Below are 72,089 nucleotides of genomic sequence, written 5' to 3'. Positions count from 1 at the left end.
TTGTGGACTTGTGTGATTTACTGTGAAACCGAAATTTAACGGATACCTTTCAGTACTCACGTGGATGACTTCACAATTTTCGTTATTTGGATTCAGTTTTCACTTTTCGCACCATTTTAATGATTTTTCAATTATTTTAGATCTTATGACGACTTAAGCAGACGTTAAATGACAGCATCATCTGCAAAAAATCTATGATGGCTGCTCAGGTTCTCTCCTAAATCACGTATACAGTTTAGGAACAGCGGAGAGCTAACATTGCCTTTGGGAGCCACAGATATCACTCGTGTCTTCCTAGATTAGTTTCTGTCAGTTGCTACGAACTGTGATCTTTGTGACATCACGAATCTAGCCGTGCACTTGAGACGATGATCCATAGCCACGTAATTTGATTAGAAGTCGTTTGTGATGAACGGTGTCAAAAGCCTTCCGGAAATTTAGGAACATGGAATCAATTTGAGGTCCTCTGTCGATGGCACTTATTACTTCGTGGGAGAAACAGCTAATTGTGTTTCACGTCCAGTTTATTTTCTGAAGCCGTTCTGTCAGTCAACAGGTTGTTTTCCTCGAGTTAATTCATAATGTTCGTAAGCAGTATGTGTTCCAGAATCTTACTGAAAATCGACGCTTTAATTCAGTGGATTACTCCATTTCACTATCTTGAGGAGTACTGGCGTGACCTGTGCTACTATGCTGTCTTTAGGTACGGGTCTTCCGTCGAGCGAGCTGTTCTATTTAACTGCAGACGTTGTGCAGTTATTATCATTATTGCGCGACAAAATTTTTGACGGTATGCGAGACTAAAAACTTTTTTAAGTTCAAAATAGATGGCGTTACTGACTCACGAGGAAGTGCTCCCTGTCGCCAGCTGAAAAGCATAAATGTTTCAACACTGTTACTGCGTCAGGCAGGACAGCCGCATCGCTGCTCTTAAGAGAGATTGCGAGCGATTCTGTAGGATATTGACAGAGCAGTGCGGACAGAACCGCCTTCGTTACTACCTTAATGTTACGCGAGAGACGCTAGGTAGGACATAACAACGACTCGCGAATGTAAGATCAAGCAGTAAGGACCCAAGGTCGCTGACAACTCAGGAAGAGCAGGACCAATTCGTACACAGTAGAGCAGAGCGTCTACTCGGCGACATAAATACTCCACTCCTACTAGCTTTGGCTCTCGATCAGTACAATCGACGACGTTCGTGTCGTGCACACTCGATTCGTCAGTTATGGTACAGTAACATCTTGTGTATGAAATTGTTCTAATGTTGACGTGTGTGTGTGAATTCCTATGGTACCAAATTGTTGAGGTCATCGGTCCCTAGACTTACACACTATTTAACTAACTTACGATAAGGACAACACACACACACACACACACACATGCCCGAGGGAGGACTGGAACCTTCGGCGGGAGTGGCCCCCGATTCGTGACATGGCGCTTCTAACCGAGCGGCCACTCCGCGCGGCTTAATGTTGATCTCACTGGCTGCCCTAAGGGGTGGTCAGTAAACTGAAGCTGGGAATCCGGCATCCAGTACTGACGCCAGCACAGCAACCAATGCTGGTGGCCAGAAGCACACCTAAACTGCAGCGTCGCACAGACATGATGGACCACCGTACCGGAGGGGCAGGTCCAGCTTTTAGCACGACTACACGGCATCCGACATCGTGGTTCATCTGAGGGAAGAACGCGGCCAGTGATCTGGAAGGGACCGAGAACTCTACAAACGCACTTGTGGATCAAGACGTACACATCACCGCCCTCTCTGAAAGCATATCTACCAACGGATCGTGCCTTCTTCGCCACGGGCGTCAAAAACGCCCCATCAGGAAGTCGGTGGCTTCCTCTCCAAGCTGAGGCAGCGTCCATCGCAGCAGAGACTCCGCCGTCGGATTCATCAGATTCTTCTCCGGATTACGTTGCCGCCAGCCGGAGTGCAACAAGCAATAACAGCTTTGTATTTTCAACAATAAATATAATAATATTGAAACTGCTTTATTGCATCTAACGACGCCTGAGAGGTCCTCGAACTGCATACTGACCTCAGTCTACCCTGTAGAGAGCGGTCCCTCCACAGGTCTCAACTGTAACACTCCATAATAACTGTCTGAGGCGTCGGAGACCATTATAAACTTGTGTCCAAAGGTAATGCAACAGACCCCTGTTTCCTCATGCTTTGCCGGCCAGTGTGGCCGAGCAGATCTAGGTGCTTCAGTCCGGAACCGCGCGACTGCTACGGTCGCAGGTTCGAATCCTGCCTCGGGAATGGATGTTTGTGATATCCTTAGGTTAGTTAGGTTTAAGTAGTTCTGAGTTCTAGGGGACTGATGACCTCAGAAGTTAACACCCATACGTCTCAGAGCCATTTGAACCATTCTGAACAGTCGCAAACTGATGTGCCCCGATGACTTAATGTGAATCGTTCTGTCGTTTTTCGGATGTGGTGACAGTTTATAGAGATATAATCTATATCGCGAAGACCAGGGAGGGCCCGACTACGTGCGACATCAGAAAGAGAGGCTGTTAGGACACTACAGTACCACCTTAGTTCTGCATGGCAACTGGCATCTGACCTCTCAACGTCCACTGGACATTTTGTAGCGAGCCAAACGGAGTACAGAAGGCTTCGGCAGAGTGGCCTTTATTGTCGGGGACCTGCTGCACATGCACCTCTGACACGTCTTCACAGAAGTGGAGCCGCCAGCATCCAGTCTGGATGGTCAAAGAGTGGGGCAATTTTCTTTTCACAGATGAGTCCCGATTTGGTCTGGACACAGATTCTCGGATTCGCATTTGGAGGGAACACGATTTCGGGATCCAATCATTGTGGAAAGAGACTGATATCGAGGATGATCCCCATTGATATGAGCAGGGATTATGTTGACCACTTGAACAGTTGTTTCGAGTAGCTGTGGACGCAGACTTCGTACTACTGCACGATAATGCTTGACCTCGTACGGGACGGGTGGTCGGTGTTTTCCTGGAAACGGAAGATACCTGTATTGCACACGTGGTGTGATCTGCTCGCTCTATCTATTTTACACTCCTGGAAATTGAAATAAGAACACCGTGAATTCATTGTCCCAGGAAGGGGAAACTTTATTGACACATTCCTGGGGTCAGATACATCACATGATCACACTGACAGAACCACAGGCACATAGACACAGGCAACAGAGCATGCACAATGTCGGCACTAGTACAGTGTATATCCACCTTTCGCAGCAATGCAGGCTGCTATTCTCCCATGGAGACGATCGTGGAGATGCTGGATGTAGTCCTGTGGAACGGCTTGCCATGTCATTTCCACCTGGTGCCTCAGTTGGACCAGCGTTCGTGCTGGACGTGCAGACCGCGTGAGACGACGCTCCATCCAGTCCCAAACATGCTCAATGGGGGACAGATCCGGAGATCTTGCTGGCCAGGGTAGTTGACTTATACCTTCTAGAGCACGTTGGGTGGCACGGGATACATGCGGACGTGCATTGTCCTGTTGGAACAGCAAGTTCCCTTGCCGGTCTAGGAATGGTAGAACGATGGGTTCGATGACGGTTTGGATGTACCGTGCACTATTAAGTGTCCCCTCGACGATCACCAGTGGTGTACGGCCAGTGTAGGAGATCGCTCCCCACACCATGATGCCGGGTGTTGACCCTGTGTGCCTCGGTCGTATGCAGTCCTGATTGTGGCGCTCACCTGCACGGCGCCAAACACGCATACGACCATCATTGGCACCGAGGCAGAAGCGACTCTCATCGCTGAAGACGACACGTCTCCATTCGTCCCTCCATTCACGCCTGTCGCGACACCACTGGAGGCGGGCTGCACGATGTTGGGGCGTGAGCGGAAGACGGCCTAACGGTGTGCGGGACCGTAGCCCAGCTTCATGGAGACGGTTGCGAATGGTCCTCGCCGATACCCCAGGAGCAACAGTGTCCCTAATTTGCTGGGAAGTGGCGGTGCGATCCCCTACGGCACTGCGTAGGATCCTACGGTCTTGGCGTGCATCCGTGCGTCGCTGCGGTCCGGTCCCAGGTCGACGGGCACGTGCACCTTCCGCCGACCACTGGCGACAACATCGATGTACTGTGGAGACCTCACGCCCCACGTGTTGAGCAATTCGGCGGTACGTCCACCCGGCCTCCCGCATGCCCACTATACGCCCTCGCTCAAAGTCCGTCAACTACACATACGGTTCACGTCCACGCTGTCGCGGCATGCTACCAGTGTTAAAGACTGCGATGGAGCTGCGTATGCCACGGCAAACTGGCTGACACTGACGGCGGCGGTGCACAAATGCTGCGCAGCTAGCGCCATTCGACGGCCAACACCGCGGTTCCTGGTGTGTTCGCTGTGCCGTGCGTGTGATCATTGCTTGTACAGCCCTCTCCCAGTGTCCGGAGCAAGTATGGTGGGTCTGACACACCGGTGTCAATGTGTTCTTTTTTCCATTTCCAGGAGTGTAATCCCATAGAGCACTTCCGGGATGCACTAGAGACATGGGTTGCATTACGTCAATATACACCAATGACTGTCCAAGAATTGCGAGCAGGCTGCCGGAAGAATATGCGCTATTGCCTCAACATAAGGCCGATGACATCATTCACAGTATGCTCCGTCGTCTGTCATGTCTGCATTGACGCTGGAGTTCTCATCCGATGATGTCCCAGGTGTGCTCGACTGGAGACAAATCTGGTGATCGAGCAGGCCAAGGCGATGTGTGGGCTCTCTGTAGAGAGTGTTGGGTTACAATAGCGGTATGAGGGAGGGCGTAATCTCGTAGGAAAGCAGCCCCTGGAATGCTGTTGATGAATGCCAGTACGACAGATCGAATCACTAGACTGACGTACAAATCTGCGGTCAGGGTGCGTGGGATAATCAGAGAAGCCTCTTGCTATCATACAAACCGCACCCCAGACAAAAACTCCAGATGTAGGTCCAGTGTGCGTAGCACACAGAGTGGTTGGTTGCAGGCCCTCAACTGGCCTCCTTTGTAACCAACACATGGCCATCACTGGCACTGAGGCAGAACCAGGTTTCACCAGAAAACACAACAGACCTCCATCCAGCCCACCAGTAAGCTCTCACTTGACACCGCTGAAGTCGCAAATGGTGGTGGTTTGGGTCAGTGAAATGCACGCTACGTGGCGTCTAGTTCTGAGCTAGCCTCGGCGTAACCGATTTGAACAGTTCGTTGTGTCACTGAGGTGCCAACTGCTACTCAAATTGTTGCTGCATGGGCAGTACGATGTCCCAGAGCCATACGTCGAACGCGATGGTCATTTACGTTTCGGTGGTGCCACGTGGCCGTCCACAGCCAGGTTTTCTTGCGACCTTACATTCTCATGACCACCGCTGCCAGCAATCATGTACAGTGGCTACATTGATGCCAAGCCTTTCTGCAGTATCACAGAAGGAACATCCTTCTCATAGCCCTAGTACACGATCGCATTCAAACTCAGTGAGGAGTTTATAATGGCGTTTTTGTTGCCTTAAAGGTTTCTTGACTAACATCAACAGCACGTCTAGTTTCAAAGGTAACTGACGCACACTACTATTACAACGTGTATTTAAGGCAAACGTGATCTGCATCCTCGTAGCGTTGCTACTAGCGCCACCCTTATGCGAGTGGCGTGAAATATGAATAGACATCATCTTTCAGATGTGGAAAGATGTCTACCAAACACCCAACAACACAACTCCTCCTTGTTGAAGCGCTTCTATGTCAGTGTACGTTTGCGATAAATTATTTGCATTTAACAGTGTCTGAAAAAAAGCGTTTGCAGTGTGCATAATTAAGAACACAAGTTTAAATACACGAACGTTATTTTAATAAAAAATAGATTGTAGGAACAGTAAGGAGAATACCAGGGAGGGCTTAAGAGAGGAAGATCATTTGCGAAACAGGAGTTAATCTTCAAATTCTTAATTATCACTTAAAGCCAGTTCATGGAACACCGTCAGCAAACTTTTTCGCGATAGTCTACGTCTGTTTTCAGGGGTCTGTCAATTCACTTCCTTCAACATTCCTGTGACACTCTCCCGCAGATCAAAAAAACCCGTGGCTATTCGTGCTCCTCTTCTCTTCACAAGATCAATATCTCCTCCTAGTCATCTTTGATACAAGGTCGCAAACACTTGAGCAATATTCGGGCATGAGTCGCACAAATAATTTGCAAGTAACCTCCTTTGCAGACTAACTGCATTTCTCCAGTATTCTATCAATAAACGGAAGTTAATGACCTACTTTACACACGACTGAACCCATGTGGACCATCCACATCATGTCACTATTAACTGTTACATCTAAGTATATGTATGCGTATACAGATTCCAACTGTGACTGACTAACGTTATTTTCAGAGTATACTATACATAGATTTTCGTTTTGTGAAGTGCGCCATTTTACATTTTTGAACATTTAAAGCAAGTTGCCAGGCATTGCACCACTTCGAAATCGTATCAAGGTATGACTGAAAATTTGCACAGTTTCGTTCACATTGTACTTCGTTGTATATAACTGAACCATCTGCGAAAAGTCTGATGTTATTGTTAATAGTATCCTCAAGACCATTAACATGCAACATGAATAGCAAGGGACCTAAAACACTTCCCTGGGGTACACTCGAAGTTACTTCCACATCAGCTGAGGACTCTTCATCCATAATAGGTTGCTGCATACTCTACACCGAGAAATTCCCAACGCACTCACAAATTTCGCCTAACACCCCATGCGATCGCAGTTTTGACGCTTTTTGGAAATCGAGAAATACTGCATCCACCCGACAGCTTCTATCAAAGGCTTTCAGGATGTCAGGTGAGAAAAGTGTGAGTTGGGTTTCACGTTATCCATGTTTTAGAAATGCATGTTCGTTGCCATGCAAGAGATCGTTCTGTTCGACATATCTCATTATATTTGGGCTCACAAGAACGTCTTAGGCTCTAAAATAAATGTATCGCAAGGAAACTGGACTATTGAACGGAGGTTTTGTGGATCACTTCTGCTACCGTTCTTGTAGACAGGTGCAACACTTGTTTTGTTTTTAAAAAAAGATAGCTCTGCGAATGCGTCCGTTGAAATACACTACTAAGTATGCTAGAAGAGTCTGGAGCTGACAACAAAGCCAACTTTGACTAATGCAGATAGATTTTTTAGTGAAATACAAAAACCTTTGAAAATTAAAACAGACGTGAGACAGTGAGATGGACTGTCCCTATTGCTACTCAGTTGCGTTTTGGAGAAAGTAGTGTAGTAATGGAGAAACAGAATGGAATATGAGGGTATAAGGGAAGTGAAACTTGGAAGAAAGAAACAAAACCGTCTTAGAAAAACTTCTAAGCATTTGCTCATGATTTAGCTGTCTTATCAGAGAATTTATAAGATTCCACGAAACATATAAATATTATCCAGTAGGTAGCAAAAAAGGCTAATTACATAGTTGGTTAGAAAAAACTGTTCACATGACTAACGTGGAAGGCGCCCTAGAATATATACAATCAAAAAATGCAAAAATATATAAAGTTTCTCAATTTGAATGCTTCGTAGAAATACTGCAGCCAAATGTTCTGGAGAAAGAAGATAACATAAATAAAGCCAGAAAAATGTAAATTGTGTTCCACTTTACATAGAACACCTACAATAAAAATCCTTATCTGTTAATACAAAACTGAGACATTGTAATGTTATGCTAAAACCATGTGCGAATGCCTCACCATGAGAACAGGAAAACAATTAAATAATTTGGAGAAGAAAGAAAGGAGAATAGTGTGAAAAATTATGGGTGGAATGTATGAAAATGGGATTTGGAAATTGAGAAGCAACGAGAAGGTATGTGATAAAAAGCGAATATAGTAGATAGAATAAGAAATATGAGAATTATATTTTATGGCCACTTAAAAAGAACAGATAACAGGAGTCTGACAATAAAATTATTCAATTTCTTCGACAAAAATGCAAATTTTGTGGTGTATAGAAGTTAAGAAAGATCTAGTGGAGTTGATACAGAGAACGGACATGAATTTGAGGAAAAGGTAAAAAAAGACAAGGGTTTAAGAAGAAAGATGGAAGTAAGACGAGAACAACAGAGACCAATAATTAAGAAGTAATGGGAAATCAAAAAAGCGGAAACGAATATGATGCCATAAATCATCTGTTTCGCGTTGTTTTCAGATGGTCAAATTCGAAAATAAAAAAATACCTTCAGCAATCGAACAATCTGTTGGCCAAGACAAATATATTTTTCTATATTGTTTGGCAATTTGGAAGGAAATGACTCAAAAAGACTATATGTACGGCCTTCTAAAAATTGTTTGTCGCCTACAATTAAGACAGGTCACCCCACATACACCTGCAAATACGCAGGGTGTCCCAGAAGGAGTGGTCAGTATTCAAGGATAAGACAGGAACGATCATTCAGAGCTAAGGTATCTAGGCTCTAAAACGTATACCTTAAGAGATACAATCACTTCGTCGTCTCCTGTATTGTGAAATAATACTGCAAGCTCTTTGCCTTCCATGTTTTGGGAGGAGGTAGTATGGACGAAAACAAGAAAACATTGTCTTTTAAACATGGGCTCTGAAACGCATACGTTAAGAGCTATAAGCATTTACTCAGAAGGAGAGATGTTTTCCACAGTAGCGAAATTGAACAAGTGCTCATAGGTCTTAATGCATGCACTTGAGCGCCCACACTTGCTACGCATTTGTTTTTCTTGTTTTGGTCTATACTACCACCTCTCTAAAATGGAAATCAATGAGCTCGCAGTAGAAGAGATTTGTTTCACAGTATCGAAGATGAAGTCGTGCTCACAGCTCCTATGGCATGAATTTTAGAGCCCATATTTTCTAGACTATTTTGCTTCGGACGATCGTTTCTGTCATAACCTTCAATATTGGCCATTCCTCGTGCGACACCGTGAATTGTGGTGAGGTTTTTGCAAATTGCAGCTGCAATATGGCGAATTATCGGACACAATTTTATACATTCGTAGCTGCCGAAAGATGATATCGACGTTGTTTTCTTGAAATGGCAGTAGTCTTCAGCGAGATCTTTGACGACATATGTGGAGCTTGACCAGTTGCCTATATCACAGCCACAAGACACTGTCCCCTCTGTCGTATCGAACGTGAGAAAACACGGTTCATGTGTTTATTGTTGAGATTGTCATATCAGTGGCTTAGACAGTTGATTTTAAGCATTGATGCGTGATATAAAGCAATCCCATAAAGACAATACTCCACGCTGAATTTCAACTGGAGTAACAGCAGCACAGGCCCATGTCTTGCCTTAATTTTCTCCACACAGAAAAGTCCAGACGTGGTAAGACAGATTGCATTGTCAATGTACTGCATTAGAAGCGGTCAAAATAACAATGAAAATTGGCCTAACGGAAGTCTAACGTCAAACCCTTAATGAACCCTTAGGACGAAAACAGTGCAAAAGTGACAATTTTGGCACTTAACGAACATGTTTTTTGAATCAACTCTAATAACTACACAAAACTGCGTACTTGTTTTTTTACACCCTGTGTATACACATTCAGGGAAAAAAAAATCATACGCACCCAGAAGACGTTAACGTAACTTCGTGCACGTGCACAACATAACATGCTACGAAAATATTAAAGTTGTAAATCGCCACAGTTCGAATGGGTACCAGAGCGCATTATCTTTGTTCGTGTTTGGTGTTGTAAGGCCTGGTATAAAAAGGACGAAAATAGCGTGAGTTTTATGTAGCTGATGGCTTTATAAACTACTAGTTTGAATCATACTTACCAACCGAATGCAATAATTCAGACAATTTAGGATAGGTAGAAAATTTTGAGGTTGGGGAGAAATCACAAAGGGAGTCCTATGGGGTTCAATTTTGGGTCTACTTCTATCCTCATACAGCATATGCGAATGGCCTTCCACCTAACATTTAACAAGATGAATTGATACCTTTTGCAGGGGATCTAGTCTTACAACAAATTCCATTAGAGAGAAAGTAACCGAAGAGGTGGTTAATGATGTTTTCAAAGAATTGTTAAAAGGTTGTCTGAGAATTAACTCACCTCACACTGGAGAAAACACTGTTCAACTGTATACATCGAACGAAGCCACTCTGAAAATTGTTGTAGCACATGAACAGGGGTCAGAAAATAGGTTAGAATGCTCAAAATTTATTGGTGTACAGACTGATGAGAACTTGAACCGCAAGTGTGCTACTGAACTTCTTAATCAGTTGAGTTTAGCTACTTTTACTCTTCATATAATGGCTAGTACTGGAAATAAACGAATTTACCTCTTGATATCTTTCCACTCAATAATTTTAGACAGAATACTTTTCTGAGATAACTCATCACTTAGTAAGAAAATACTGATTACTCAAAAGCGAGCAGTAAAAATAGTACGAGGTTTTGACCCGCAGTTATCCTGTAAGTTAAGTACCTTTCAAGGAATTGAGACTTTTAGCTGCCCCATCACAATAGATACATTCGATAATGAAATTCGTCATGAATATTCATCACTAATTCATAAGAAAACTGAAGTCCATATCTTTTATCGTTCATTATTAAAGCTGTCATTGCTTCAGAGAGGAGATCAATATACAGCAATAAAAAGTTTTGATCATTTGCCCTATAACATAATTAACAGGTTGCAAAGCAAGTTTTAAATATAGCGTGAAATCATTTCTCCTGGATAATATAAGACATAGCTAACTAACTGTGATATTTAGTGATCGCTGTGAAGAACATGAAAATGCTGTGTACTCATGTGAAACAGCACTATCAGCTAAGTTTGAAGGGGGATTCATTATGGCTGTACAACTGCCCAGCTGCCCAGATCATGCAGTTTCCATATTTGTGGGGCATTCAGATGTGACAGTAGTCCCATGTTGGGCTGCACAGTTACGTGAAGGCAGACATACTCATCGTCGGGATTCCAGTAGACCAGGGCTTAACAACTGGCCGGTTTTGAGCGCGAGTACTCGCGTCTGCTCAGGCACGTGCTCGCGAGCAGGTGCAAGGTCGCCGAGTAGGGTGGGTGGGGAGGGAGGGGAAATGCGCGCGCACGCTTGAATAGGGCCGCAGCGTGCCTATTGAATTCGCGCCGACTGTGTAACGTTTAAAGTACTACGATCAGCCCAGATAACAGTCACTTCGCTGGTTAAGAATCATGTCAAGTCGCCGTTGTGTAACCCCAACCATGCTTTCGCAGTTCAACCCCCACTGGGATGAACTGTATCGGTTTACAGAAAAAGATGGTGTTGCAAAATGTTTAGTATGTCACAAAACGCTGAATTGTTTTAGGAAATTTAATTTGCAGTGACATTATATGTCGTACCACGTGAAAGACCACGGAAGTGGAAAATGTGATGGACCAGATCGTGCACAGGAAGTTATTAAACTTAAAAGGAAGCTATCCAAAGAAGATCTGGACGACGAAGAAAAATCAACTGAGGCAGCTCTCAGAGTGAGTTACAAAATTGCTTTGCTTTTAGCAAAAGCCCTGTGCCCCTTCACTGATGGCGATTTAATAAAAGAATGTTTGGTAGTTGCAGCGGAACATTTGTGTCCATCTCAAGTTGAACAGTTTCGGATTGTGCCATTATCTAACATGACCATTATGTGTCGCATAAAGGACATGGCAGACGACGTCCAGAGCCAGCTTGCAAATATCTGTAAAGATTTTATGGCGTATTCTCTAGCTCTGGACGAAAGTGTTTATATCACTGGAACAGCACAGCTTGCCATATTTATTAGAGGTGTTAATAGAGATCTTCAGGTGAGGGAGGAGCTCCTCGATGTAGTAGCCATGAAGAACACTACAACCGGAGGTGATATTTTAAGTAGTGTTGAATAAAGTGTTGAAAATATAGGATTGTCGTGGAATTCTTTAGTTTCAGTGTCTACAGACGGTGCACCAGCGATAACAGGGAAAAAATCAGGTTTCGTTCCGCTGTTGAAGGAGAAAATGCAAAAATTGACCGTGCCGAATGAAATAAGGGGCGTTCACTGTGTGATCCACCAGGAAAAATTATGTGCAAAGAGTATCGCTCTAAAAAGTGTGATGAGTGTTGTTCGTACAACCAATTATATAAGGAAGCATGGGCTACAACACAGGCAATTTAAAAGCTTTCTTGAGGATGTAGAAAGCCAGTATGGTAGCCTGCCTTAATACAGCGAGGTCCGCTGGCTTAGTCGTGGCGAATTATTAAATCGATTTTTTTGCCTATTAGATAAGATAAATATGTTCATGGAAAGAAATAACATGTGTGTTCCTAAACTGAAAGAGCCTTCATGGAAATGTGATCTCGCTTTCTTAGCAGATTTAACTAGCCATCTGAATGCTTTGAACATTTCACTACAAGGTAAAGATCTGCTAATTACTCTTTTCATAGATCGAATACGAGCTTTTGAAATGAAATTGACACTTTGGGTGAGTCAGCTGGAAACAGGAAATCTAGCTCATTTTCCTAAATTGTTATCCATGCAAGATGTTCACAAAGACTGTGAACGTTATTCACATAGTTTAGTTGCCCTTAAGGAAGAATTTGATCAACGCTTTCAAGATCTGACAGCATTAGACAGTGATTTTGAACTGTTCTCCTCTCCATATTCGGCGAATATTGAAGAGATTCGTCCTGAGATGCAACTAAAAATTATTAACCTGCAGTGTGACAGAGAATACAGAGACAATTTCAGAACAAGAAAAACATTTTGGAATTCTACAGACACTTCCCTCAGAATACATTTCCTCGTTTGCACAAACTGGCGGCTACAATTATATCAATGTTCGGTTTCACGTATTTTTGTGAACAACTGTTCTCTGCAATGAAATGTAACAAGATGCGCCTGAGAAACGCATTGTCTGATCGAAATTTAAACTGCACGCTGCGCCTACAATGCAAAAGAACAATTACTCCGAACGTAGATGCAATTGTAAAGGGCCAAAAGTACAAGATAACCGAGAATTCCACACTTCAGTGACACCTTTTATTGTGTAACAGTTCACAAATTAATACGAATGTAGAGGCATACACTAAGCTAATAAAATTATGTGGCACGTGTACATTCTCCTTTATTTGTTTCATTTGTCGCAGTAATAACTCGTGAGTGATATCCCTGCAGGTAGCCGCGGATTTACATTGACTGGTGGCAGCTGTTGTGTGCCCCACGTGACTCTCCCCTCTCTCCGCTCTGGTCCGGTAGTGGGGGTAGCGTGCTCGCACTGCTCCGTGCTCGCGCCTTGCTGCTCACAGCTTGCTCCGCGAGCACGTATGTTGTGAAGCCCTGCAGTAGACCAATACGACCTGCACAAGCGAGTATCACTTTACTGTGCATCAAGCACATCATCACACATTAACATATGTGCCACTGCTATTGGAGAGCAAGTAGGTAGGCTCTCTGCACATTCTGCGTCATATTGCGCCATTAGTCGGAGATTATCAGCAACAACGATAATGAATTAATGTCATACGTGTAGGCTGTCCTAAGCACCACAAGACAAACTGCTGTATCTGAAGTTGTCCTGTGACAGAGAAGCATGGACTGGTGAAGAATGGTGTCGCATTGTGTTCAGTGATGAACTGTGGTTCAGCACTATCGTAGATTACCATCTTTGGCAGCGAGCTGAAGTTATGTCCCATTCCTCCAGTGGTATGTTTGGGCCCGACAGTGTTACCCCTCGTGTCACTGAGTGGCGAGCCATAATATACGAGTTCAGGCTACTGCTGGTAGTTGTTGATCAACTCTGACAGCACAATGGCACATCACTGACATACTGAGTCCCCACGTGTTACCACTGATGCAATAGTACAGAGGTGCCATTCTGAAACAGGGTAATGTTCATCCACATGTGGCGTGTACCTCTGTCCCTGACTGAACACCTGTGTGGCCGGTAACTAGGATATCAAGGACCAGCAACAACAGTTGTGGGCTAATTGGCCTTAGGAGAGGATAGAACAGCTTTATGACCCGCTTCCCTACTGACTCAGTGTATACATCCTGACCAGAAGGGTAACCTCATACTGACAAGTGGACTATTACTGCAAAGTCCTTCGTAAATTTGATTCGATTTTGTAATCAGTTAATATTATCACATTCCCTCTATAGTCACATATGTTAATTTGGTTTTCTCCTCCTTGTGGTGTTTTACTTGTATATGATACTGTGTTACTGTCCATCCCCTGCTTGCTGAGCAGAGGTACAAATGCAAGTAATAGTCCCCACTGTGGTGATGGAGCGGCTGCTTGTTGCAGTCCAAGCGACAATTTAGACGCTGTGTGTGTGTGTGTGTGTGTGTGTGTGTGTGTGTGGCGATGGACGACAACAGGGCAGCCGGCGGCTATATGGTGCGACGTGGCGGCGCGTCGCTTCTGGTGGGGAAAGCGACAATATGGCGGCTGGCGACCGTGCAGGCAACCACCGGGCATTAATACTTGTTACTGGCCGACGCGGGGCGTCCACCTCGCCAGGACGGATGAGAGCAGCTCAGCTAATGGCCGCAGGAAGACGACGTCCAGCACCGTGCTGCGACAGCGGAAAACTGCCCTACAGGGGTAATGACAGTCTCTTCTACTGAACACTGTCACTCGGATGTGGGAATTGCAAACACGCTTGATGCGACAAGAAAACAGCAAAAACAATTTGTGCGCTACGTTTCCACTTTTGATCTTCATTAATAGTAGAGCTCAGTACGATGGTAAGGTGAGAAGTTATCTATCAACGTTATCCGTTTTTTTTCCATTTTGTCAGCTATTACTCCAACTCACTTTCTCCCTCCCTCCCTCCCCCCTCCCCCCTCCTCTCTCTCTCCCCTTTCAGTGAGCAGGTTCCATCCTCGAAGGACTTTTACCACTTGCATATCTGCGGATGTGTATGGGCATAGCGTGATGGGGAGTAAGGAATTAGAGAATGCCGCTTATGAAAATAAGAAAAAAAATACTTTATTGTGAAATTAAACTGCACATCTTTACACACCTTTGAAACCGAAATCCGTGCTGTATGACATACAATACCACGCAGTTCCTTTACACGCATTGTAACATGCTTCGATCAACCTTAGAACGCTGTTAACAATGCGATTGAGACGTTGTAACTATCAGTTCCTGGCTGTACCTGTGAGTGCTTTCCCTAGGCTGTTGTCTATGCTACACCCAGTTCCGATATTGGACGAGGTGTATGAGAGGAAGGAGTGGGATAGGGAGCGGAGAAGGCGAAGAAAAAAAAGTTATCTCCATGCCTGTACTGATGTGGTGCTCCTCCAATGTGGATTCTGTTGGTGGCCGATTCTAGATCTTTCCCAACAGCTACCAGAAGTAAACTTAAAAAAAAATTTGGCAGCAAACAACATTTTGCAGTGGAGTGGTTCAATGGCCAATGACACTGCCAGTTTGTCGCTATTGAGTATGACTGGCCGAACTGCTTGAATGTTAAATAATTTTGTGGAGGAGTTAGGAGCTCACAGAAGGGAAGAGTCTGCAGACAGTGCTTGCGTGGATGACGTGGCAAGCCATGGCCCCTCTGGAGCGGAGTTTGTGTTTAACCGAAGTCAGGAGTCAGTGATACTTTGGAGTCAACAAAGTTACTTTTCAAATACGGAAAGGCTTGTCATTGAACAAGGTGGGATTATCTTACATTTTATTATACCACTTCTCATTCTATTACTGTTTTTCCTTTTCTTATCTCCTTCAATTAGTCGTGCTTATATGATTGTTACATAAAATGACTAATTTGTTGTTCATGATGTGCTTTGCTGAAGTTTGTTACTGACATTATACAAGGAACTTACAGCAGATAATGCAACTCACTTTTTTTTCTGAACGCAGTCTTCAGACTGGTTCGATGCGGCTTACCACGATTTCTCTCCTGCGAAAATCCCTCCATCCCCAAGTGCCGCTTGCTCCCTGCGTCCTCGATTATGTGTTGAATGTATTTCATCTTTGTTTCTCGTAATGGTTGCATGTACCGCTCGGACCACGGAAGTTACTCAATAATGTCTTACCACATATCTTCCAGACAGTATTTTCCACATATTCCACTCCTCGTCGCTACTCCATAGAACCTCCTCGTTTCTCATTCCTCAGTCCACGATTCTTCTCCACGGAATGCAATGGAATAGAGCCTCAAAAATTTCTTTCTCGTGCTAAGTTTAGTTCCAGCAGAATTCTTTTGGCGATAAATACTCTGTTCGTCAGCGACAGTCTGTTTCTTATGTCCTCGGTGTTTGGTACATCATGCGTTATTTTGCTACGAAGATAGCAGATATCGGTCAGTTCGTCTACTGAATGGCGATTAACCCTAGCAACACCAAAGCATTTTCCATATCGCGCATTACCAGGGCGGGGGGGAGGTTGCAAGGGGAGCATTACGACCGTCCTAATGAATTATAAAAAAAGACGAGCTTCGTTAATTTTTATTGATTTGCACTGGCAACATACTTTTCAAATAGGTACTGATGTGTTAGTATGGTCCAGCACATGCAAATGTCTTTTGGCGCATTCTCACCAACATCAACGCCCTTTCAATAACATGTACTACAAAGGGGGGGGGGGGTGGACTACAAAGGGGGGGGGGGGCGGGTATTTCATTGCGACCCTAAAAAATTTTGTATATGCACATTTCATTAATTTTTGTCGACTTTTACTCACAATACACATTTTAAAGAGATATTGATGTGTAAATAAGTTTCGGAATCTGAAAATATTGAGTATGACATTCATTTGGGAAAGTGACATCTACTACTAATACTTAAATTTTTGCGTTAAGTGTAACTCTAAAATTTAAAACATTTATGGGATCAAGTAGTAGAATTCATTAAAAATAATAAAAATTTATTTCAGAATTTTAAAATATAAAGTAATTGACTAGACTACGCTATTTACAAAGTGTGGGCTTGAAGTACCCCCCCCCCCCCTCTCCCCCGGTCGTTTCGTATTGCAATGGTTAATGTCGACGTTAATTTTTACGGTAATTTAGTTTCTGCTGTTCCTCGACTCTTGCACATTTCTTAGGTTGACCCTAAATCTGTGCTCACTAGTTCATTCCAATCAATAGGCAGAAAATATGACTGACCTCGTAAAGCCCTACGCTGGTGTCAGATTAATGTTGGTTCTAAAATACTGACTTCGGTTCTCTACTGTCGTACGTGTTTGGCGTCAGACTTCTGACAGCACTAGCTGGTAGCTTGTTCCAAAGTTAGTGTGCATCACGGTGACAAAGTTCATAACCAATGCCTTCTGACATGTGCTGCATCAAACTCTTACTTTCGCTGCGTTCTCCAAGTAACTCAGTCAGTAACACATAAAAAATGTTGAGGAAGGCTTTGTAATGTATACCATACGTATTATACTTTTAATTTAATAGAGAACGTCCCTACGATGTCTAAAGTTCATTCCCACAGTAGATTAGCATATAAAGGATACGACAACTGCACTCGAATTGCGCATTACTTTTCCGATTCAGTCCGGTCGTCATGATATATTACATGTTGTCTCCTTTCATACAACACCAACGTGACCCGCATTCGGGAGGACGACGGTTCAAACCCGCGCCCGCCCTTCCTGATTCAGGTTTTCCGTGATTTCCCTAAATCTCTTCAGGTAAATGCCGGGGTGGTTCCTCAGAAAGGGCACGGCCGACTTCCTTCCCCATCCTCCCATAATCCGATGGGACCGATGACCGATGACCCCAAATCAGCTAGTTAACCAACACCAACGTGAATCAAGTATTATTTACGTTCGCGCTTGCAGTCTCCCTCAGACCAATTGTCGCGCGCCGTGCCGGTCTTATGTAGTCGTATTATGGCGCATTCCCGTGGAACATGTGGGCTCCGGTTCGGCAGAAATGAGTAAGGATAATATTCGATACGTAGGGAATGTATCAGTATCTGTAGCCTTACTCAGCTCTGCTGAAGCTGAAATACTGCATACGTCCCACGCGTGTTGGCACCTGGGTAGCTGCATGTACACTCTTCTGGCTTACAGACCGACGTGGGGCAGTGGTAACGAACTGGACTCACACTCGTGAGGGCAGCGGTTCGAACTCCCGCTCGGCAACGAGATTTATTGTATATTAAGCCTGATCAGATTAGGCACTTAAGGCCCTCTCTTAACAGCTGACGAGGAACAGCAAATACAAAAAAAAATGTTGCGTAACCATCACAATAATAATAATTTGCATTATCAACGAAAATCATAACTGGCAGTAGTAACGATAGTCACAGCACTTACACTGATACAATAATGGAAGAATAAAGTACGATAAGGATTATATAAAACAATAATAATTTGCATTATTAATGAAAGTAATAATTGGCAATAATAATAATAATATTAATTTCTTATTCATATTAATCGTTTTCCCTTAAGACAGTGATTAACTTCAGCGTTACATTATGATTATGTTTTTTCTTGTTTCTATCGTCCCAAAACCTCTCCCTTCTTTGGCTGTGTGGTTGTTACCTTTGCTCTGTCCATATTTTCTCTATTTCCTTTCTTTCTTTTAGTTCAAATTTCATGTTCATAAGCCGGCCGGAGGGGCCGAGCCGTTCTGGGCGCTCCAGTCTGGAACCGCGCGACCGCTACGGTCGCAGGTTCGAATCCTGCCTCGGGCATGGATGTGTGTGATGTCTTTAGGTTAGTTAGGTTTAAGTAGTTCTAAGTTCTAGGGGACTTATGACCACAGCAGTTGAGTCCCATAGTGCTCAGAGCCATTTGAACCATTTAGCCATGTTCATAATTTTGTTTTTGAATTTGTCTCTTTCGGTCATCATTCCTGATCGTTTTAGGCGCTTTTCTGTTTCTTGAAACGAATTGTTTTTTATTGAACTGTTTTCTACATAAAAATTCCTCTCTATGGGTCTGTTGCTGTTCGTTCTATGTACAGGGTGTTTCAAAAATGACCGGTATATTTGAAACGGCAATAAAAACTAAACGAGCAGCGATAGAAATACACCGTTTGTTGCAATATGCTTGGGACTACAGTACATTTTCAGGCGGACAAACTTTCGAAATTACAGTAGTTACAATTTTCAACAACAGATGGCGCTGCAAGTGATGTGAAAGATATAGAAGACAATGCAGTATGTGGGTGTGCTATTCTGTACGTCGTCTTTCTGCTGTAAGCGTGTGCTGTTCACAACGTGCAAGTGTGCTGTGGACAACATGGTTTATTCCTTAGAACAGAGTATTTTTCTGGTGTTGGAATTACACCGCCTAGAACACAGTGTTGTTGCAACAAGACGAAGTTTTCAACGGAGGTTTAATGTAACCAAAGGACCGAAAAGCGATACAATAAAGAATCTGTTTGAAAAATTTCAACGGACTGGGAACGTGACGGATGAAAGTGCTGGAAAGGTAGAGCGACTGCGTACGGCAACCACAGAGGGCAACGCGCAGCTAGTGCAGCAGGTGATCCGACTGCGGCCTCGGGTTTCCGTTCGCCGTGTTGCAGCTGCGGTCCAAATGACGCCAACGTCCACGTATCGTCTCATGCGCCAGAGTTTACACCTCTATCCATACAAAATTCAAACGCGGCAACCCCTCAGCGCCGCTACCATTGCTGCACGAGAGACATTCGCTAACGATATAGTGCACAGGATTGCTGACGGCGATATGCATGTGGGCAGCATTTGGTTTACTGACGAAGCTTATTTTTACCTGGACGGCTTCATCAATAAACAGAACTGGCGCATATGGGGAACTGAAAAGCCCCATGTTGCAGTCCCATCGTCCCTGCATCCTCAAAAAGTACTGGTCTGGGCCGCCATTTCTTCCAAAGGAATCATTGGCCCATTTTTCAGATCCGAAACGATTACTGCATCACGCTATCTGGACATTCTTCGTGAATTTGTGGCGGTACAAACTGCCTTAGACGACACTGCGAACACCTCGTGGTTTATGCAAGATGGTGCCCGGCCACATCGCACGGCCGACGTCTTTAATTTCCTGAATGAATATTTCGATGATCGTGTGATTGCTTTGGGCTATCCGAAACATACAGGAGGCGGCGTGGATTGGCCTCCCTATTCGCCAGACATGAACCCCTGTGGCTTCTTTCTGTGGGGACACTTGAAAGACCAGGTGTACCGCCAGAATCCAGAAACAATTGAACAGCTGAAGCAGTACATGTCATCTGCATGTGAAGCCATTCCGCCAGACACGTTGTCAAAGGTTTCGGGTAATTTCATTCAGAGACTACGCCATATTATTGCTACGCATGGTGGATGTGTGGAAAATATCGTACTATAGAGTTTCGCAGACCGCAGCGCCATCTGTTGTTGAAAATTGTAACTACTGTAATTTCGAAAGTTTGTCTGCCTGAAAATGTACTGTTGTCCCAAGCACATTGCAACAAACGGTGTATTTCTATCGCTGCTCGTTTAGTTTTTATTGCCGTTTCAAATATACCGGTCATTTTTGAAACACTCTGTATGTATCCGTAGAACGTTTGTCAGCGTTTCTCATCATGTCTGTGCTTCTGTCTATGTATTCCGATTATTCTTTAATTGTTTTCTACATCTATATACCATCTGTGTGTCATGCTCCAGAAATTTTCCTAAGTAATTTACCTTCTTTTTTTCTGACTCTGTGAAGCCTGTTGCTCCGATTGCGGGCATTTCTGATGCGTAGAGTGCTTCTGGTGGTCCAACTGTACTGCAGTCCCTGAGTTTTGCCTTTCTTCAAATGTTACTTTTACTGTAGCGCGTCCATGTCAGTTTGTACGTTTTCTGAAGTTTTTGTTTCGCTGTGTTGGATGCCTTGTGATCCTCTTGTTTGTGTATATTCCCAACATAATGGAACTTTTCCATTCTGTTAACCTTTCCGTATTCTGTATGCATGCTTGTGTATTATTCGCTCTTTCCGCGTTCTGCGATTTCTCATATGATACCTATTGACATGTAATGGCAGAGACTTCAGGCAAATATTTCTCTGCTTCTTGTGCTTCTTGTCTATTGTTTTTCAGTATTGCCGGGTCATCTGCATATGCCAGGCAGTTACCGATTGTCTTGTTTGCACATGTTCTTCGTAATTGAATTCCTTTTCCTTTTTTGTTCCCATTGTTTGATGATTTAACCCAAAACCATGTTGAATAGATCATCTCCTTGTCCGACACCTGTATGTATCTCGAATGGGTTTTATATCTCATAAATTGTATTTCAGATGTGGTGTCTGTAACTTTATGTTGCATGAATGTTCTAGTATTCCTGTCTATTGCGTATTACTCTCGAGTGTCAAAGAGCGTCGCCTGTCTATGGAGTCAGAGGCCTTCTCATTGCAGCGGAATTTTACAATAACAGCAATAATAAAAATAATAAACACGAGTAACAATAATGAAAAATAATGAGGAGGTATTTGGAATGATAATGATTACTGAGCTCTTCTGCAGTCTTGTTTTCTCTTAGAATAAGTAGAAGGGATAATGAATGAGCAGAAGATTGAAATGAAAGTTACAGTATCTGCTAGAAAAGAAGAGACTTTCAAGAAGGACTCTGTAGACAGAGGTAGGGAAAAGAGGTAGGGATGGAGTTGCAAATGAGGGCTACTGTGGTAGAAGCACGGCCATTATCTTACTTTTGAAGCTTGAAAGGATTTTAATTTTTCTAATATTTTGAGGAAGAGGTTGTTCCAAAGTCGGGTTCCTGACACAGAAAAAGATTTAGAGAACATGGCAGTGTTCTATAGCGATATAGAGAGGATTTTACTTAATTGATAACGAGTATTTCTGCTGTGTTTTCAGACAGAAGTGTGATGGTCAGATTAATACGAAGGAGTGCAATGCTTCTGAACACGATACAGCAGACACGGGTTGTGATAATCTCTCCGTTTATGGTCAGACAGCCTCGCTTATTATTCATAGGCAAACACGTTTTCCGTCTCCTCCCTACAGCACGTGAGGCAAATATCTTGAAAAAGATACGGTCGATTTCCTCCCCGAGTCTGAGCTTGTACCTAACTTTTGTGATTAAATTCTATTTTCCTTCACTAACAGTCATTAGACGTCAGGCGAATGCCTGCTTCCATCAGCAAAAAGAGCGCACTGACATTATTTCATTTCTATTGCGGGTCATCACTTATCCAGAATCTTCGCGCACCGCGATGCCGGGGAACTTTATTGTTGTCAGAAGTTTACATCTTAAGGCCAAATCGCGTGAAGAGGTTCGCCTGCGGCCTGGGTTAGCACAGTCTTTCCAGTTACCTCAAAAAAGAAAAATATAAAGGGAGGAGGCGGCAGCGCGAAATTATTTTTGCGTTAGCCTTGGATTATCTACGAGTCCGGGCAAAGTAGGTCTTCATTGTGTTGTGTCTCACGATAGTGGACGAATGTTCGAATGACGTGTACAGGATGGGTGCCAGTCAAGGAATATTTCAGGGAACTGGTTTAAAAAAAAATTATTTCACAGGCCCAGTGGAATCTTTACGATTTTTCTCCCAGAGTAATTCACGCCGTGTCTATGTGACACAAGTCGCTTGCCTTTCAAAACCGAGGCAGTTCTGTCCAGTTAAAGATGCTGACAGGAGACGCCCTGAGCCCTCTGCTGAAACTGCTACCTACTACACACCATTGATTTTAGCCAATAGCGTGCGCGGGATACCGATCACGTGTGTGGACGCCGGAGAATCTTGCGGAGTGGAACGCAGTTGGTTCTCTCACTTGTGATCCAGACCTCGAGCAGAACAGACGTCTTTTTGGAAGGCATTTCCTCTGGTTCTGCTTTTTCACGCCCGGCCACCAACGTAAGTTAACATGAAGCGCTTCCCCTTCCGTTTCCCATTTTAATTAATTGTTCGACCTCCTAGACGTGCTAACTTCCTACCCTAGGCGCGCCCTTTGTGAAGTGTTGGCAGAAGAGCCAACACTGTGTTGCTAGAGGAGGCCGAAATGCACGCGTTTAATTACACGCTGACCGGCTTGAGGTATGGAACAGTTAAGGGAATTAATAGTAGCAAATAAGGTACGTAGTTGATATAATACTTAACTTTAATCCACAATTGGTGTACATCGCTCTTGACGGTACATATTATAATCTCAATATCAAATGCTATGGCGCCTTGCTAGGTCGTAGCAAATGACGTAGCTGAAGGCTATGCTAACTATCGTCTCGGCAAATGAGAGCGTAGTTGTCAGTGATCCATCTCTGGCTAAATCGGCTGTACAACTGGGGCGAGTGCTAGTACGTCTCTCTAGACCTGCCGTGTGGCGGCGCTCGGTCTGCTATCACTGACAGTGGCGACACGCGGGTCCGTCGTATACTAGCGGACCGCGGCCGATTTAAAAGCTACCACCTAGCAAGTGTGGTGTCTGGCGGTGACACCACACTTTGTACTCCGTATATATAAATATATCCTCTTTATTGTACTTAATTTTCTGTTTTATCAATTAATGGCATCCTGGATGTCCACTATCAAATCCTGACCGCTCGACCTCCTCCACACTGCCACCACGATGCATATTTAACAACCTTCTTCCCCCTTCCCTGCCATTTCATACATTAACATTGATGTCAGAAGTTTCCCTCCTCATCCCCAAACCATGCACTCTTTTACATTTGGTGTCAGGAGTGTGATGTAACAATTGTATCCCTCCTTCCCGGAACGAACTCTTTTACATTTGGCGTCAGAAGTGGGATTCGTTGCCACCGTTCAGTCCACAGGATGGCCGTTTATTCTGGTTCATGTGTGGTCGGTCAATATTCGTCACTGTTATTCCTCTACGAGCCGAGCCTGAGCGCCGCAGCGCGTCGGCTCGACGTCGCGCCAGACGCTGGTTTGTTGATGATGAAAGAGAATTGATTTGTTTTACCCCTATAATTTGATTGGTGAGCAGGCAAGAGGTCCTGTGTGTGTTTTGTTTTAAGTGATGCTAAGTGGTCTGTTTTACACCATTACCTCGAGGTCAGAGCAAATTCGTTAGCCAAGATTCACTTTAGCATGCAGCGAGAGTTTCCAGTTGAGGCAATGTTTTTTTCGTCGTCTAAACTGCGGCCGATGTTCCCAGTGAACGGTTACTATAGGCAGAGACTGCATGACGCAACCACGTGGACTGGCACAGCTGTCGCCTTGGATAAGTCAGTCATGCCCTAAACGCTACCACTTCTCTCCCTACACTTCGTCTTGCCTGTCATAAATTAAGTATAATCTTCATTTGATTTATAAGCTATTTATTGTATAAGTTTTGAGTGATCATGTACGGAGAGTATTAAGTGTTTAAATGTACCCTCTCCCAAACACTGTATAAGTATTTCTCAGTTGATGGTACCAAATAACTTCAATTTTTTTTCTCCCCTTATGGTTTTATGTTAGGTTTAAGCATTTTATAATAATTCTGCTGCGTAGCAAAGCCCCTGAGATACTATACAGAGGGGTCCAAAAAATGTATCCACTATTTAAAAGTCCATAACTTGCAAACTAATTGAGGGAGTTGTCTCATTTTTGGTGAAAATATAGCTTAAAGTCCAACTTAAAGATATCACTATAGGTGTTCGAAATGGTCACCATTAACACCCACACACAAACGATGCCGCCGAACTGCCATACGAACTACTGACTGCAACGTGTTCAGTTGGATATTTTCACATGAATGTACGATGGATTCTCGAAGTTCATCCAATGTGCGTGGCCTTTGTCGATAAACGACGTTCTTTAGTGTTCCCCACAGGTAAAAGTCTACAGGAGTTAGGTCTGGGGAACGTGGTGGATACTCCACAGCACCTCTACGGCCTATCCATCTTCCAGCGGCACAGTTTCCGGTGAGGTGTACATTCAGAAGCTTCAGACATCCATTTTACCTGCTATCCGAGACTTGTATGGACACGGAAGAGTTTTTTTCAACAGGATGGTGCCGCAGTCCACTACCAAAATCGTGTTTGGGCGTATCTCCACGAAAATCTAACAGGTAGATGGATTAAAATATTTTTGCATACCGCAGAAGCATGGCTATATTGCCAGGTATAACTCAACAAAGACGACACATCTATATAGTTACTCCTTGTGAATACCTCTTGGACGACCTGTCATCTTCACTGCCTCGCACCATGTCAGAATGCAAAGCATCACACGGAAAGCCATAGAGTACTTAGAAATGAAAACAACAACTAGGACAAAGACGCAAAATCAGAATGGACGACAACTAACGTAAAAAATTCAAATATAGAGGATAACAAGGAACATAGGGCTAAGAACTGGAGTGTTATGCGTCAATGAAGGGGACTGTAAAGTAAAGAGAATGAGCTAGGAGGGCGAATGTGAAACTTCTGTCCAAACTAAGGAAAAAAGACAAATAAATAGCAGAGGAATACCAAATATATGTTCTAAGGAGAGGAGCAGTACTGCTGCATAACTTAATAAACGGATGCGTTTGACATGAAACACACTGGTGTACCAACATTGCTGTCATAATCTGACTGATCGCTGAATGAATCAAGTGGGACCATTTTAGGGAGAGTCGAGAAAACTCTTACGAAACTGGTAAAAAATTGAAGAAAACGGTGAAATCATAGCATCAACACAATTTTTCCTGATATCTATTATGCGACAGAAAACATTCTATCAGATATTCAGAAATGTTACACCAAAGCGCAGCAGCAGAAAGTGTACGTGGATAAACGAAAAATCGATGATCTACATAACACCTCAAGCTTCAAAATTTCTCACCAGATTATAAAGAAAGCAAAGCTCCATATCTATCCTGCCGTTTAGTAATGGAAGGTACATCGCAGATTACCAGGAAATACCCTTGGCATTTGTAAACTGAAAGGCATTCAGAGCAACAGAAAATTTGTGTTAAGGGGAATGGACTCCTGAGACTGATCAGTACACAACAGTAAGAAGCCGGTAGAAACGTTGAAAGCCAACAAAAACAGTCTCATGTCAAATAATGGTATGAGGTGCGACGATGTTTCTTACCAATGGCTGCTTACCTTGTATTTAGAAGCGACGTGTGGCTCACGGAAGAAGAATCTGGAAGTATTTGTAATTTTATGCTGCGGAAATATGCTAACATTTAAGTGGTCAGGCTGAAAACGAATCGAAGAGGTACCAGAAACTGTAGGGGAAGAATGGCGTCTTTCGGAAACGCTTACCAAGAAACGACAGTTCCGTGATCTTTAAGAGAGGGTTAATTTGGCACAGTAGAAAAAGGGCAATTTGTAGAGGCTGACAATAATTACCGAAGTAAAATTAATTATCTTAGATTTTGGATTTCATAATGATGTGGCGATGATGATGATGTTTGTTTTCTGGGGCGCTCAACTGCTTGGTCACTAGCCCCGTACAAAGTCCCAATTTTTACACAGTACAATTTTTTTTTACAATCCAGTATAGTCACTGTCACGAATGGTGATGATGATGAAATGATGAGGACAACACAAACACCCAGTCCACGGGCAGAGAAAAATCCCCAACTAGGCCGGGAAACGAACCTGGGCCCGAATGATGTGGAGATGAAAAGTTAAGCACCGGATCGGACGAGATAGAGGAGGACACTTAACAAGTCGAAAGTTTAACCTGAATAAAGCATTTCGATAGCTAAAACAAACAGAACAATTGCGAAGGATGCTAATGTCGAGTGTCAGTATGATAGACTATGATATGCGCTGATACTCTATATGTGTTTTATTATTGTGAAAAGAAAAAAGTAGCGTTTCTTTGCATCTGACGCGAAAAGTGAGTTGGCCACACGATTATAGGGTAGGACCATTTACAAAATGTCGATATCAGCCGGTATTCCATCCATTACAACTTGGAAGGACGAGTTAGTTTTCCGACTTTACCGTCAGCATAGCTATTTTATCCATGAGCGATGTCAATTGCTTTAAAGCGCGAAATGGGTTGTAATACCAGGAGTTTAATAGCTTCCATCGAATTTCGTGCTGCCGCTGTGGCTAATGAGGCTGGCCTATCGTTATATCGGAAATCCATTGACACAGTCGTTTCGGGTCACAGCTCCCGGCCTCCGGTGCTCTGTAGGTGCCATATGTCGTTCTTGCAAACCGGAACATCTTTCACGTTGCGTTAAATCTTCACAAGGAGTCTGAAAAAAAGCAAGCAAAGCAAGAGAAGGAAATCGGTATGAGATTTTATTATTTTTTTTCCATTAGAGAATATAAATTGTTGAATACGTTCGCAGACGCTGGACTCGTAAGAAAGCTTATAGCATTTGAACAGTTTGCAATGTTTCTTTTCCTGCTAAAAACCACTTCAGTAGACTTCTGCTTCACAAAACAGATGATAAAAGAACGTTATATGTGTGTCAATTTCAAGTGTTCGTTTGGCCTATTCCTCCCTTTAGGCAAGCATTCTAGTTAATTTTCCTTATCAATAAGTTCAGTTTTCCTATTACTACGCTCCTTCGTAACACAGTAATATATGTACGTTCTGTTCACACTTGTAAGTCCGCAGCTCGTGGTCGTGCGGTAGCGTTCTCGCTTCCCGCGCCCGGGTTCCCGGGTTCGATTCCCGGCGGAGTCAGGGATGTTCTCTGCCTCGTGATGACTGGGTGTTGTGTGATGTCCTTAGGTTAGTTAGGTTTAAGTACTTCTAAGTTCTAGGGGACTGATGACCATAGATGTTAAGTCCCATAGTGCTCAGAGCCATTTGAACCATTTGAACCACACTTGTAATGTAAAATGTACGTCGGACAAATTTCACTAATTGTTAGCATGTAGCACTGGAAACGGAACACAACAAGAAAGCGGAGAGAGATACATCAGACAGCACTACACAAAAATTGTTAAAGTATGTATATTAATTTCTCTGTAAAATTAACTGCCGTTCTTCAGTTAAATAATTAGGAAGGGGCACGATTTATAAAGAGCTACTCTATTTCACATGCCGTACTTGCGTCAGCAATTTTTACAACACAGCTCTGTAGTAACAATGACAAGCAGTTCGTATTGTTAATGCCGGATATTTAACACACGTCCACTGACAGGGACGTCTTCGATTAAAATAGGCTTGAAATTGACGTTTCAGTGCGTCAGTTGGTGATTAGATATCACAAACCGAGCGAGAACGAGTAAATATTGAGTGAGGGCTGTACACATCAGGAATCAAGGCGTCGTTGTTGCGGCGATGCAATATTGACTTCATTTCTTCCCAAGTGTGACGAATCTGAAAACGGTGGTGCTGTGATCGCTTCCTGCTCGGCGAGTCTTTCCCCACTGCTAGACCGTGCAGGACTGTACAGGTCTGACGTAACTCGAAGATTGGGTGAACAATCACCTGCTGTAGGGCAGCAAAACGTGGCGTGGCGAAAAAGATAGGACTCTCGGCATCAGACGCCCTCCAACAAAGCTGTATTTTGTAACTGTCAAGAAAGTAAGACGCAAGTTATGCGAAGCAGTACATACAGTCGTAGATTTACTCCATAAGAGAGAGTTATGCCTGGAAAATTTCGATGCTACAATCCCCACTTCAGACAGGTAACATACTTTGTTCAAAGCAAACAAATAATAAATTTACAGCAATATTTGAAATTGTTTTATACATATTGATACACAGGGTGCTCCATTGATCGTGACAGGGCCAAATATCTCACGAAATAAGCGTCAAATGAAAAAACTACAAAGAACGAAACTTGTCTAGCTTGAAGGGGGAAACCAGATGCTATGGTTGGCCCACTAGATGGCGCTGCCATAGGCCAAACGGATATCAACTGCGTTTTTTAAATAGGAACCCCCATTTTTTTACATATTCGTGTAGTACGTAAAGAAATATGAATATTTTAGTTGGACAACTTTTTTCGCTTTGTGATAGATGGCGCTGTAATAGTCACAAAGATATGGCACACAAGTTTAAACGAACATTTGGTAACAGAAAGGTTCTTTTAAATTAAAATACAGTACGTAGGTACGTTTGAGCATTTTATTTCGGTTGTTCCAATGCGATACATGTACCTTTGTGACCTTATCATTTATGAGAACACATGTTGTTCCAGCGTGATTACCTCTAAGTACCACATTAATGCAACAAATGCTCAAAATGATGTCCGTCAACCTCAATGCATTTGGCAATACGTGTAACGACATTCCTCTCAACAGCGATTAGTTCGATAGCAAATATCCTTCAACTTTCCGCACACAAAGAAATCCGGGGACGTCAGATCCGGTGAACGTGCGGGCCATAGTATGGTGCTTCGACGACCAATCCACCTGTCATGAAATATGCTATTCAATACCGCCTCAACCGCATGCGAGCTATGTGCCGGACATCCATCATGATGTAGGAACATCGCCATTCCGTCATGCAGTTAAACATCTAGTAGTAACATCGGTAGAACATTAAGAACGAAATCAGCGTACATTGCACCATTTAGATTGCCATCGATAAGATGGGGGCCAATTATCCTTTTCCCCATAATGCCGCACCATACATTAACCCACCTAGGTCGCTGATGTTCCACTTGTCGCAGCCATCGTGGATTTTCCGTTGCCCAATAGTGTATATTATACCGGTTTACGTTACTGCTGTTGGTGAATGACGCTTCGTCGCTATATAGAACGAATGCAAATATCTGTCATCGTCCCGTAATTTCTCTTGTGCCCAGTGGCAGCATTGTACACGACGTTCAAAGTCGTTCCTGGTGCATAGAAATATGGTACGGGTGCAATCGATGTTGATGTAGCATTCTCAACACCAACGTTTTTGAGATTCCCGATTCTCGCGCAGTTTGTCTGCTACTGATGTGCGGATTAGCCGCGGCAGTAGCTAAAACACCTACTTGGGCATCATCATTTGTTGCAGGTCGTGGTTGATGTTTCACATGTGGCTGAACACATCCTGTTTCCTTAAATAACGTAACTATCCGGCGAACGGTCCGGACACTTGGATGATGTCGTCCAGGATACCGAGCAGCATACATAGCACACGCCTGTTGGGCATTTTGATCGCAATAGCCATACATCAACACGATATCGACCTTTTCCGTAATCGGTAAACGGTCCATTTTAACACGGGCAATGTATCAAAAAGCAAATACCGTCCGCACTGGCGGAATGTTACGAAATACCACGTAGTTATACGTTTGTGACTATTACAGCGCCATCTATCACAAAGCTAGAGAAGCGGTCAAACTGAAACATTCATATATCTTTACGTACTATACGAATATGTAATAAAAAATGGGGATTCCTATTTTAAAAAACGCAGTTGACATCAGTTTGATCTGTTGCAGCGCCATCTAGCGGGCCAACCATAGCGCCACCTGGATTCCCCCTTCAAGCTAGACGAGTTTCGTTCTTTGTAATTTTTTCGTTTGATGCTTATTTCGTGAGATATTTGGCCCGGTCAGTATCAGTGGACCACCCTGTATACATGCATTCCTATTTACAAATACATACACACTCACATATACACAGTACTTATACATTTACATACATATACATATGCGGGTGTAAATACATACGTACTGGTAAATTCATACTTTTACATACTGCACATCTATACATAAGTATATACTGCGTTTATACATATACATACATACATATATGTGTATATACAGGGTATCTCCCCAATGAGTATTCAGCCGTGTTTTTCTCGTATTTCGGCAGATATCTGCAATTTCGTGTTTGCAGTGTGTAGCCAGACTCTACCCAGACAAAAGTCACTCCCCACGCCTTTCAGTTGACACCCACGGAAAGCGCCGATTTGTTTTCCAATTCAAACAAAATTATCTTTAAAGGAGAACTTGTGTTTCCATTCCACAGAGCGTCCCAAATTAACCTAGTGCGATATTCACTTTATCGACACGTATTAACAGTGGCAGTAAAACACCAAGAATAGCCAGTACTGCAGCAGCGACAGAACCGCCAGGGTGTCTGCCGGTTGCTACCGCCACGCATCAGCACAACTCAGTCGCTGTTGCAGTACTCGCTTTTCTTCGTCTTTTACCGTCCCTGTTAATAAATATCGACAAAACGAATATCGCACTAGATTAATTTGGGTCCACTCTGTCGAAGAGGCACCTAAAAGTCCTCTTAAAAAATAATTTTGTTTGCAACAGGAAACAAACGAACGCTTTTCAACACGGGGCGTCTCATGTGACGCGCAATATTTGTTTGCGGTTACTCGAGATTCATACTGCAAAAGCCAAATTGCCCTGACAACTCTTAAGAGAGACATCCAGTGTTTACATATACATACAGGGTGTTTCAAAAATGACCGGTATATTTGAAACGGCAATAAAAACTAAACAAGCAGCGATGGAAATACACCGTTTGTTGCAATATGGTTGGGACAACAGTACATTTTCAGGCGGACAGACTTTCGAAATTACAGTAGTTACAATTTTCAACAACAGATGGCGCTGCAAGTGATGTGAAAGATATAGAAAACGCAGTCTGTGGGTGCGTCATTCTGTACGTCGTCTTTCTGCTGTAAGCGTGTGCTGTTCACAACGTGCAAGTGTGCTGTAGACAACATGGTTTATTCCTTAGTACAGAGGATTTTTCTGGTGTTGGAATTCCACCGCCTAGAACACAGTGTTGTTGCAACAAGACGAAGTTTTCAACGGAGGTTTAATGTAACCAAAGGACCGAAAAGCGATACAATAAAGGATCTGTTTGAAAAATTTCAACAGACTGGGAACGTGACGGATGAACGTGCTGGAAAGGTAGAGCGACCGCGTACGGCAACCACAGAGGGCAACGTGCAGCTAGTGCAGCAGGCGATCCAACAGCGGCCTCGGGTTTCCGTTCGCCGTGTTGCAGCTGCGGTCCAAATGACGCCAACGTCCACGTATCGTCTCATGCGCCAGAGTTTACACCTCTATCCATACAAAATTCAAACGCGGCAACCCCTCAGCGCCGCTACCATTGCTGCACGAGAGACATTCGCTAACGATATAGTGCACAGGATTGCTGACGGCGATATGCATGTGGGCAGCATTTGGTTTACTGACGAAGCTTATTTTTACCTGGACGGCTTCGTCAATAAACAGAACTGGCGCATATGGGGAACCGAAACGCCCCATGTTGCAGTCCCATCGTCCCTGCATCCTCAAAAAGTACTGGTCTGGGCCGACATTTCTTCCAAAGGAATCATTGGCCCATTTTTCAGATCCGAAACGATTACTGCAGCACACTATCTGGACATTCTTCGTGAATTTGTGGCGGTACAAACTGCCTTAGACGACACTGCGAACACCTTGTGGTTTATGCAAGATGGTGCCCGGCCACATCGCACGGCCGACGTCTTTAATTTCCTGAATGAATATTTCGATGATCGTGTGATTGCTTTGGGCTATCCGAAACATACAGGAGGCGGCGTGGATTGGCCTCCCTATTCGCCAGACATGAACCACTGTGACTTCTTTCTGTGGGGACTCTTGAAAGACCAGGTGTACTGCCAGAATCCAGAAACAATTGAACAGCTGAAGCAGTACATCTCATCTGCATGTGAAGCCATTCCGCCAGACACGTTGTCAAAGGTTTCGGGTAATTTCATTCAGAGACTACGCCATATTATTGCTACGCATGGTGGATATGTGGAAAATATCGTACTATAGAGTTTCCCAGACCGCAGCGCCATCTGTTGTTGAAAATTGTAACTACTTTAATTTCGAAAGTTTGTCTGCCTGAAAATGTACTGTTGTCCCAAGCATATTGCAACAAACGGTGTATTTCTATCGCTGCTCGTTTAGTTTTTATTGCCGTTTCATATGTACCGGTCATTTTTGAAACACCCTGTAGATACTTATGTATGTACATACACTTTTACATACATCCAAATACACTCCTGGAAATTGAAATAAGAACACCGTGAATTCATTGTCCCAGGAAGGGGAAACTTTATTGACACATTCCTGGGGTCAGATACATCACATGATCACACTGACACAACCACAGGCACATAGACACAGGCAACAGAGCATGCACAATGTCGGCACTAGTACAGTGTATATCCACCTTTCGCAGCAATGCAGGCTGCTATTCTCCTATGGAGACGATCGTAGAGATGCTGGATGTAGTCCTGTGGAACGGCTTGCCATGCCATTTCCACCTGGCGCCTCAGTTGGACTAGCGTTCGTGCTGGATGTGCAGACCGCGTGAGACGACGCTTCATCCAGTCCCAAACATGCTCAATGGGGGACAGATCCGGAGATCTTGCTGGCCAGGGTAGTTGACTTACACCTTCTAGAGCACGTTGGGTGGCACGGGATGCATGCGGACGTGCATTGTCCTGTTGGAACAGCAAGTTCCCTTGCCGGTCTAGGAATGGTAGAACGATGGGTTCGATGACGGTTTGGATGTACCGTGCACTATTCAGTGTCCCCTCAACGATCACCAGTGGTGTACGGCCAGTGTAGGAGATCGCTCCCCACACCATGATGCCGGGTGTTGGCCCTGTGTGCCTCGGTCGTATGCAGTCCTGATTGTGGCGCTCACCTGCACGGCGCCAAACACGCATACGACCATCATTGGCACCAAGGCAGAAGCGACTCTCATCGCTGAAGACGACACGTCTCCATTCGTCCCTCCATTCACGCCTGTCGCGACACCACTGGAGGCGGGCTGCACGATGTTGGGGCGTGAGCGGAAGACGGCCTAACGGTGTGCGGGACCGTAGCCCAGCTTCATGGAGACGGTTGCGAATGGTCCTCGCCGATACCCCAGGAGCAACAATGTCCCTAATTTGCTGGGAAATGGCGGTGCGGTCCGCTACGGCACTGTGTAAGATCCTACGATCTTGGCGTGCATCCGTGCGTCTCTGCGGTCCGGTCCCAGGTCGACGGGCACGTGCATCTTCCGCCGACCACTGGCGACAACATCGATGTACTGTGGAGTCCTCACGCCCCACGTGTTGAGCAATTCGGCGGTACGTCCACCCGGCCTCCCGCATGCCCACTATACGCCGTCGCTCAAAGTCCGTCAACTGCACATACGGTTCACGTCCACGCTGTCGTGGCATGCTACCAGTGTTAAAGACTGCGATGGAGCTCCGTATGCCACGGCAAACTGGCTGACACTGACGGCGGCGGTGCACAAATGCTGCGCAGCTAGCGCCATTCGACAGCCAACACCGCGGTTCCTGGTGTGTCCGCTGTGCCGTGCGTGTGATCATTGCTTGTACAGCCCTCTCGCAGTGTCCGGAGCAAGTATGGTGGGTCTGACACACCGGTGTCAATGTGTTCTTTTTTCCATTTCCAGGAGTGTATATTCACATAACTAAATATGTACACGCAGATACACAGAGGCACGAGGGTAAGTCAATTATTATCCGCAATTTAGTTATATTGCTGTTTATTTTGGCAGTACTGTCGTTTTACGTTGATGACGCATGCTTGTTTATTTGTTATTATATCTTTCCAATTTTCAAGCTGTCAGGTTAGTTTAGATACCGCTGCCGCGCTGTTAATCATGGCTGCTCCGCTGTCTATTGGCACCAAAGAAGAGCAACTTTCATTGATTTGTTTTTTGTGGTCGGAAGGCGTATCAGGGGCCTAAATTCATCTAAGACTTTCGTTACAGTACGGAAACAGTGTTTTTCCACAACGGAGTGTCTATGAATGGATTAAAAAATACCGAAATGGTCCTACAAGTGTTACGCACGATGAAGGAGCCGGACAACCGTTTACCATCACAAATGAAAAAACCATTGAGCGTTCAAATGGAAGGATTCTATTAGAAAGACGATTATGTATTAACGAAGTGGTACATCGTCAGAATATTAGTCACTGTTATGCCAACGAAATAATCTACAACAGACTTGGGTTTAATAAAGTTTGTGCCAAATGGGTCCCAAAACAACTCACACAGTTGCATAAACAATTGAGCTCGGACATCTGCGAAAAACATCTGGATCGCTATGCTAACGAAGGGGACAGCTTCATAGACAGGATCGTTACTGGTGACGAAACATGGATCCATTATTACGAGCAGGAGAGTAAACGCCTGAGTATTGAATGGAAACATCCAAATTCGGCGAGCAAGGAAAAGGTCAAAACCCAACCGTCCGCAGGAAAACTGATGCTTACGTATTTTTGGGACACACAAGGTCCAGTACAGGAACATTGTTTGGAAAGGGTCACAACAATACACAGTTTACGTTACAGTGAGATGCTTATTGGCAGGCTAAAGCCTGCAATTCGGACGTAGAGGATTGCTGTCAAAAGGTGGTGTGTTGTTGCACGACAATGCCCGTCCGCATACTGCTGCCCACACTGCTGAAACTCTCCAGAAATTAAAATTTGAAGTACTGGATCATCCTTCATGTAGTCCCGATCATCCCCTTCTGACTATCACTTATTTGGTCCACTCAAACAGGCATTAAGGGGCCGTCAATTTGCCTCGGACGAAACAGTGAAAGAAGCTGCGCATTCCTGGCTCGCAGCTCAACCGAGAACCTTATTTTATGAGGACATCAGGAAGCTTGTACAACAATGAACCAAGTGAGTTGAAACGCAAGGAGACTTTGTCGAAAAATGATGTTCTTGTAAATTTCCTATTTGATTACAATAAAATTTTATAACTACTTTGCGGAAAATAATTGACTTACCGTCGTATAAACAGACATATCTGTATGCATGTAAAAATACGTATACGTATGTGTATACGTACATGTGCATACTTACATGTATACCTATAGGCAAATATAAGATTTATTCAGAAGTATGTTCGATTTCTTATGAAACAAAAACATCGCAGAATTTTTCCAAACATTGTGTTTATTTCATTTCTCAAATGTTTCTCGATTTTTCTTCGTAGTTTCTATATCTATTTAAACATACACTCCTGGAAATGGAAAAAAAACACATTGACACCGGTGTGTCAGACCCACCATACTTGCTCCGGGCACTGCGAGAGGGCTGTACAAGCAATGACCACACGCACGGCACAGCGGACACACCAGGAACCGCGGTGTTGGCCGTCGAATGGCGCTAGCTGCGCAGCATTTGTGCACCGCCGCCGTCAGTGTCAGCCAGTTTGCCGTGGCATACGGAGCTCCATCGCAGTCTTTAACACTGGTAGCATGCCGCGACAGCGTGGACGTGAACCGTATGTGCAGTTGACGGACTTTGAGCGAGGGCGTATAGTGGGCATGCGGGAGGCCGGGTGGACGTACCGCCGAATTGCTCAACACGTGGGGCGTGAGGTCTCCACAGTACATCGATGTTGTCGCCAGTGGTCGGCGGAAGGTGCACGTGCCCGTCGACCTGGGACCGGACCGCAGCGACACACGGATGCACGCCAAGACCGTAGGATCCTATGCAGTGCCGTAGGGGACCGCACCGCCATTTCCCAGCAAATTAGGGACACTGTTGCTCCTGGGGTATCGGCGAGGACCATTCGCAACCGTCTCCATGAAGCTGGGCTACGGTCCCGCACACCGTTAGGCCGTCTTCCGCTCACGCCTCAACATCGTGCAGCCCGCCTCCAGTGGTGTCGCGACAGGTGTGAATGGAGGGACGAATGGAGACGTGTCGTCTTCAGCGATGAGAGTCGCTTCTGCCTTGGTGCCAATGATGGTCGTATGCGTGTTTGGCGCCGTGCAGGTGAGCGCCACAATCAGGACTGCATACGACCGAGGCACACAGGGCCAACACCCGGCATCATGGTGTGGGGAGCGATCTCCTACACTGGCCGTACACCACTGGTGATCGTCGAGGGGACACTGAATAGTGCACGGTACATCCAAACCGTCATCGAACCCATCGTTCTACCATTCCTAGACCGGCAAGGGAACTTGCTGTTCCAACAGGACAATGCACGTCCGCATGTATCCCGTGCCAACCAACGTGCTCTAGAAGGTGTAAGTCAACTACCCTGGCCAGCAAGATCTCCGGATCTGTCCCCCATTGAGCATGTTTGGGACTGGATGAAGCGTCGTCTCACGCGGTCTGCACGTCCAGCACGAACGCTGGTCCAACTTAGGCGCCAGGTGGAAATGGCATGGCAAGCCGTTCCACAGGACTACATCCAGCATCTCTACGATCGTCTCCATGGGAGAATAGCAGCCTGCATTGCTGCGAAAGGTGGATATACACTGTACTAGTGCCGACATTGTGCATGCTCTGTTGCCTGTGTCTATGTGCCTGTGGTTCTGCCAGTGTGATCATGTGATGTATCTGTTACCAGGAATGTGTCAATAAAGTTTCTCCTTCCTGGGACAATGAATTCACGGTGTTCTTATTTCAATTTCCAGGAGTGTATGTCATAACGTTATACAAGATTATTTATCCCTAAGTCACAGATATCGGCTGCCTGTGACGATAACCACTCTTTAACTGCTTCTTTAGTGGCGTAACAAGTGAAAATCGGTCGGTGCCAAGTCTGGAATGTACGATGAGAGGAAAATCCGTTCCCTTGCAAAAGATGTCATCAAAGTTTTGGGTGTGTGCTGCATAAGCGGTCTAGAATTGTCGTGCAGCAACAAAACTCCTTTCGTAAGAAGACCACGTCGTTTATTCTGTGTTTCAAATCGAAGTTCAGTCAGGGTAACGCACTAAGGGGCTGCGTTTATTGTTGTCTCTTGTTGCACAAGATCAACTAAGAAGTCTACGCGTCTATCACAAAACACGGTTGCCTTGTGTGCTGAGATTTTTTGCTTGCCCTTGAGTTGTGAGGCCACTGCACTGACTGACGGTTAGATGCGGGTCGTGTGAGACACCCACGTCTCGTCCCCCGTGACAATGTTCTCTAAAAGCTGATCGCCTTTCTCATGTTGTCAGGCCAAAACTTCAAGAGCTCAAATCATTCTTCCAATTTGCGTTTCTCAGTAAAAAGCCTGGGAACCAAACGAGCACACAGCGAAACTCAAACTTCTCAGCAACAATTTAGTGTAATGCTCTTTCTCCCCATATTCGGAAATTCCTATGCTTAAGCTGAAATTGTGAATCGCCGGTTTCGCGAATCTTTGCGTCCATGGCTTTGTCCAAATCACTGTTCACCAGATGACTGATGGTCGCCCTGATCGCGGTTCGTGATGGACGTTTTCCTGTCCGTCTTTGAAATCTCTGAGTCGCCTACGCACTTTCCTGTCATCCATAGCGGTGGGGGCATACTCCTCACTTACATAACGATGTATTCCCGCTGCCCTGCAACATTCCTTGCTGTTGAAAAAGGAACCATTGACAGTATTTCACAATCGACGGACTGATCAAAATTCTTTTACACATTTTGAACTGACACTGTAAACAGCGCACTGTGACAATACCAACTCAAATGTTCAATTCTCTGTGAATTAATAACGGACCAAACTGCCGAGGTCATCTGTCTCTAGACTTACACACGAAGAAGAACGATCTAACAAAGTCTTGTGAGCTCCTCGTGGCCGGGCAGACTTGTGTGAGGCCTTGCTTTGCCAGGGAGAAGGAGAAGTTCGTTTGCATTTTTGTGGCAACGAACATGCTGACATTGTTTTATCTATTAGGAAACAGATAAAACAATTTCAGAATGTTCGTCGCCACGGTTGCACAATACACTCGTTGCGCCATGCGGGAGTGTATTAAACAGAATAACCCCTTCAAAGTCACAGAAGGTATTCCCCGTGACTTTACCGAATGAGGGTGCGTCTCTGAACTTTTTCTTTGTGAGAGAGGTGCGTGGCGTTACTCCATGGCTTGTTGTTTCTCGTTCGAAGCCATGAACCCATGTGTCATGGCCTCTAACGATGTTCAACAAAAAACTATCACGATAAGTCTCATAATGCACAAGCAATTCCACATAGTCTTTTGTTGCTCTGTATGTCTTCCGTCAGTCGACGAGAAATCCAGTGGCCAGACACATGACGAACAAGAGTGTCAGCACAGAGATGACCAGTTGAGCAACAAGGTGTTGACAACCTCGAATGAGAGTGTCTGCATATTCCGACATTGCAGGAGTCGTAGCTGTGTGTGCCCGGCCAGCACACGGGAGATCGGACAGCTTTGTGCGAACCCATAGAACTGATGAAAAACCTTTTGTCCAACGATTCACCGTGCTTTTGGTGACTGCCAGGTATCCTTAGACATTCGGCAAGCACCTACGAATATCTGCGATGCTCTGGTTTTCCGCCAAAAGAAGTTCGATCACACCTCGTTGTTACATACGCCATTTTAAAGGTTACACATAATGACCCTAACTATCGGAACTGCAGGAGACAGTAAGCACCGAAGCGCGAATATTCCACGATGTCCCTTATGAAATTCGACAATTTTTCAAGCGAAACTGCCCGAGAAAAAAATATATTACGTTATACCCTACTGGCCATTAAAATTGCTACACCACGAAGATAACGTGCTACAGACGCGAAATTTAACCGACAGAAAGAAGATGCTGTGATATGCAAAAGATTACCTTTTCAGAGCATTCACACAAGGCTGGCGCCAGTGGCGACACCTACAACGTGCTGACTTGAGGAAAGTTTCCAACCGATTTCTCATACACAAACAGCAGTTGACCGGCGTTGCCTGGTGAAACGTTGTTGTGATGCCTCGTGTAAGGAGGAGAAATTCGTACCATCACGTTTCCGACTTTGATAAAGGCCGGATTGTAGCCAATCGCGATTGCGGTTTATCGTATCGCAACATTGCTGCTCGTGTTGGTCGAGATCCAATGACTGTTAGCAGAATATGGAATCGGTGGGTGCTGGATCCCAACGGACTCGTATCACTAGCAGTCGAGATGGCAGGCATCTTAACCGCACGCCTGCAACGGATCGTGCAGCGCCCGCATCTCGTGGTCGTGCGGTAGCGTTCTCGCTTCCCACACCCGGGTTCCCGGGTTCGATTCCCGGCGGGGTCAGGGATTTTCTCTGCCTCGTGATGGCTGGGTGTTGTGTGCTGTCCTTAGGTTAGTTAGGTTTAAGTAGTTCTAAGTTCTAGGGGACTGATGACCATAGCAGTTAAGTCCCATAGTGCTCAGAGCCATTTTTTGATCGTGCAGCCACGTCTCGATCCCTGAGTCAACAGATGGGGACGTTTGCAAGACAACAGCCATCTGCACGAACAGTTCGACGACGTTTGCAGCAGCATGGACTATCAGCTCGGAGACCATGGCTGCGGTTACCCTTGACGCTGCATCACAGACGGGAACGCCTGCGTTGGTGTACTCAACGACGAACCTGGGTGCACGAATGGAAAAACGTCATTTCTTCGGAAGAATCCAGGTTCTGTTTAGAGCAACACGATGGTCGCATCCGTGTTTGGCGACATCACTGTGAACGCACATTGGAAGTGTGTATTCGTCATCGCCATACTGGCGTATCACCCGGCGTGATGGTATGGGGTGCCATTGGTTACACGTCTCGCTCACCTCTTGTTCGCATTCACGACACTTTGAACAGTGGACGTTACATTTCAGATGCATTACGACCCGTGGCTCTGCCCTTCATTCGATCCCTGCGAAACCCTGCATTTCAGCAGGATACGGGCCTTTCTGGATACAGAAAATGTTCGACTGCTGCACTGGCCAGCTCATTCTCCAGATCTCTACCCAACTGAAAACGTCTGGTCAATGGTGGCCGACCAACTGGCTCGTCACAATACGTCAGTCACTGCTCTGGATGAACTGTGGTATCGTATTGAAGCTGCATGGGCAGGTGTACCTGTGCATGCCATCCAAGCTCTGTTTGTCTCAATTCCCAGGCATGTCAAGGCCTTTATTACGGCCACAGGTGATTGTTACGGGTACTGATTTCTCGGGATCTATGCACACAAACAGCGTGAAAATGTAGGCACATGTCAGTTCTAGTATAATATATTTGTCCAACGAATACCCGTTTATCATCTGCATTTGTTCTTGGTGCAGCAATTTTAATGGCCAGTAGTGTACGAGGTGCATTCAAGTTCTAAGGCCTCCGATTTTTTTTCTAATTAACTACTCACCCGAAATCGATGAAACTGGCGTTACTTCTCGATGTAATCGCCCTGCAGACGTACACATTTTTCACAACGCTAACGCCATGATTCCATGGCAGCGGCGAAGGCTTCTTTAGGAGTCTGTTTTGACCACTGGAAAATCGCTGAGGCAATAGCAGCACGGCTGGTGAATGTGCGGCCACGGAGAGTGTCTTTCATTGTTGGAAAAAGCCAAAAGTCACTAGGAGCCAGGTCAGGTGAGTAGGGAGCATGAGGAATCACCTCAAAGTTGTTATCACGAAGAAACTGTTGCGTAACGTTAGCTCGATGTGCGGGTGCGTTGTCTTGGTGAAACAGCACACGCGCAGCCCTTCCTGGACGTTTTGTTGCAGTGCAGGAAGGAATTTGTTCTTCAAAACATTTTCATAGGATGCACCTGTTACCGTAGTGCCCTTTGGAACGCAATGGGTAAGGATTACGCCCTCGCTGTCCCAGAACATGGACACCATCATTTTTTCAGCACTGGCGGTTACCCGAAATTTTTTTGGTGGCGGTGAATCTGTCTGCTTCCATTGAGCTGACTGGCGCATTGTTTCTGGATTGAAAAATGGCATCCACGTCTCATCCATTGTCACAACCGACGAAAAGAAAGTCCCGTTCATGCTGTCGTTGCGCGTCAACATTCCTTGGCAACATGCCACACGGGCAGTCATTTGGTCGTCCGTCAGCATTCGTGGCACCCACCTGGATGACACTTTTCGCATTTTCAGGTCGTCATGCAGGATTGTGTGCACAGAACCCACAGAAATGCCAACTCTGGAGGTGATCTGTTCAACAGTCATTCGGCAATCCCCCAAAACAATTCTCTCCACTTTCTCGATCACGTCGTCAGACCGGCTTGTGCGAGCCCGAGGTTGTTTCAGTTTGTTGTCACACGATGTTCTGCCTTCATTAAACTGTCGCACCCACGAACGCACTTTCGACACATCCATAACTCCATCACCACATGTCTCCTTCAACTGTCGATGAATTTCAATTGGTTTCACAACACGCAAATTCAGAAAACGAATGATTGCATGCTGTTCAAGTAAGGAAATGTCGCCATTTTAAGTATTTAAAACAGTTCTCATTCTCGCCGCTGGCGGTAAAATTCCATCTTCCGTACGGTGCTGCCAGCTCTGGGACGTATTGACTATGAACGCGGCCTCATTTTAAAACAATGCGCATGTTTCTATCTCTGTCCAGTCTGGAGAAAAAAAATCGGAGGCCTTAGAACTTGAATGCACCTCGTATGTTGTAGACCCCTCGTATTTGCATTCTGTTAACGCATTTTTTGCTGAATAATCTCCACGTATTATATAATGGTAATACAGAGATTTAGGAACCATGTTTTACATTGTAAGACATTTTCAGGGGCAGATGTGGATTCTGACCACAATCTGTTGAACTGTAGATTAAAACTGAAGAAACTGCAAAAAGGTGGGAATTTAAGGAGATGGGACCTGAATAAACTGACTAAACCAGAGTTTGGACAGAGTTTCAGGGACAGCATAAGGGAACAGTTGACAGGAATGGGGGAAAGAAATACAGTAGAAGAAGAATGGGTAGCTTTGACGGATGAAGTAGTGAAGGCAGCAGAGGAACAAGTAGGTAAAAAGACGAGGGCTAGTAGAAATCCCTGGGTAACAGAAGATATATTGAATTTAATTGATGAAAGGAGAAAATGTAAAAATGCAGAAAATGAAGCAGGCAGAAAGGAATACAAACGTCTCAAACATGAAATCAACAGGAAGTGCAAAATGGCTAAGCAGGGATGGCTAGAGGACAAATGTAAGGGTGTAGAGGCTTATCTCACTAGGGGTAAGATAGATACTGCGTATAGGAAAATTAAAGAGACCTTTGGAGAAAAGAGAACGACTTGTATGAATATCAAGAGCTCAGATGGAAACCCAGTTGTAAGAAAAGAAGGGAAAGCAGAAAGGTGGAAGGAGTATATAGAGGGTCTATACAAGGGCGATGTACTTGAGGACAATATTATGGAAATGGAAGAGGATGTAAATGATGATGAAATGGGAGACACGATACTGCGTGAAGAGTTTGACAGAGCACTGAAAGACCGGAGTCGAAACAAGGCCCCCGAGTAGACATTCCATTAGAACTACTGACAGCCTTGGGAGAGCCAGTCCTGACAAAACTCTACCATCTGGTGAGCAAGATGTATGAGACAGGAGAAATACCTTCAGACTTCAAGAAGAATATAATAATTGCAATCCCAAAAAAACAGGTGTTGACAGATGTGAAAATTACCAAACTATCAGTTTAATAAGTCACAGCTGCAAAATACTAACGCGAATTCTTTACAGACGAATGGAAAAACTGATAGAAGCCGACCTCGGGGAAGATCAGTTTGGATTCCGTAGAAATGTTGGAATACGTGAGGCAATACTGACCCTACGACTTACTTTAGAAGAAAGAATAAGGAAAGGCAAACCTACGTTTCTAGCATTTGTAGACTTAGAGAAAGCTTTTGACAATGTCGGTTGGAATACTCTCGTTCAAATTCTGAAGGTTGCAGGGGTAAAATACAGGGAGCGAAAGGCTATTTACAATTTGTACAGAAAGCAGATGGTAGTTATAAGAGTCGAGGGGTATGAAAGGGAAGCAGTGGTTGGGAAGGGAGTGAGACAGGGTTGTAGCCTATCCCAGATGTTATTCAATCTGTATATTGAGCAAGCAATAAAGGAAACAAAAGAAAAGTTTGGAGTAGGAATTAAAATCCATGGAGAGGAAATAAAAACTTTGAGGTTCGCCGATGACATTGTAATTCTGTCAGAGACAGCAAAGGACTTGGAAGAACACTTGAACGGAATGGACAGTGTCTTGAAAGGAGGGTATAAGATGAACATCAACAAAAGCAAAACTAGGATAATGGAATGTAGTCTAATTAAGTTGGGTGATGCTGAGGGAATTAGATTAGGAAATGAGACACTTAAAGTAGTAAAGGAGTTTTTCTATTTGGGGAGCAAAATAACTGATGATGGTCGAAGTAGAGAGGATACAAAATGCAGATTGGCAATGGCAAGGAAAGCGTTTCTGAAGAAGAGAAATTTGAAACATCGAGTGTAGATTTAAGTGTCAGGAAGTCGTTTCTGAAAGTATTTGTATGGAGTGTAGCCATGTATGGAAGTGAAACGTGGACGATAAGTAGTTTAGACAGGAAGAGAATAGAAGCTTTCGAAATGTGGTGCTACAGAAGAATGCTGAAGATTAGATGGGTAGATCACATAACTAATGAGGAGGTATTGAATAGAATTGGGGAGAAGAGGAGCTTGTCGCACAACTTGACTAGAAGAAGGGATCGGTTGGTAGGACATGTTCTGAGACATCGAGGGATCACCAATTTAGTATTGGAGGGCAGCTTGGAGGGTAAAAATCGTAGAGGGAGACCAAGAGATGAATACACTAAGGAGATTCAGAAGGATGTAGGCTGCAGTATCGTAGAGGGAGACCAAGAGATGAATACACTAAGGAGATTCAGAAGGATGTAGGCTGCAGTAGGTACTGGGCGATGAAGAAGCTTGCACAGGATAGAGTAACATGGAGAGCTGCATCAAACCAGTGTCAAGACTGAAGACCACAACAACAACAACAACAACAATCTCCACGTCCACGTCTGCACACTAGAGTTGGGCAACACGATTCTTTTTCACGATTCGATTCCTACGATTCAATATCACATTGCGAATCGATTCCTACGATTCGTTCACGATTCTTTCACGATTCATTCGTCTGCGATGGCACGATTCTTACGGAATGCAAAAAGTTCTACATATTACTCACAGATGGCAGGACAGGTCTGAAATTGTCAATGGGGTTAGAATCGAACTGTGTCATGATAAGATATGCCAGAAATATTTTATTTATGAATAAACATGCATATGACGTTACAAGTGTGATTCTCGATTTATATGGAAAGCGTTTCTGAAGAAGAGAAATTTGTTAACATCGAGTATAGATTCAAGTGGCAGGAAGTCGTTTCTGAAAGTATTTGTATGGAGTGTAGCCACGTATGGAAGTGAAACATGGACGATAAATAGTTTGGACAAGAAGAGAATAGAAGCTTTCGAAATGTGGTGCTACAGAAGAATGCTGAAGATTAGATGGGTAGATCACATAAGTAATGAGGAGGTATTGAATAGGATTGGGGAGAAGAGAAATTTGTGGCACAACTTGACTAGAAGAAGCGATCGGTTGGTAGGACATGCTCTGAGGCATCAAGGGATCACCAATTTAGTATTGGAGGGCAGCGTGGAGGGTAAAAATCTTAGAGGGAGACCAAGAGATTATTGAATACACTAAGCAGATTCAGAAGGATGTAGGTTGCAGTAGTTACTGGGAGATGAAGAAGCTTGCACAGGATAGAGTAGCATGGAGAGCTGCATCAAACCAGTCTCAGGACTGAAGACCACAACAACAACAACAACAACGTGTAATGCCTTAATTGATGATAGGTCACATTTGATTTGATTGCAGCTATTGTTTTATTTCAATTTGCCAGGAAAGAGGAGTCGATTTGTGCGAAAGGTGGTGCAAAATTACGTGGTATGCTGGTTTGGTTGTGTGGCTTGAACGTATCTAACTACAGACGTCTGTTTTATAGTAACAAAATCTAGCAGTGAGGCAGACGTGGTCTGGCTCATATCATCCTATGTTTTTCTGTGCTAAGATGTCTTTCCAAGTCCACATCACCCTTGTAATTCATAACGCAGCTGACAGCCCTCCCACAAGGCAAATTTAGCTTAACTTTCATTTCTTCTAAATACAAAGCATAGGTATTTTACTTTTAATTTGTCTGAGAACTTGCCGCTGTCACTACTATTTACGTGAGAAGACGACGCCGCCAAGTGTCAGCTTGGTTTTCACGAGTAATATTACGGCCCACGAACTTCGTTTGTTCGTTCCGTTCCGAGCTTCCCTTGTTCTCACGCATCCTCCACTTAACTGCCATCTGGCGGTTGTAATCATTCGGCACAACTCGGCATGATTCGGAAGTTGCCTTCGAAGCATAGCGTACTAAGAATCGATGAATCGTTGGAACTTGGAATCGTCACGACTCGGAAACACGTAATCGTTCTTACGATTCTTTTGAACGACGATTCGTCAGTATCACGATTCGATTCCTACGATTCTTTATTTAGAGTCGTTCAAATGAACGACTCATTCACGAATCGCCCAAACTCTACTGCACACTGCGTCACCAGTAGTCCGTAAGGTGCTCTGTGGAGGATCAGCGCAATTTTGTTTGTTGCTTCTTGTGAAGTGATGTGGTAGACGAATTGGGGAATCACCATCTTCTGTTCACTGACCTACGAATGGAATCCTGGACTCCTTCCCCGCACATGGTTCCTGTCGTTACACTCCTGGAACACAATGCATGCCTTAATACGTACGGTTCTCCTGCACTTAGATGTGCTACACATTTGTAATAGTTGTTTCTAACCCACTACATTTAAAGATAAATATTAATTTTATACTGTTAAAACAATATTTTTAATATAGGAAATGTATTTACAGCTGCGAATACAAACCTCTTCGGCTCTGTATTGGAATGATGACAGTGAAAATTTGTGCTGGACCGACACTCACACTCGGATTTCGCGCTTTCACGCGTGCTCGGCTTAACCGCCTGAATCACGGCCAGACAAACATATACATGTCGTTGTCCATGTTTCACAACCTGAACTCATACATTATATTTCCGTTCTGGAAGGACATACGAGTCGATGGAATGTTATTGGTGAATAAATATGAAATAACAGTGCATGTGATATTAAGAGATTACGGGCGGGAAATGCGTGCTGCTTCTCACTGAATATATTACTTTCACTACGGATATTGTCTAGGAACTTAAAGATTAGAATATGCAAAACTATTATCCTAGCGGTTATGCTGCTTGGGTGTGATACTTGGTCTCTCACTGTGCAAAATGAGAAGCTGTTTCGAGTATTTGAAAACAAAATTTTGAGGAAAATTTTCGGAGCAAAACGACATTAGCGGAGAGTGGCGAAAACTGCATAACGAAGAGGTTCACGAACTCTATTCAAGCCCTGACATAATCAGTATTATTAAATCACGTAGGCTGCGATGGGCGGGTCACGTAGCTCGAATGGATGAGGACAGGGCAGCGCGCAAGTACTGGTAGGGCACTTAGAGGGAAAACATCCTGTGGGGAGACCGAGGTGTAGATAGGAGGACAGTGTGAAGGCTGGTTTTAGGAGCCTAGGTATTGAAGGTGAATGGAAGAAAATAGCCCAAGACAGGGACAGATGGCGAAAAAACGTTGCTGCGGTAATGGATGGTTCAAATGGCTCTGAGCACTATGGAACTTAACATCTGTGGTCATCAATCCCCTAGAACTTAGAACTACTTAAACCTAACTATCCTAAGGACATCACACACATCCATTCCCGAGGCAGGATTCGAACCTGCGACCGTAGCAGTCGCGCGGTTCCGGACTGAGCGCCTAGAACCGCGAGACCACCGCGGCCGGCGCTGCGGTAATGGACTCTCGAGTCCGGTATGACCAGTAAGTGAGTGTGTGTACATGTGTTATTAGCAATGTTTCGTCAGACATACGTGCATGTCCGAAGGAGCATTGTATTGTATTTCTTAACAACACAGGCACTGCTGTTTCGTATTTATTCGTAAATATTTTTAATAATCTGCGCTTTTGCTATCCCCTGCAACGAGAAAGCTAACAGTTCTTAAGCAAAAATGGAAAATAACTTTTCTGTGCGAACTGTAATATTGTTTAGTTTTGAACTTTTTTACTATGCGAGGCGGATTTCGAGTTATTCGGGGAAGATATAAAAATACTTTTAGACACCTCCCCCCTTGCCTTCACCACCCGCATCCCAATGCTCATTTACTACCGGTCAAGATTTTTAGTATACTTTTCATGACACTCCCTGCCAGCACTGTGCAGAAATTTCCGACTATACAAATTTTTCCCCAATATTTTCTTTGTTGATTACACTACATAGCCGAAGATGTAGGTAACCGACAGGGTACTTCTCGAACATGTCCTCGGCCTTACTCAGTCCAGCCTTCCACGCTTCCCTGCCATCTGCATTTTCATCTCCCAGACCCAGTATCCGCATGTCTCCCATGGTATTATCCTTCCACCTCATTCTCGGCCGTCCCAGTGGTCTCTTTCCTTCAGCTTCTCCATCCACTACAGTCTTTATTACCGAGTTCTCCCCTCTCCTCCTCATATGCCCGTATCATCTTAGTCTCTTAATTTTCACACTCGCTACGACGTCAGGCAGTGTGTATAATTGTCTGAGTTCTCTGTTTTTCATTATTCTCCACCATTTTCTTTCACTGGTCCATATACTTTGTTTCTCGGTACTTTATTTTCAAAAGTGATGAGTGTTTTCTTTGTCAGGGTCCATGTCTCACTTACATAGCACTCTATTAGCTTGATGATGCTCTAATATATCCTTATTTTAGCCTGCCTAGATAGTGACTTAAGTCTTACGATGTTGTGCATAGTTCCTAGACATCTACCCCAGCTTGAATTCTTGTTACAATCTCTTGTTCTATAACATTTTGTTGGTTGATGTTGACACCGAGGTACCTGAATGTATCTGTCTTCTGTATTGTTAGATTTCCGGTTTTTAGATGGTTTGGTCTTAAATGAATTCTTCCTCCTACTACTTTGTTTTACTTTCATTTGTACTTAGACCTACTTTCTTCGCTTCTTACATCAGTACAGTCCCCATTTCTCCAGTTCTTCCTTGTTCTTTCCTATCAGCACAATATCGTCCATAAAAGCCAGGACATTTATCTTTTTTCCTATGGTGGCTCCTGCACTTTCACATGTTCTCTACTCAGGATGCTGTTGAGGGCCAAATTGAACAGGGCTGGTGATATCATATATCTCCCTCTCTCTGTCCAGTTTTTACTTCAAATGCTCCTGTAATCTCCCCCTGTACTTTCACTCTACACTTTGATTCCATCACACACATTTTAGTTAGCTTTATCCGCTTGTCAGGTATCCCATACTCTTTCATTATCCCCCACATTTCCCCTCTTGCTATACTTTGTTGAAATCTATAAACAGGCAAAAACGTATCTTGATTGTGCTCCCAGTTCTTATCTAATATTTGTCTTTGTATGAATATTTGGTCGATTTTTGATTTACGTTTTCTGAACCCTGCTTGTGCTGTTCTAATATTTCCTCAACGCCTGTTCAGTATAATTCTTGATAATACTTCATAGCATGTACATGGGAGAGATATCCCTGTGTAGTTCTGTGTCAGCATTTTGCTTCCTTTCTTGTATGTGGGACACACAGAAGCAGTTTTCAGTTCCTCCGGCATTACTTCTTTTCTCCATACCTGTTCTATCAGTTCGGCTAGCCGTTAATGTATCTTCTCTCCCCCTTCTTTGATGAGTTCTGCTGATATGTCTACGCCAAGGGCTTTTTTAGTCTTTTTATTGCCTCCTTCACCTTCATCAGAGTTGGTTCTTCGACTAATGGTTGTACGTTCTGATTGTTTTCTACCTTGTTTTTCTAGTTGTAGTTATCTACCTGGTTGTTCAGCAGTTCTCTGAAGTATTTCCTGCAGTTCTCTAAATTATTTCCTCCATTCGTAGTGATCAGTTTTCTCTTCTCGTCCTTCATTATCACATTTGTACTCTTTTCTATAACTATTCATTTTCATGTAAAACTGTTAACTGTTGTTCTGGTTATAGTCGTCCTCAGCCTTCTCTATCTCTTTATATATGAAAGCTTTTTCCTCTCGCCTTACTATACTCTTCATTTCTCTCGTGGCTTTCCTGTATGTTGTTTGGTTTTCGTGGTTGTTATTGTTCATCATTGCCTGTCTGGCTCTCTTCCTGTCCTGTACTGCTTTCCTACATGTTTCATTAAGCCATAATTTGCGCTTTGTATTGCTATTATTATTATCTCCTAGTAGCTCATGCGCTGTTTGCCTCATAACTATTGTCATCATCTTCCATTTTGTGTTGATATCTTCATCTTCTTTCGTATTGTTGTCATTCTCTAATTCAGCGAATCTATTTTTCAGCTTAATCTTAGTTTATTCGCCTCCTCCTCTTTTAGTCTATTCACATCTACTCTTTGGTTACTTTTAACGCTGTTGTTCTTACTTGGTGGTTTCGGTAATGATGGTTTCCTCTCTACTGGCACAAGAGAATGGTCTGATCCTATCTCAGTCACTCTCATTGTCGTAACATTTGTTATTGCTGTTTTATGTTTTTTCTCCATCAAAACGTGGTCTATTTGGTTCCTAGTTAATCCATCCGGTGGGGTCCATGTTGCTTTATGTATGTCTTTATGGAGGGAATGATTAATTGCTTTTTTCATGTTTCTAGCTGCTGCGAAGTTGACAAGGCTTATACCATTATCATTTGATTCAGTGTGAAGGCTGAACATGCCTCTATATGGTTGCCCTTGCTGTTTTTGCCCTATTGTGGCATTAAACTCTCCCAGCACAACAGAGTCTAGTAGAGTTTTTTAGTGCTACAATACAAAGCCACTGCGAGCAGTACTATTTGTTAAGTACAATTGAACCTGAGAGAAAACAAGTCAGTGCAGGCTTACCTGCATACCCCACGGGAAATTTATGACGTGGCTTCTCAGATCACATAAAAATTTTGTGATCTGACTTACTAACAAGGGCACTTGTTGTTTCTGTGTGTGTGTGTTTTATTTTGTTTCAGACTTTCTACATTTAAGTAGTAAACTGTGTTATTAGTCTACAATATTTTAATAAGATAAACGTGGATAAGCGTTTATTTTCTTCCATTTTATGACAACATGCAGCAATCCAAGGTCACAGATCATCACACATCAGTTTATCACAAGGGGTAGGGTGCTAAATATGACGAATGACATAATTGTTTTAAAAGCGCGTTTCGAAAAATTTAATACTAGCTCTTTTGCACGCAGCACGTATGGTTCCCGCGCTGATCGAATACCGCGACCGTTAAACGCGCGGGGCCTGCCCTCTTTCCACCGACAGCGGAACTACCTCGCCAGACAGCTGCGCGAGCGCTGCAACGCACAATCTCATTATTTTTGCAGAACGGTTCTTTGATGTTGGGTAATGGTTATTATGTAGATTCTGGGGGCCATGTCGCCGGCCTTTGAGGCTGCACCTTATTTACTTTGTTCTTTCGCCCGCAGCCAGCCGGCCGGCACCTAAGTCGCCTTTTTACGGCGCCATCTTCCCTGACGTCGCAGCTCTTCTCCGAAAACGTCTTCCGGAGCCCTCTTAATTATTATGAAACCCGAAAACCTTGTTGCGGCTGTTACGTAATTTGCGTCCTTTAGGCTTCGGTTTACACTCACATGTCTTGTATTGCACACATGTATATTGACATAAGAAAATGCTTCGGCTAGTAATGTAACAAGAATATTTGCACACGCCGGCCATACAAAGTGTCTGACAGGAGGGAAAACGCTACTGCTGGAACTATGTCAGGTGCGGTAAAGGTAGCCCGCCTTCATTCAATGTCCTTCGTGTATTCCTCTCCAAGAACAGAGAATATTAAGAATTGAAAAGCTTTATCTATGTATAATACCGTTTAAACCGATGGAATAGAAATGAAGTCCCATGCTTCTTGACAGAACGCAGGGGAACGATGCGGGAGACCCGCACCGCCGTACGAGGCAAGGTCCTAGTGGAGGTGGTTTGCCGTTGCCTTCCTCCGACCGCATACTGAATGGTTCAAATGGCTCTGAGCACTATGGGACGTAACATCTGAGGTCACCAGTCCCCTAGAACTTAGAACTACTTAACCCTACCTAACCTAAGGACATCACACACATCCATGCTCGAGGCAGGATTCGAACCTGCGACCGTAACGGTCGCGCGGTTCCAGACTGAAGCGCCTAGGACCGCTCGGCCACACCGGCTGGCCCATACTGTATGTTACTCAAATACGAAAAAATAATGCTTAAAGGTTTTTCAGAAATTGATATTACTCTTAAATTATTTAGTAAACAACATGTTTCGAGTTATAAACGTCATCTTCAGGCTATAATGGTGATATAAAAGCATTTATCATAAGTACGCAAAATTCTTAAAGCCGTAGAACGTGGCCATCCTGTGGAGAAAGAGAAGGATAACTTAACATACGGGAATGTTTAGATCGTTTATTCAAATGTTCAAACGTGTGTGAATTCGTAAGTTACCAAACTGCTGAGGTCTTCGGTCCCTAGACGTACACACTACTTAAACTAATTTATACTGGGAACAACACACACACGCTTGCCCGAGGGAGGACTCGAACCTCAAGCGGGAGGGGCCGAGCAATTCGTGACATGGCGCCTCAAACCACGTGGCGATTCCGCGCGGCACGTCGTTTATTAATATACTGTTCACATAAAAACGAGATGCCAGACGAAATTATACATTTCAAGAAGACACACCGCTTCATCAAGTTCAGTTGCGTAGTGTTAAGACAGAAAATAAATAACGATTAAGAATATATATTATTCTGTACTGCAACATCTTTGTCATTCTTTAAAATAATGTTTATACAGGGCTATTACAAATGATTGAAGCGATTTCATAAATTCACTGTAGCTCCATTCATTGACATATGGTCACGACACACTACAGATACGTAGAAAAACTCATAAAGTTTTGTTCGGCTGAAGTCGCACTTCAGGTTTCTGCCGTCAGAGAGCTCGAGAGCGCAGTGAGACAAAATGGCGACAGGAGCCGAGAAAGCGTCTGTCGTGCTTGAAATGCACTCACATCAGTCAGTCATAACAGTGCAACGACACTTCAGGACGAAGTTCAACAAAGATCCACCAACTGCTAACTCCATTCGGCGATGGTATGCGCAGTTTAAAGCTTCTGGATGCCTCTGTAAGGGGAAATGAACAGGTCGGCCTGCAGTGAGCGAAGAAACGGTTGAACGCGTGCGGGCAAGTTTCACGCCTAGCCCGCGGAAAATTGGCTCATGCCAGAACTGGAGACCGACAGCGCCGACTTCATCTTTCAACAGGATGGTGCTCCACCGCACTTCCATCACGATGTTCGGCATTTCTTAAACAGGAGATTGGAAAACCGATGGATCGGTCGTGGTGGAGATCATGATCAGCAATGCGTGTCATGGCCTCCGCGCTCTCCCGACTTAACCCCATGCGATTTCTTTTTGTGGGGTTATGTGAAAGATTCAGTGTTTAAACCTCCTCTACCAAGAAACGTGCCAGAACTGCGAGCTCGCATCAACGATGCTTTCGAACTCATTGATGGGGACATGCTGCGCCGAATGTGGGAGGAACTTGATTATCAGCTTGATGTCTACCGAATCACTAAAGGGGCACATATCGAACATTTGTGAATGCCTAAAAAAACTTTTTGAGTTTTTGTATGTGTGTGCAAAGCATTGTGAAAATATCTCAAATAATAAAGTTATTGTAGAGCTGTGAAATCGCTTCAATCATTTGTAATAACCCTGTACTGTCCTTACTATCATCTACATTTACATCTACATGGATACTCTCCGAATCACACTTAAGTTTCTGGCAGAGGTTCATCGAATCGCCTTCGCAATAATTCTATATTATTCCATTCTCGAACAGCGTGCGGAAGTAACGAATAGATATTTCTTTCCTCCCTAAGTAGATCGGCGTCAACAAAATACTTTCGCATCCGGAGGAGAATGTTGGTGATTGAAACTTCGTGAGAAGATCCCGCCGCAACAAAAAACGCAATTTTTTAAAGTGACATCCATCCCAAATCCTGTATTATACCCGTGACAGTCTTCTCCCTAATTCTCGATAACACAAAACGTGCTGCTCTTCTGCGAACTTTCTCGATGTACTTCGTTAATCCTATCTGGTAAATATCCCACACTGCACAGCAGTAATCCAAAAGTGGACGGACAAGCATAGTGTAGGCAGTCTATTTATAGAATTGTTACATCATCTAAGTGTTCTGCCAATAAATTGCAGTCTTTGGTTCGCCTTTCCCACATTTCCTATGTGGTCTTCCCAATTTAAGTTGTTCGTAATTGTAATTCCTAGGTATTTAGTTGAATTTACGGCCTTCAGATTTGATTGATTTAGTGTGTAAAGGAAGTTTAACGGATTCCTCGTAGCACTTATGTGGATGACCTCACTTTTTCATTATTTAGCGTCAACTGCCAATTTTCGCACCATACATATATGTTTTCTAAATGCCGGCCGGTGTGGCCGTGCGGTTCTAAGCGCTTCAGTTTAGAACCGCATGACCGCTACGGTCGCAGGTTCGAATCCTGTCTCGGACATGGATGTGTGTGATGTCCTTAGGTTAGTTAGGTTTAAGTAGTTCTAAGTTCTAGGGTACTGATGACCACAGAAGTTATGTCCCATAGTGCTCAGAGCCATTTGAACCATTTTTTTGTTTTCTAAATGGTTTTGCCATTAGTTTTCTTCGTCTGATGACTGCACCAGACTATAAATGACAGTGTCAACCTAAGACGGCTGCTCACGTTGCCTCATAAATCGTTTATGGAGATAAGGTACAGCAGAGGGCCTATAACAAATGGTTCAAATGGCTCTGAGCACTATGGAACTTCTGAGATCATCAGTCCCCTAGAACTTAGAACTACTTAAACCTAACTAACCTAAGGACATCACACACATCCTTGCCCGAGGCAGGATTCGAACCTGCAACCGTAGCGGTAGCGCTGTTCCAAACTGTAGCTCCTAGAACCGCTCGGCCACACCGGCCGGCTGGGCCTATAACACTACCTTGTGGAACGCCAGAACTCATTTCTGTTTTACTCGGTGACGTCCTGTCTGTTACTACGAACTCTGATAGGAAATGACGAATCCAGTCACATAACTAAGGACGCAGTATGATTACAAGCCACTTGTGAGGTACAATGCCAACAGCCTTCTGGAAATCTAAACATACGGAATCAATTTGAAATCCCTTCTCGATAGCACTCAACACTTTGTGTTAGTGAAGAGCTAGTTGTGTTTCACAAAAATGATGTTTTCTAAATCTTTGTTGACTATGTGCAATAGACCGTTCTCTTCGAGGTAATTCATTATGTGCGAATACTGAAACGTCCCCTTGGAACAATTATTCACGACTGTGCTTAAACTGACACACAATATTTTTAGCGCAACGCAATCTGACTTTCAAAAATCCCTACAAAAGAATGGCCCTGACTAACATTAACCTATACGTTCCACAAATTACTTACCTCACCAAAATCTTCGTTACTGGAACTACTGCAATACAGCGAGCGCCACTACTGCCAGCTAAATAAAAGATTCAAACTACGGAAAGCACTAACTACTGATAGGGATAGTTAGCAAATGAAAGATTTTAATAGAGAACAAACAATGTATTTACCTTAATAGAGTTGAAAAAGCATAATATACATAGCAGTTCATAATATCCATTCTGTACTCAAAAATCCGCCATCTCATTTCCCACATCCACCACTGCTGGCGGCTCACCTCCAACTGCGCAACGCTACGCGCTGTTAACGTCCAGCTGCCCAACACTACAGTGTCTGACAACAATGCAAACTGGACACAGACTGCACACAGCACAGCCAGTGATTTTCATACAGAGAGCGCTACGTGGCGGCGGCGTTACCAATATAAGAACCTAAACAGCCTACTTACAATACAATATGTGGTCCAAAATCCTGCTGCATATCAACGTTAATGATACGAGTCTGTAATTTATTCGATTACTCTTATTGCCTTTCTTGAATACTGGTGTGGCCTGTGCAACTTTCCAGTTTCATCGGAAATGCATCAGCAATGTGTGCAGAAGACAATGAAACTGAAAGGTAACACCAAGATCGACACATCGATAGTTGACTCGAAAGGAGATTAGGATTGACGGCCATGTTTATTGTACTCACAGTATAATTGATTGTGATGGCTTATTTTAAGTGTCCTTTTGCAAGTTTGTTTCCAAGAAGTCGTAGCAAAGGATGTAACTATAGACACCACAAGAAAACAGCCATTTCACATGAACAATTTGAGTGATTATTCTTAAAAAAAATTATGTGAACAGCAGACTAACGAACAAAATAAATACACCCTCAGGTTATGTTTATATTTCCCCGTAGGATGTCCGCAGTACATGCCAAGACTGTAACGAACAACTTTAAAATCCTTGTGTACTGTTGCTAAATGTTTGTGCATCGCCTCTCTATTCTGAATGTGGGGTTTATGCCTGGAGACGTATTACACTTGTAAGTAATTTAAGTAAATAAAAACTTTGAGATTGGTAGCGGTGGTCAAAAAGCTTTCGATACATTTACTCTGTATTGCCTCGTGCAGTTTTACTGACAAAATTAGTAGCTGTTACTTCCCAAAGCAAAATACACACTGCAGTGATTCTCTCATCAGAGTACACTTCGTTTCGTCTGAAGTGAGTTGCTTACCTTTGGTTGGAGGCGGAAGACAGTGTTGTTACTACCGCGAAAAGAAATCGTTCATCCGTCGGCCACTGCAGCATATGCAGCTTAAACGACGTGTTGATTGCCTCGATGCTAGGACATTGCTATGTTTGGGGGATTGGTTGAGAGATTTCCGCTAGGACCCTTCCGTCGGTGCATGCTTGAGATTAATTAATAGCCGTTTAATTACTTCGATCGACTGGGTCTGTCTAGCCATTGAAATAAATGAAAGAAAAGAGGACCCCAAGCTCATTTATTTATTTATAAGGGTGATAACTCAGTACGTATCGACGTAATTATGTGTTCTCAACAACAATTGTGTGTTTGTGTCAGGCTGCAGTCTGTATGTTAGACAGTACTCTGGTAGCAGTACTCACTAAATACTAGTAGCAATAAATATTCTAAGGCAGGCCATCCTGGAGCAGGGCACCATACGGGGGGGGGATAAGGATGTGTGCCTGTTTGTCGCATCACTTGAGTTCTGCTACCTCATTCGAGGCACCGGTCAGAAATGTAGTACCCTCACAATGTTACGTATTTATCCACGGCAAAATTCTATATGCTCTAACACTGCAATAACGTCATAACAGCCACGAATTACTAGCAGTTACAACTGTTACACTTTAGCTAAAAGGATACGCTTGAGCAGAGCTGCATTGAGGGGAGGAAAAAAAGACACTCTGGAGTAGGAGGGCATAGGAGAGAGTGGATCAGGTTGCGTCTATAAAAAAATTACGCTCTTCGAGGCCCTAGGCATATGCGTAATGGTTGCTACCACAGTTTGTTACATGTTTATCAACTGCAAAATTCTATAAGCACTACCCATTGCTAAGCAGAGATAATGTATAAGAAATATAACACCACGGTGTCTCTCTCTTCTAAAGCCTCCCTATAGCATTAGACTGTGTGAAATTAAGCGAGTTTCTTCAGTGGCCTACCGATGTGCAGCCAAATATGCTGTGTTGCCTAGCGCTATAGAAAGTACACACCTAGAGAGAAGGCCTATTTTCCCTAACAAGTTCTGCTGCGGCATCCGAGGCACCAGCCACGTACGTAAGTACTCTCACAGTGTTTTTTTTTTTACGTATTTTTCCGTATCTCCGTATTACGCGTCACGTCGACTCCTTGATACCCTCAGCCAATTACAATGCAATTTATTAATCATGAATACTGTGTGAGTTCTGCCTGGGTGCACTGGCGGATCTCGTCCACAAACAGCGTTCTTGCAGGATTGTATTTACGAGTCTTACAGAACCGCTGCAAACTATTGATATTACCTGGTTTATTTGCGTAATTATTGTGTTGTTGTATGTTAACAGTAATGTCTTGGCTTTCCGCTATTAAAACCATATATAGGCTATGTTACTCAGTACTATTGATGCACAGGTAAGTTTCCATAGCAAATTCTGCAGTGTCCAGAGTGTGTCTTTGGAATTCTACGATTCGTTCGAAATTACGTTAATAACGATGGTCGTTCTTGGATGTGACGGGAAAAAGACGATGTATTTCTCATCAAAGGCTATTGCGAGAAAATACATCCAATTTGGGCTTGATTCTGTTCGCAAGAGACATATAAAAAAAATCACACCCTGCGACAGCATGATGACCGTTCGCAAGAATTCAGAAAGATGCACAACACTTAACAATCACTAGGAACACTGCACTAAAAGGTAGGCAAGATGATGATACTCCACAGGTAAGGTCAGATAGGAGGGGGGACCTGGACAGAGGAGGGGGAAAAAAAGGGGGGAGAAGAGGAAAAATTGAAAGGCGCAGGGGGGGGAGGGGCGACGAAGGGAGAGGACTCAGAAGGGGGGAGCAGGGTAGATGCGAGAGGGAATGGGGAAAGGCAGAGGAAGGAAAACGCAAAAGGACTTGGGGGAGAGAAGGAAGGCAAAGAGAGGGTAGGCGGGAAAAAACAGGATTGAGGGGGCTGAGGATCAGAGTTGACAGGGGGATAAATGGAGGGAGAATAGGCATCATCCGGGAGGGGGAGTTGACAGAAGCCACCTATGGAAAGGAGATGTAGGGTGTAGAAATGGAGGGTAGGGGGACCACAACAGTGAAGGTGTGGCAGAGGGTGGGGGTTGGAGAGGAGAGGAGCAACAAGGGGGTGAGGGGGATCAAGGCAGCAGGAGGTGTAGAGTATGCGGATATGTTCGAGGAATAGGAGCAGATGGGGGAAAGGAAGGAGATCATAGAGGATCCACATGGGGGACGGGAGGCATATATGGGAAGCAAGGTGGAGTGCATGGTACTCGAGGATCTGGAGGGACTTACAGAATTTTGAGGGGGGGGGGGATATCCAGGTGGGACTGGCATAGTAGAGGGTGGGACGGATTAAGGATTTGTAGGTGTGGAGCATCTCTGGCCAGAGGAGTTTGAGGAGTCAGAGGCAGTTGTGGGCTTTGGATTGGATGGAACGGAGATGAGGGATCCAGGTGAGGTGACTGTCAGTGGTGAGGCCAAGGTAGGTGAGAGTGGGGGAGAGGCGGACAGGACAGGCGCAGATGATAAGGGAGAAATCCAGGAGCCGAAAGGAGTGAGTGGTACGACCTACAATGATTGCTTGGGTCTTGGAAGGATTGATTTTCAGGAGCCACTGGTTACACCAGGTAGCAAAAAGGTCTAGGTGATTCTGGAGAAGGCGTTGGGACCCCTGGAGGGTAGGAGCGAGGGCAAGGAATGTAGTGTCATCGGCATACTGCAAGAGGTGTACTGGAGGGGGGCTTGGGGGGTTGGGGCATATCTGCCATGTACAGGAGGTAGAGGAGAGAGGAGAGGACAGAGCCCTGGGTCACACCTGCAGAGGGGTAGAAGGTGTGGGAATTGGCATTATGGATGGTAATGTAGGAGGGGCGGCGAGGAGAAGGAGACCATCAGATGGATGTAGTTGACAGGTAGGGCGTAGGTTTGAAGTTTAAACAGGAGACCGAGATGCCACACACAGTCGTAGGCCTTTTCGAGGTCGAGGGAGACAAAAATGGCGGAGCGATGGGAGTTAAGCTGGAGGGAGAGGAGATGAATGAGGCGTAGGAGTTGGTCATCTGCAGAGAAGGAAGGTCGAAAGCCACATTGGATGTTGGGAAGGAGGTGGTTTCGGTGGAGTTGGTGATGGATGCGCCGGATAGGAATGGATTCAAAGAGCTTGTTGAACACCGAGGTGAGACATATAGGACGATAGGAAGAGGCATCACACGGAGGCTTGTTGGGTTTGGAGAACATCAGGATATGGGATGTTTTCCATAGGTCGGGCATGATTGGTTCTTTGCATGAGCTTAAATAGCGGCCAGCAACACGTGGGCACACGGTAACACCCTCCACGGCGACCAACGGTAGTTACACGCTTAAGCAAGAGATCGTAAATTTTAAAGTTTGTTCTAGTTGTAATATAAAACATAATAAAAAATAATTATAACTAATTAAATCTCGAGAAATTTACTATTATTTAAAATTCAGGAATCTGTTGCCCATTCATTTTTCTCATTATTCGAGGGAATGAATGGGACAGCAGATACCTGAATTTTAAATAATAGTAAATTTCTCGAGATTAAATTAGTTATAATTATTATTTATTATTTATTATGTTTTATATTACTACTGGAACAAACTTTAAGACTTACCATCTCTTGCTTAAGCATGTAACTGCCGTTGGTCGCCGTGGAGGGCATTACCGTCTTCCCACGTGTTGTTGGCCGTTATTTAAGCTTATGCAGAGAACCAACCATGCATTGTTCCCAACCGTGCACAGGCAGGGTGACGACTCCAGCGAGCGACCAAATGGGTATAAAAATCTGTTTATTTATGTAACTTTGACTAATTGCTTGTAGATGAAGAACATGATTATTTACTACTGTTATAACCTTACAGTGTAAATTGCCCTGAAGATGACCCCATCGCGGGTTGAAACCGGTTGGTAGCAAATAAATAATGCGGTTGTAGCTGTCATTTTGAATAATTGGAGGATGTTAATGCAGCTGCACCAACTAAGTCCGTATTTGGTATCAACATTGTTCAGCTGAAAACTAAACGTAACTGCTCTGCCAAATAAGGCTTGCAACATTATTGTTATACGTCATTTAGCCCCGCCCCTCGGGCTCCCCGCCGTAGGGACTGCTAGGTCAACAGTTTTTGGCGTTTTCGCTCTCTTTCTAACCCTTGTGAGTCTACTGACGTTGCTGTTCTCAGGGCTGGTATCAAGCTGGCCTTATACGCTACTACGTGTTCGTTGGTTACAAAGTTCTACAGTGTCAACGTACCACAGCGTCTCGGCGACATATGAAGTTACATGTTAATTCCTTGAAGGTTAACTAACGCCCTGGCGTGTGGGGCCGTCTGCATTTTCGCAAGGCTCTCTCCTTACGGTTTTCATGTAACAATATCTCTCCTAGTTTCGTCTGCCCTCAGCATCGTCTCTGCTTCTGCGGCTTGGAGCGCCTGTCCTCCTTTCTCACAGCTTCAAGATAACACTACAGTAGCAAGGAATAATCAATATATTACAACGGAACACTGATAAGGTGAGTGATACTATTGGATGCACATAACTAAAAAATGGTTCAAATGCCTCGGAGCACTATGGGACTTAACATCTATGGTCATCAGTCCCCTAGAACTCAGAACTACTTAAATCTAACTAACCTAAGGACAGCACACAACACCCAGTCATCACGAGGCGATGCACGGAACTGTTCAACGTTTGCAGCTGTAATCTGTCGTCCGTTGTCTGTAACGAACACTTCAGGCAAACCTTCAGAGCAAAAAATAGAGGACAAAGCCTGAACGGCCTTCGAGACTTTGGACGAGCAGAAAACGTTTGCGGCGGGGCCGATACAATTTCAGCACAAGAACGATACTGTGATGTCATCTGCCCATTGTAGGCGTCCATGCCCGGTCAAGTACAGCTCGGTCGCGCTGTTTTGTGCCTACCGTAACCCAATGCACTTGGTGGAGCAATCTCAGCACATCTTTTAGCAGCTCTTTAGGAAGAAGCACACGCGATTGTCCAGAGTCGTTTTGCAATAAAATCACACCGCGCTGGACGGAGAGGCTATGTGGACGAACAAAATAGTGGCGCACAAAAGATTTCTGATCTAGGCGCGCAGTCCGGAACCGCGCGACTGCTACGGTCGCAGGTTCGAATCCTGCCTTGGGCATGGATGAGTGTGATGTCCTTAGGTTAGTTAGGTTTAAGTTGTGCTAAGTTCTAGGGGACTGATGACCACAGCTGTCAAGTCCCATAGTGCTCAGAGCCATTTGAACCAAAAGAATTCTGAATGTTTTTCATTGAGCGAGGCCAGCAGCACGGATGTGGTGCAACAAAAGGTTCACCTCAGGGTCTGCTTCTGTGGCCTGTGCAGTTCTCCTATACTGCATTAAAAAAATCTGTTGAAATTCAGTGTCTTACGCATCGATCTGACTACAAGATCCAGCACTATCATTGAATTCAGAATCAGGAGCAACAGGAATGGGAGAAGGGACGTCAGCATTTGCTGCTTTGACATGGGCCAGTACAATATTTCGGACTCATATTCTGACAATAAGAAAGCCCAACGTTGCAGATTCTAAGCCGTGCGTGGCGGAACGGGTTTGCATGGACGAAACAAAGACTGAAGTGCGTTATGGTTCGTCACTAGGTAAAACCTCCAACCAAACATGTAATGGTGAAACTTTGCCACGCCATAGATAATAGCAAGTGCTTCCTTCTTGATTCAGGAATAGTTATATTGAGTCTTGGTCAATAACGTGGAAGGGAAAGTAGTCGGCGTGTCCTGTGAACCAGATCTGTACGGAGCACAACTCCGATTCCATATGAAGTAGCGTCCACTGCCAAAACCACAGACTTGGCGGGAACAAAGTATCTTACGCTCAAAAAGGCATTCTTTTAGTTTCCGGAACGCATACTAGCACTCTTTTGTCCAAACAAAAGGCACACTCTTCCGGCGCAAACGATGCTACGGATGCGCGATCTGGGCAGAGTAGGTTATGAACTGGATATAATACACTGAAGAAACGGTTACACCCGACTGCAAATTGTTGCTCATGTCGGCACCAATGACTCCTGCCGTCTGGGTTCAGAGGTCATCCTCAGTTCGTACAGGCGGTTGGCGGAATTGGTGAAGGCGGAAAGCCTCGCTCGCGGGGTGGAATCAGAGCTAACTATTTGTAGTATCGTTCCCAGAACCGATCGCGGTCCTCTGGTTTGGAGCCGAGTGGAAGGCTTAAACCAGAGGCTCAGACGATTCTGCGGAGATCTGGGGTGCAAATTTCTCGACCTCCGCTATCGGGTGGAGAAATGTAGGGTCCCCCTGAATAGGTCAGGCGTGCACTACACGCCGGAAGCGGCTACAAGGGTAGCGGAGTACGTGTGGAGTGCACGTGGGGTTTTTTTAGGTTAGAGAATCCCCTCCCTAGGCCCGACAAGACGCCTCCTGAGATGCGGCAAGGTAGGAGTAGGCAAAATGCAACAGGGAATAACAATATTAATGTGCTAATAGTAAACTGCAGGAGCGTCTACAGAAAGGTCCCAGAACTGCTCTAATTAATAAACGGTCACAACGCCCATATAGTACTAGGGACAGAAAGTTGGCTGAAACCAGACGTAAACAGTAATGAAATCCTAAACTCAGATTGGAATGTATACCGCAGAGACAGGCTGGACAGTGAAGGAGGAGGCGTGTTTATAGAGATAAGAAGTGCAATAATATCGAAGGAAATTGACGGAAATCCGAAATGTGAAATGATTTGGGTGAAGGTCACGGTTAAAGCAGGCTCAGACATGGTAATTGGATGTCTCTATAGGCCCCCTGGCTCAGCAGCTGTTGTGGCTGAACACCTGAAGGATAATTTGGAAAATATTTCGAGTAGATTTCCCCACCATGTTATAGTTCTGGGTGGAGATTTTAATTTGCCGGATATAGACTGGGACACTCAGACGTTCATAACGGGTGGCAGGGACAAAGAATCCAGTGAAATTTTTTTAAGTGCTTTATCTGAAAACTACCTTGAGCAGTTAAACAGAGAACCGACCCGTGGCGATAACATATTAGACCTTCTGGTGACAAACAGACCCGAACTATTTGAAAAAGTTAATGCAGACCAGGGAATCAGCGATCATAAAGCGGTTAGGGCATCGATGCTTTCAGCCGTAAATAGGAATATTAAAAAGAATAGGAAGATTTTTCTGTTTAGAAAAAGTGACAAAAAGCAGATTTCAGTCCCTGACGGCTCAACACAAAAGTTTTGTCTCAAGTACAGATAGTGTTGAGGATCAGTGGACAAAGTTCAAAACCGTCGTACATAATGCGTTAGATGAGTATGTGCCAAGCAAGATCGTAAGAGATGGAAAAGAGCCACCGTGGTACAACAACCGAGTTAGAAAACTGCTGCGGAAGCAAAGGGAACTTCACAGCAATCTTAAACATAGCCAAAGCCTTGCAGACAAACAAAAATTACGCGAAGCGAAATGTAGTGTGAGGAGGGCTATGCGAGAGGCGTTCAATGAATTCTAAAGTAAAGTTCTATGTACTGACTTGGCAGAAAATCCTAAGAAATTTTGGTCTTATGTCAAAGCGGTAGGTGGATCAAAACAAAATGTCCAGACACTCTGTGACCGAGATGGTACTGAAACAGAGGATGACGGACTAAAGGCCGAAATACTAAATGTCTTTTTCCAAAGTTGTTTCACATAGGAAGATTGCACTGTAGTTCCTTCTCTAGATTGTCGCACAGATGACAAAATGGTAGATATCGAAATAGACGACAGAGGGATAGAGAAACAATTAAAATCGCTCAAAAGAGGAAAGGCCTCTGGACCTGATGGGATACCAGTTCAATTTTACACAGAGTACGCGAAGAAACTTGCCCCCCTTCTTGCAGCGGTGTACCGTAGGTCTCTAGAAGAGCGTAGCGTTCCAAAGGATTGGAAAAGGGCTCAGGTCATCCCCGTTTTCAAGAAGGGACGTCGAACAGATGTACAGAAGTATAGACCTATATCTCTAACGTCGATCAGTTGTAGAATTTTGGAACACGTATTGTGTTCGAGTATAATGACTTTTCTGGAGACCAGAAATCTACTCTGTAGGAATCAGCATGGGTTTCGAAAAAGACGGTCATGTGAAACCCAGCTCGCGCTATTCGTCCACGACACTCAGAGGGCCATAGACACGGGTTCACAGGTAGATGCCGTGTTTCTTGACTTCCGCAAAGCGTTCGATACAGTTCCCCACAGACGTTTAATGAACAAAGTAAGAGCATATGGACTATCAGACCAATTGTGTGATTGGATTGAGGAGTTCCTAGATAACAGGACGCAGCATGTCATTCTCAATGGAGAGAAGTCCTCCGAAGTAAGAGTGATTTCAGGTGTGCCGCAGGGGAGTGTCATAGGACCGTTGCTATTCACAATATACATAAATGACCTGGTGGATGACATTGGAAGTTCACTGAGGCTTTTTGCAGATGATGCTGTGGTGTATCGAGAGGTTGTAACAATGGAAAATTGTACTGAAATGCAGGAGGATCTGCAACGAATTGATGCGTGGTGCAGGGAATGGCAACTGAATCTCAATGTAGACAAGTGTAATGTGCTGCGAATACACAGAAAGATAGATCCTTTATCATTTAGCTACAAAATAGCAGGTCAGCAACTGGAAGCAGTTAATACCATAAATTATCTGGGAGTACGCATTAGGAGTGATTTAAAATGGAATGGTCATATAATGTTGATTGTCGGTAAAGGAGATGCCAGACTGAGATTCATTGGAAGAATCCTAAGGAAATGCAATCCGAAAACAAAGGAAGTAGGTTACAGTACGCTTGTTCGCCCACTGCTTGAATACTGCTCAGCAGTGTGGGATCCGTACCAGATAGGGTTGATAGAAGATATAGAGAAGATCCAACGGAGAGCAGCGCGCTTCGTTACAGGATCATTCAGTAATCGCGAAAGCGTTACGGAGATGATAGATAAACTCCAGTGGAAGACTCTGCAGGAGAGACGCTCAGTAGCTCGGTACGGGCTTTTGTCAAAGTTTTGAGAACATACCTTCACCGAAGAGTCAAGCAGTATATTGCTCCCTCCTACGTATATCTCGCGAAGAGACCATGAGGATAAAATCAGAGAGATTAGAGCCCACACAGTGGCATACCGACAATCCTTCTTTCCACGAACAATACGAGACTGGAATAGAAGGGAGAACCGATAGAGGTACTCAAGGTACCCTCCGCCACACACCGTCAGGTGGCTTGCGGAGTATGGATGTAGATGTAGATGTAGATATCGTGTAAAGCCCGCGCGAACACGCAGAAGTGCAGCAACACGACGTGGCATCGACTCGACTAATGTCTGAAGTAACGCTGGAGGGAACTGACGCCATGAATATGCAGGGCTGTCCATAGGCTCGTAAGAGTACGAGGGTATGGAGACGTTTCAAGGCATCCCAGATGCACTCAATAATTTTCATGTCTGGGGAGTTTGAGGGCCAGCGGAAGTGTTTAAACTCGGAAGAGTATTCCTGGAACCAAAATCTGTAACAATTCTGGACTTGTATGGTGTCGCATTGTCCTGCTGGAATTCCTCAAGTCCGGCGGAATGTACAATGGACATGAATGCATGCAGATGGTCAGACGTATCAGTTTCAAACTCACTTAAATCTTGATAACCTGCCATTGTAGCAGTAGTAACCGATCTAACAACTGCGCCAGACATTAGTATATAGGCGTTGCAGCGCTGTATTCCGCCTGTTTTCATATCTCTGTATTTGAAGACCCATGCCTATATCAGTTTCCTTGGCGCTTCGGTGTATATCAACTGCCCGAGAAATGACTGCAGTTCCGTCGCATTCTGCGGAGTAGGGAGGTCCCGGATCGCCAGAAATGTGACTGATGGGGCTAAACACCTTGGCTATTAGGAACACGACCTAAGTATTGAATTTCAGTCTACAAAAAGACAGTTATGTCGAAGCGATACTTCAAACCTGTAGATGAAAACACGAAGTCTACTGATACGTCACTGCGGTGTACGTCCTGACGCCACAATATCGTCCAAGTAATTTGAAGCATAAATGCGTGATGACCACAAATACATCTAGCGCAATTGGGAAATACGCATCTTGTGAAAAAGTATTTGAAAAATAGCGGTCTGCATCAAGCCCGTCCAATAATTCCTCAGGGCGAGCAACGGAAAAGTATTAATAATTGTTTGTGGATTCACAGTGGATTTTAAGTCAATACAAAGTCTCCCAGAATTCTTTGGTGAGATTAGTAAGAGATAAGCCGATTGACTAGCCTGGACAGGAGCGATAACACCACGCTCTTGGCCTTCGTTAAGATCATTTGCATCTTTGTCTCTAAGTGTATGAGGGACGGAACGCGCCTGAGAAAATTTAGGTTGCGCATTGTCCTTACTTGCCACGTGCGCCCCAAAATTATTTACTCTTCCAAGTTCTGCAAGAAATAAATCCGAAATCTCCTCAATCAATTGAGTAACATTGTTCTTTGTGTTGAAAACAGAAACAGAAAATACATTGTCCTAAATACGAAGACCAAACAAATCAAATGAATGTAGCCCAAAGGTATTTTCACAGCCTCGCGAACGCAAAATTGTAAATATCATTGTTCTGGTGTGAGACAGGAATGTGGAAGGCAAACTACATGTATCAAGCACTGGAATGTCCTGACCGTTATGAGCAGTAAGTTGCGTGCAGGATTTCTCAACTGTGTTCAGCCCAGCTGTTCATACTTTTTGTCACTGCTTTGATACGGCCTGCCACAAATTCTTCTCCTGTGCCAACCTCTTCATCTCAGAGTAGCAACCTACGTCCTCAATCATTTACTGGTTGTATTTCAATCTCCGTCTTTTTCTACAGTTTTTGCACTCTACAGCTCCCTCTAGTACCATGGAAGTCATTTCCTGATGTCTTAGCAGATGTCCTAACATCCTGTCCCTTCTTGTCAGTGTGTTCCACATATTCCTTTCCTCTCCGATTCTGTGCAGAACCTCCTCATTCCTTACCTTATCAATCCACATAATTTTTAACATTCGTCTGTAGCACCACAGTCCATGTTTCACTACCATACAATGTTGTGCTCCAAACGTTCATTCTCATACATTTCATCCTCAAATTAAGGCCTATGTTCGGTACTAGTAGAATCTTCCTGGCCAGGAATACCTTCTCGCCTGTGTTAGTCTGCTTTTGATGCACTGGTTATTTTGCTGCCTATGTAGCAGAATTCCCTAACTATCTACTGCGTGATCACCGATTATGATGCTCTCATTTCTTCTACTTCTCATTACTTTCGTCTTTCTTCGGTTTACTCTCATTCCATATTCCGTGCTCATTAGACTGTCCATTCCATTCAGCAGATCATGTAATTATTATTCACTTTCACTGAGGATGGCAATTTCATCAGCGAATCCTATTATTGACAACCTTTTACGTTGAATTTTAATTCCACTCCTGAAACTTTCTTTTATTTCTATCAATGCTCCTTTTATGTATAGATTGAACAGTAGGGGGAAACCTTCATCTCTGTCTTACACCCTTTTTATTTCGAGCACTTCGTTCTTTGTCGTCCAGTCCAGTCCCTCTTGGCTGTTGTAAATACTGTATATTACGCATCTCTCCCTATACCTTACTCGTTATTTTCTCAGAATTTCGAACATCTTGCACCATTTTAAACTGTCAAACTTTTTTCAGGTCGACAAATCCTATGAATGTGTCTTGAGTTTTCTTTAGTCGTACCTCCATCAACAAAAGCAACATCAGAATTGCCTCTCTGATGCCTTTACCTTTCCTAAGGCCAAACTGATCGTCATCTAGCACATCCTCAATTTCCTTTTCCATTCTTCTGTATATTATACTTGTCAGCAACTTGGGTGCATGAGCTTTTAAGCCAATTGTGCGATAATTCTCCCACTAGTCAGCTAATACAATCTTTAGAACTGTGTGGATTATATTTTTCCGAAAGTCGGATGGCATACCGCCAGACTCACACATTCTACACACCAGCATGAATAGTCGTTTTGTTGCCACTTCCTCCAATTATTTTATGTATTCTAACGGAATGTTATCTATCCCTTCTGCCTTATTCGATATTAAGTCCTCCAAAGCTCTTTTAAATTCTGATTCTAATACTGTATCCCCTATCTCTTCTAAATCGACTCCTGTTTCTTCATCCATCACATCAGACAAATCTTCCCCCTCATAGAGGCTATAGCCCCACCACTACTATTGTAATTTAGTATGGTTTTACCTAAATAACAGAAAAACCTTTCTCTCTGTTGTCATGTATATTATACCCCAACAGAACAGTCCTCTTGCAGAAAAGCCACGGTGAACCCTCTTACTTAAATTCAGTTTAGTTTCCAAATAAAGTACGCTATGGGAGGACAGTCCTGTTAATACGAAAAACTAATCAATAGAGTTACTCTTTTTACGGAAACTGACAGTGTGTTGTGTCTAATGAATAAGTAAATCAGACTATTCAATTCTATTCCTAATATTTTACCCAGCAGTTAAACAGGAACGCAGTATGAATAACATTATATTGAAGCTGGGGCAACTCAGTTTCAGGTTCATTTAGTGGTTCAAAACACTTGCCTTTCAGGGCAACTAAACAGTGAAGTATTCGAAAAGCAGAAGTATGAGTTTTGCCTACTTTCTTCCTACTGTTTAATTTAGTTCTTCAAATAAATATTACTCCACGTAAACTATGTTGGTGCAAACACTGTAATTTCTTTCTTAACTACCGCACCCTTATACATCACGTTTCAAAAAGAGAAAAAGCCCAGAAAATAACTGCAGGGAAGCTAAAAAAATTTGGCCCCGGGCGACACATAAAAAATCATTTTTCATAATAAACAAACTTTAAAACTAAGACACTTAGACACTAAACCACACACTTTTTACACTGATCATTTCACTTGAATGAAATCTCTTTCTTCATGGAATTTACTTTCAAAAGGTATTATTCTTTGAACTAACTCGGTATAGTCATTTTTCAGCTTCTAGTAACTTGGCTACAATCTGACTAAATTTTTACGTAAGCAAACTTTTACTACAACACTTTGCAGTTTTTAAAAAACCACAAAAACAATTTAAATGGTGTCTCTTTATATTATCTTGGCACTTGGTTTGTAAAATAGGATACTCGAATTTATCAAACACCAGGAGGCAACCCTATATACGTGTACGACCAGGATGAAATAATAGGGTGAACCACTATCTTTAAAGTTCAAGAATTGTTATTAAAGCACAGGTTAAATTAATGGTTTACGCTGTACAAATGTAAATTTACTATAAAAGAGCCTTATCTGGTAGCTGTAGGCTTGGGTGTGGCGAACAGTTATGGTGGCTACACTACCCACAGTGCGGCCTGCAAGTCTCTTGCTGTATGGGCTTAATTTCTCTTCTTGGCGTCGTTCAGCTCTACATACAGCAGCCCAACAAGTCGCAGCTATGCCGTGCGTCGTTTGCAGTCTCCATCCGAGGCATTTTATGCGAATTTGCGGCCAAAGCTTCTCCTGCTCGACAAAGGTGTTGCCTCAATCACTGCTTCTTACATACTGTGTGACATACTTCCCTCGTTTAGTCTAGGTAGCGCGGCAGTTCGCCCTTGCCACCTTTTTCATTCTCCAGAGTCACTTTCGTTTTAAACAAAAGCACTCTGGTTTTACGTAACATTATTCCTTATATTGTTGCTAAACGGGACCTTTTCTTAAATTGTCAAACTTTCATTAAGATGAACAATTTATACACACAAATATTTTCAAATACGACAGGTCATCAGAAAATTATTTAACATAATAAATAATTTACTTGGTATTATACTTATATTACTCACATACAGTGCAAAGAGCTTCAGCCTCCAGCATAGAAAACTTTAGATATACAGGAAATATAGCACTAATATGCGAAAATTTTAACACAAAAAATTGTGAACAATCTAAATGAACCATTAACAAATATTGTTATATATGCCCGTTTTTCAGTTTTGTGTCCCTACAGGTAAGCATGAATCAAATACCCAAAAATAATAGGTCTGATTGGTTCATTTATATTAAAGTACTGTCCTCTTGAATAAACACTACACACTTCAGTCTGTTACAAAATGTATCATAAAAACACACTTTACACATCAACGTATTAGCATTAATAATACAAATTCACTACACTTTAACAGAACAATTTGCTGACCCCAGTATGGGTATTATGCCAGTCCTTCTTGGATCCTGTGTACCAACAGCATACACTTTCCTCATGGCTGCCTCTTTATATTATCACGGGCAGTGCATTTTACATTTTCTTTAAGAACACTTTGTGCATTCTTTCTTGTAGGCTGCCCATTTTATTCTGACATAACTTTTTGGCAGTCCTTCTTCGTTAAAACCATGATTTTGTTATGCCCCTTAGGCTGGATTATTTCACTTAATAGGTTTCAGTTTTTCATCATTGAACGTTTATACAAAAGTATCTCAGAACCTGAAACTTGACAGACATTAATATGGTTGCAATAAGATTTATACATAATACTGACATTCAATAATAATACTAATTACAAATCTTTACACATTTCTGGATGTATACCTTTTTAGGACAACAATGTTTCTAGTTCCTAGTGGTTTTCTGGACTTTTAGTAAGGTTTAATAAGTACCTGTTCACCAATATTAAATTTTGAAAATTTTACCTTTTCATCGGGCCTTTTGGCTCTTGCTTCCGCTTTTCGTCTACCTCGTTCTCTCACCATTCCCTTTTTCTTTACGGAATCTATTTCTTTACTGAGTGCGTATTCTAACACATCTAATATCAAACCTTTAGTTTTGTGGCCTAACATTATTTCTTCAAGTGTGAAACCGGTGGTTTCATGTTGCAATGAATTCATAATTACTTCAAATTTGGGAATAAATTTGCTCCAAGTTCTATGGTTTTGGTGACAGTATGTCCCGTGTAGTCTTCCTAATTCTCGCATATAGTCTACTACTGAAATACTAGATGGATAGTAGGCTGAAACGTGTGTTACTTGTATTCCTTTTTGCTCCATTTCTTCCAACCATAATTTTGTAATAACTTGCAGACCATTGCCAGATAGTACTCTCGTTGGTATTCCTATTTCATTGAAGTATTCCAACATTTAATGGAAAACTGATGTAATTGTGGCTTCCCTAACTGGATATAATTTAATTTATTTAGAAAATACAACTAAAATTACTAGAATGTAGGTGAAATTTCCAGCGGTTTTAGGTGGGGGTCCATACAGTTTCACAGACAGTAACTCTAAATTATCTAATGGTTTGAGTCTATGCATAGCACCTCTGTTAGTATTGTTGGCCACTTTAGCCCTTTGACAAACATCACATGACTTTAACCATTCTGTAACCTTTTCAAAGTATTACTTCCAATTATAACAACACTTGCAATTTTCTCAGGGCACTTTTTTGTCCCACAATGTCCATGTGCCAAATGAACGTAATTAATTAATTCTATTAAAAATGTGATGGCGAACAGACTTGCCATTCTTCACTATTTCTCCCTTTTTGTAATAAACAGTACCCCTTTAAATATTTTGTAAAATTTTGATATCTGTGGACAATCATTACTGTCAAATTTGACCTTTGCTGATTCCCACACTTCATCTTCGTTTAGGAATCTCCTAATATTTTTACATATATTGATTATTCTTTTACTACCAACTACCTCTTTGAAGTATAACATCTGAGAAGTTCCATCCTCATTGATTTCTATCACTTTCATTTCCTTGTCCTCCCACAATAAGTTCTGGTCTACCATTACATCTTCACATGAAATGGCATTCATTTCTTTACATTCTAAGTCACATGGTTTTTCTATCCGATCGCAAACTCCTTCACGATCCT

This window comes from Schistocerca cancellata, chromosome 5, assembly GCF_023864275.1.
Source record: "Schistocerca cancellata isolate TAMUIC-IGC-003103 chromosome 5, iqSchCanc2.1, whole genome shotgun sequence".
Taxonomy (NCBI): domain Eukaryota; kingdom Metazoa; phylum Arthropoda; class Insecta; order Orthoptera; family Acrididae; genus Schistocerca; species Schistocerca cancellata.
The sequence above is the reverse complement of the archived record's forward strand: the minus strand, read 5'-3'. Positions refer to the sequence as shown.